This window comes from Aulostomus chinensis, chromosome 1 (assembly GCF_037954235.1).
Source record: "Aulostomus chinensis isolate RoL2024-O1b breed Wild chromosome 1, RoL_Achi_v1.0, whole genome shotgun sequence".
Taxonomy (NCBI): Eukaryota; Metazoa; Chordata; class Actinopteri; order Syngnathiformes; family Aulostomidae; genus Aulostomus; species Aulostomus chinensis.
The window spans coordinates 25,563,197-25,635,285 of record NC_141320.1 but is presented as its reverse complement, the minus strand read 5'-3'; the positions used below and the strand labels follow the sequence as shown (position 1 = coordinate 25,635,285).

General features: G+C 42.3%; 5 non-coding genes across 5 annotated transcripts; 4 read left to right on the top strand and 1 right to left on the bottom strand.

The window, feature by feature from the left end:
• The first annotated feature begins 30,878 nt into the window (after positions 1–30,878).
• On the top strand, positions 30,879–30,950 carry trnaa-ugc (transfer RNA alanine (anticodon UGC)). Its single transcript has one exon. It is a non-coding gene; the product is annotated as a tRNA-Ala (tRNA).
• Positions 30,951–44,499: 13,549 nt separating this feature from the next.
• On the top strand, positions 44,500–44,581 carry trnal-aag (transfer RNA leucine (anticodon AAG)). Its single transcript has one exon. It is a non-coding gene; the product is annotated as a tRNA-Leu (tRNA).
• Positions 44,582–58,444: 13,863 nt separating this feature from the next.
• Positions 58,445–58,516, bottom strand: trnae-cuc (transfer RNA glutamic acid (anticodon CUC)). Its single transcript has one exon. It is a non-coding gene; the product is annotated as a tRNA-Glu (tRNA).
• Positions 58,517–59,314: 798 nt separating this feature from the next.
• trnaa-cgc (transfer RNA alanine (anticodon CGC)) lies at positions 59,315–59,386 on the top strand. The gene has a single exon. It is a non-coding gene; the product is annotated as a tRNA-Ala (tRNA).
• Positions 59,387–62,323: 2,937 nt separating this feature from the next.
• Positions 62,324–62,395, top strand: trnae-uuc (transfer RNA glutamic acid (anticodon UUC)). Its single transcript has one exon. It is a non-coding gene; the product is annotated as a tRNA-Glu (tRNA).
• The last annotated feature ends 9,694 nt before the right edge of the window (positions 62,396–72,089 follow it).

Below are 72,089 nucleotides of genomic sequence, written 5' to 3'. Positions count from 1 at the left end.
AGAAGCGTCTCATCTCAACAAAAGCACCTCTTCAGTGCTGAGGCATGATGGGGCCAGGCATGAGAATGAAGTCCCAGATCCACCAGGATGAACTCAGGTATACAGCCACTCTCCAACTGACTCACAGTTGCTTCATTGATCATTAATTCCTATTCATTTCTTCTCTCCTTCATTTTTAACCATCCAGCTTCCAGGAAGCAGATGCTGGATGAGGCTCTGCTGAATTTCATCCTGAAGGACTGCCAGCCCCTCAGCACTGTTGAGAGGGAAGGGTTCAGGGAACTGGTTCAGGTCCTTGAGCCTCATATGTTTGCCAACCAGAAAGGTTTGTGTGGAAATGATCTAAAGCAGTAGTTGATATCTCCAGTTTATTTCATCTTTAATTTCAATGTATTGATTTACTCTGGGTGTCATTTTCAGACCATCAAACAAACAAAGGCCAAAAAGTACCAGGAGGAACGGGAAGGAGTGAAAAAGGAAGTCCAGCTGCCATGTGGACATCTGTGGACATGGAGGCTCCCTTGGCTCTGACCTGTCACTGCATTCGTGAGAATGAATGTGTTGGGAGTGCAAGACTTTCCACAAAGTCACCCTGCTGACAGTTTGGCCCCAGTCCAAAGAGGCCTGATGGAGGACTGGGCCATCACCAACAAAGTCAAGTGTCTTGTGAGCGACGCAGCACCAAACATGACAGCATCCACTAGACAGCTCCAAATTCACCACTCAGTCTGCACTGCACATCGTCTGAATCTAGGAGTCAGAAAATCCTGTGATCAGATCCCCACTTCCATCATCAGACACAAAGCCAGGAACACTGACACATCCTTCAGATCAGCACTACAGCCAAGGAGAAGCTGGCTCAGGTGCAGCAACAGATGGGAGGGCCAACCCTGAAACTCATCAGTGAGGTGCCAACACGCTGGAACAGCACACACAGCTGTCAGGGCTGCATGATGAGAGGGAACCAGTGTGGGAACCTCTGGCCTCTCTAAGACAGATTTGACTCCACTGACAGCTGAGGAGTTCACCACCATAGGAGAAGCACTTCTAGTAAACAGAGGTCATTCTAGTAGCCTGGTCCCTCTGTGGTTGAGCAATAATTGTAGGAAATATGGTCATTATTCAATGGTGACATCTCTCTGCTGAATAATGTAGAACTGAACGGATCCACTGGACCTTCTTTTTACAAACAGCAGCATGCAGCAGCTGTCCTGAGTGGAAAACTGCACATTTCTGTTGGTGAGAGTTCATCAAGTGATGGACTTTGTCTCTCAACAGAAGCTGTGTGGAAAAACCCTGCAGCTACGAGCGCTTCAGATTCTGAGAGTGATTCTTCCGCCATTGGCTGGTTTAACCTGGCGTCTGACCGTGGAGGTGGCCGAGAGGAGCGTGACATGGCTGCACAGGTAAATCAACTAAAGCAGAGTTAGTCTTTGGCAGCAGGCCGGGCCGACAAATGCTAATGTCTCTGACTGACTGACTGATGAAGGTGGACCATTGGTCAGCCACAATGATGCATGACCACAAATAGTGGCCTGGGTCTTGATGGAGCTCACAAGACTGTTAGCATCATTTTGAGTTGACTACCAACTCTTACTACATCACTGTAGCATTATTTTGAGATCATTAGCAATTCTTCCGACATCACTGTCGCAATATTTTTAGGTTCGTAGCAACTTTTACTACATTACTGTCACAATATTTTGAGATTAGTAGCAACTCTTACTACATGACTGTCAGCATCACTTTGAGGTTGTTCGAAACTCTTACTACATTACTGTAAGCATCACTGACTTGATTAGCAACTATCACTACATTACTGTTAGCATCTTCTTGAGTTCATTAGCAATTCTTCTGACATCACTGTCGCAATATTTTGAGGTTCGTAGCAACTTTTACTACATTACTGTCGCATTATTTTGAGGTTCGTAGCAACACTTACTACATGACTGTAAGCATCACTTTGAGGTTATTCAAAGTTTCACTCCATTACTGTTAGCATCATTTTGAGTTCATTAGCAATTCTCACTACATCACTGTCGCATCATTTTGAGGTTCATAGCAACTCTTACTACATTATTGTTGCATTATTTTAAGGTTTGTAGCAACTCTTACTACATTACTGTTGCATTATTTTAAGGTTCGTAGCAACTCTTACAACATTACTGTCAGCATCACTTTGAGTTTATTAGCAACTTTCACTACATTACTGTTCGCATCATTTTGAGTTTATGAGCAATTCTCATGACATCACTGTAGCATTGAATTGAGTTCATTCGCAACTCTTACTAAATGACTGTCAGCATCACTTTGAGGTTGTTCGAAACTCTTTCTACATTACTGTAAGCATCACTGAGTTTCTTAGCAACTTTCACTACATTACTGTTAGCATCATCTTGAGGTCATTAGCGATTCTTCCGACATCACTGTCGCATTATTTTGAGGTTTGTAGCAACTCTTAGTACATGACTGTCAGCATCACTTTGAGGTTATTCGAAACGTTCACTCCATTACTGTCGCATCATTTTGGATTCATGAGCAATTCTTTCTAAATCACTGTCGCATCATTTTGAGATCTTTAGCAATTCTTCCGACATCACTGTCGCATTATTATGAGGTTCGTAGCAACTCTTACTACATGACTGTCACCATCACTTTGAGGTTATTTGAAACACTTAGTACATTACGGTAATTATCACTGAGTTGATTAGCAACTATCACTACATTACTGTTAGCATCATTTTAAGTTCATTAGCAATTCTTCTGACATCACTGTCGCAATATTTTGGGGTTCGTAGCAACTTTTACTACATGACTGTCAGCATCACTTTGAGGTTATTCGAAACACTTACTACATTACTGTAAGCATCAGTGAGTTGATTAGCAACTATCACTACATTACTGTCAGCATCTTTTTGAGTTCATTAGCAATTCTCACTACATCACTGTCGCATCATTTTGAGGTTCATAGCAACTCTTACTACATTATTGTTGCATTATTTTAAGGTTTGTAGCAACTCTTACAACATTACTGTCAGCATCACTTTGAGTTTATTAGCAACTTTCACTACATTACTGTTAGCATCATTTTGAGTTCATTAGCAATTCTTACTACATCACTGTCGCATCATTTTGAGATCATTAGCAATTCTTCCGACATCACTGTCGCAATATTTTTAGGTTCGTAGCAACTTATACTACATTACTGTCGCATTATTTTGAGGTTCGTAGCAACTCTTACTACATGACTGTCAGCATCACTTTGAGGTTGTTCGAAACTCTTACTACATCACTGTAAGCATCACTGACTTGATTAGCAACTATCACTACATTACTGTTAGCATCATCTTGAGTTCATTAGCAATCCTTCCGACATCACTGTCACAATATTTTGAGGTTCGTAGCAACTTTTACTACATTACTGTCGCATTATTTTGAGGTTCGTAGCAACTCTTACGACATGACTGTCAGCATCACTTTGAGGTTATTTTGAAAGTTTCACTCCATTACTGTTAGCATCATTTTGAGTTCATTAGCAATTCTTCTGACATCACTGTCGCATTATTTTGAGGTTCGTAGCAACACTTAATACATGACTGTCAGCATCAGTTTGAGGTTATTCGAAAGTTTCTCTCCATTACTGTTAGCATCATTTTGAGTTCATTAGCAATTCTTACTACATCACTGTCGCATCATTTTGAGATCATTAGCAATTCTTCCGACATCACTGTCACATTATTTTGAGGTTCGTAGCAACTCTTAGTACAAGACTGTCAGCATCACTTTGAGGTTATTCGAAACGTTCACTCCATTACTGTTAGCATCATTTTGAGTTCATGAGCAATTCTTTCTAAATCACTGTCGCATCATTTTGAGATCTTTAGCAATTCTTCCGACATCACTGTCGCATTATTATGAGGTTCGTAGCAACTCTTACTACATGACTGTCACCATCACTTTGAGGTTATTCAAAACACTTAGTACATTACTGTAATTATCACTGAGTTGATTAGCAACTATAAATAGATTACTCTTAGCATCATTTTAAGTTCATTAGCAATTCTTCCGACATCACTGTCGCAATATTTTGAGGTTCGTAGCAACTTTTACTACATCACTGTCGCATTATTTTGAGGTTCGTAGCAACTCTTACTACATGACTGTCAGCATCACTTTGAGGTTGTTCGAAACATTTACTAAATTACTGTAAGCATCACTGAGTTGATTAGCAACTATCACTACATTACTTTTAGCATCATTTTGAGTTCATTAGCAATTCTTCCGACATCACTGTCGCAATATTTTTAAGTTCGTAGCATCTTTTACTACATTACTGTCGCATTATTTTGAGGTTCGTAGCAACTCTTAGTACATGACTGTCAGCATCACTTTGAGGTTATTCGAAACTTTCACTCCATTACTGTTAGCATCATTTTGATTTCATTAGCAATTCTTACTACATCACTGTCGCATCATTTTGAGATCATTAGCAATTCTTTTGACATCACTGTCACATTATTTTGAGGTTCGTAGCAACTCTTACTACATTATTGTTGCATTATTTTAAGGTTCGTAGCAACTCTTCCTTCATTATTGTTGCGTTATTTTAAGGTTCGTAGCAACTCTTACTACATGACTGTCAGCATCACTTTGAGTTTATGAGCAACTATCACAAATTACTGTTAGCATCATTTTGAGTTTATTAGAAATTCTTCCGAAATCACTGTCGCATTATTTTGAGGTTCGTAGCAACTCTTAGTACATGACTGTCAGCATCACTTTGAGGTTATTCGAAACTTTCACTCCATTCCTGTTAGCATCATTTTGAGTTCATTAGCAATTCTTACTACATTACTGTCGCATCATTTTGAGATCATTAGCAATTCTTCCGACATCACTGTCGCAATATTTTGAGGTTCGTAGCAACTTTTACTACATTACTGTCGCATTATTTTGAGGTTCGTAGCAACTCTTAGTACATGACTGTCAGCATCACTTGGAGGTTATTCGAAACTTTCACTCCATTACTGTTAGCATCATTTTGAGTTCATTAGCAATTCTTACTACATCACTGTCGCATCATTTTGAGATCATTAGCAATTCTTCCGACATCACTGTCGCAATACTTTGAGGTTATTCGAAACGTTCACTCCATTACTGTTAGCATCATTTTGAGTTCATGAGCAATTCTTTCTAAATCACTGTCGCATCATTTTGAGATCTTTAGCAATTCTTCCGACATCACTGTCGCATTATTTTGAGGTTCGTAGCAACTCTTACTACATTATTGTTGCATTATTTTAAGGTTCGTAGCAACTCTTACTACATGACTGTCACCATCACTTTGAGGTTATTCGAAACACTTAGTACATTACTGTAATTATCACTGAGTTGATTAGCAACTATAACCACATTACTTTTAGCATCATTTTGAGTTCATTAGCAATTCTTCCGACATGACTGTCGCAATATTTTTAGGTTCGTAGCATCTTTTACTTCATTACTGTCGCATTATTTTGAGGTTCGTAGCAACTTTTAGTACATGACTGTCAGCATCACTTTGAGGTTATTCGAAACTTTCACTCCATTACTGTTAGCATCATTTTGAGTTTATTAGCAATTCTTACTACATCACTGTCGCATCATTTTGAGATCATTAGCAATTCTTTTGACATCACTGTCACATTATTTTGAGGTTCGTAGCAACTCTTACTACATTATTGTTGCATTATTTTAAGGTTCGTAGCAACTCTTACTACATGACTGTCAGCATCACTTTGAGGTTATTCGAAACATTCACTCCATTCCTGTTAGCATCATTTTGAGTTCATTAGCAATTCTTACTACATTACTGTCGCACCATTTTGAGATCATTAGCAATTCTTCCGACATCACTGTCGCAATATTTTGAGGTTCGTAGCAACTTTTACTACATTACTGTCGCATTATTTTGAGGTTCGTAGCAACTCTTAGTACATGACTGTCAGCATTACTTGGAGGTTATTCGAAACTTTCACTCCATTACTGTTAGCATCATTTTGAGTTCATTAGCAATTCTTACTACATCACTGTCGCATCATTTTGAGATCATTAGCAATTCTTCCGACATCACTGTCGCAATACTTTGAGGTTATTCGAAACGTTCACTCCATTACTGTTAGCATCATTTTGAGTTCATGAGCAATTCTTTCTAAATCACTGTCGCATCATTTTGAGATCTTTAGCAATTCTTCCGACATCACTGTCGCATTATTTTGAGGTTCGTAGCAACTCTTACTACATTATTGTTGCATTATTTTAAGGTTCGTAGCAACTCTTACTACATGACTGTCACCATCACTTTGAGGTTATTCGAAACACTTAGTACATTACTGTAATTATCACTGAGTTGATTAGCAACTATAACCACATTACTTTTAGCATCATTTTGAGTTCATTAGCAATTCTTCCGACATGACTGTCGCAATATTTTTAGGTTCGTAGCATCTTTTACTTCATTACTGTCGCATTATTTTGAGGTTCGTAGCAACTTTTAGTACATGACTGTCAGCATCACTTTGAGGTTATTCGAAACTTTCACTCCATTACTGTTAGCATCATTTTGAGTTTATTAGCAATTCTTACTACATCACTGTCGCATCATTTTGAGATCATTAGCAATTCTTTTGACATCACTGTCACATTATTTTGAGGTTCGTAGCAACTCTTACTACATTATTGTTGCATTATTTTAAGGTTCGTAGCAACTCTTACTACATGACTGTCAGCATCACTTTGAGTTTATTAGCAACTATCACTACATTACTGTTAGCATCATTTTGAGTTTATTAGAAATTCTTCCGAAATCACTGTCGCAATATTTTGAGGTTCGTAGCAACACTTACTACATGACTGTCAGCATCACTTTGAGTTCATTAGCAACTATCACTACATTACTGTTAGCATCATCTTGAGTTCATGAACAATTAGTTCGACATCACTGTCGCAATATTTTGAGGTTCGAAGCAACTCTTAGTAAATGACTGTCAGCATCACTTTGAGGTTATTCGAAATTTTCACTCCATTACTGTTAGCATCATTTTGAGTTCATTAGCAATTCTTACTACATCACTGTCGCATCATTTTGAGATCATTAGCAATTCTTTTGACATCACTGTCACATTATTTTGAGGTTCGTAGCAACTCTAACTACATTACTGTTTCCTTATTTTAAGATTCGTAGCAACTCTTGCTACATGACTGTCAGCGTCACTTTGAGGTTGTTCGAAACACTTACTACATTCCTGGAAGCATCACTGAGTGGATTAGCAACTATCACTACATGACTGTTAGCATCATTTTGAGTTCATTAGCAATTCTTCCGACATCACTGTCGCAATATTTTGAGGTTCGTAGCAACTCTTAGTAAATGACTGTCAGCATCACTTTGAGGTTATTCGAAACATTCACTCCATTACTGTTAGCATCATTTTGAGTTCATTAGCAATTCTTACTACATCACTGTCGCATCATTTTGAGATCATTAGCAATTCTTCCGACATCACTGTCGCAATATTTTGAGGTTCGTAGCAACTTTTACTACATTACTGTCACATTATTTTGAGGTTCGTAGCAACTCTTACTACATTATTGTTGCATTATTTTATGACTGTCAGCATCACTTTGAGGTTATTCGAAACTTTCACTCCATTACTGTTAGCATCATTTTGAGGTTAAGAAGCAACTGTTACTACATGACTGACAGCATCACTTTTCGGTTGTTCGAAACACTTAATACATTACTGTAAGCATCACTGAGTTTCTTTGCAACTTTCACTACATTACTGTTAGCATCATCTTGAGTTCATTAGCATTTCTTCCGACATCACTGTCGCAATATTTTGAGGTTCGTAGCAACTTTTACTACATTACTGTCGCATTATTTTGAGGTTCGTAGCAACACTTACTACATGACTGTCAGCATCACTTTGAGGGTATTCGAAAGTTTCACTCCATTACTGTTAGCATCATTTTGAGTTCATTAGCAATTCTTACTAAATCACTGTCGCATCATTTTTAGATCTTTAGCAATTCTTCTGACATCACTGTCGCATTATTTTGAGGTCCGTAGCAACTCTTGCTACATGACTGTCAGCATCACTTTGAGGTTATTCGAAACACTTACTACATTACTTCAAGCATCACTGAGTTGATTAGCAACTGTCACTACATTACTGTTAACATCATTTTAAGTTCATTAGCAATTCTTCCGACATCACTGTCGCAATATTTTTAGGTTCGTAGCAACTTTTACTACATTACTGTCGCAATATTTTGAGTTTCGTAGCAACTCTTAGTACATGACTTTCAGCATCACTTTGAGGTTATTCGAAACGTTCACTCCATTAGTGTTAGCATCATTTTGAGATCATTACCAATTCTTCTGACATCACTATCGCATCATTTTGAGATCTTTAGCAATTCTTCTGACATCACTGTCGCGTTATTTTGAGGTTCGTAGCAACTCTTACTACATGACTGTCAGCATCACTTTGAGTTTATTAGCAACTATAACTACATTACTGTTAGCATCATTTTGAGTTTTTGAGCAATTCTCACGACATCGCTGTAGCATTAAATTGAGTTCATTAGCAACTCTTACTAAATGACTGTCAGCATCACTTTGAGTTTGTTCGAAACTCTTTCTACATTACTTTAAGTATCACTGAGTTTCTTAGCAACTATCACTACATTACTGTTAGCATCATCTTGAGTTCATTAGCAATTCTTCCAACATCACTGTCGCAATATTTTGAGGTTCGTAGCAACACTTACTACATTACTGTCCCATTATTTTGAGGTTCGTAGCAACACTTACTACATAACTGTCAGCATCACTTTGAGGGTATTCGAAAGTTTCACTCCATTACTGTTAGCATCATTTTGAGTTCATTAGCAATTCTTCCGACATCACTGTCGCAATATTTTGAGGTTCGTAGCAACTTTTACTACATTACTGTTGATTATTTTGAGGTTCGTAGCAACTCTTAGTGCATGACTGTCAGCATGACTTTGAGGTTATTCGAAACGTTCAATCCATTACTGTTAGCATCATTTTGAGTTCATTAGCAATTCTAACTAAATCACTGTAGCATTAAATTGAGTTCATTAGCAACTCTTACTACATGACTGTCAGCATCACTTTGAGGTTGTTCGAAACACTTACTACATTACTGTAAGCATCACTGAGTTTATTAGCAACTATCACTATATTACTGTTAGCATCATTTTGAGTTTATTAACAATTCTTCCGACATCACTGTCGCAATATTTTGAGGTTCGTAGCAACTCTTAGTACATTATTGTTGCATTATTTTAAGGTTCATTGCAACACTTACTACATGACTGTCAGCATCACTTTGAGGTTATTCGAAACGTTCACTCCATTGCTGTTAGCATCATTTTGAGTTCATTAGCAATTCTTACTCAATCACTGTCGCATCATTTTGGGATCATTAGCAATTCTTCTGACATCACTGTCACATTATTTTGAGGTTCGTAGGAACTCTTACTACATTATTGTTGCATTATTTTAAGGTTCGTTGCAACTGTTACGACATTACTGTCAGCATCACTTTGAGTTTATTAACAACTATCACTACATTACTGTCGCATTATTTTGAGGTTCGTAGCAACTCTTACTACATTATTGTTGCATTATTTTAAGGTTCGTAGCAACTCTTACTACATTACTGTCAGCATCACTTTGAGTTTATTAGCAACTGTCACTATATTACTGTCGCATTATTTTGAGGTTCGTAGCAACTCTTACTACATTATTGTTGCATTATTTTAGGGTTCGTAGCAACTCTTACTACATTACTGTCAGCATCACTTTGAGTTTATTAGCAACTATCACTACATTACTGTTAGCATCATTTTGAGTTGTTGAGCAATTCTTCCGACATCACTGTCGCATCATTTTGAGATCTTTTGCAATTCTTCCGACATAACTGTCACAATATTTGGAGGTTTGTAGCAACTCTTACTACATTATTGTTGCATTATTTTAAGGTTCGTAGCAACTCTTACTACATAGTTAGCATCACTTTGAGTTTATTAGCAACTATCACTACATTACTGTTAGCATCATTTTGAGTTTTTGGGCAATTCTCACGACATCACTGTAGCATTAAATTGAGTTCATTAGCAACTCTTACTAAATGACTGTCAGCATCACTTTGAGGTTGTTCGAAACACTTACTACATTACTGTTAACATCATTTTGAGTTCATTAGCAATTCTTACTACATCACTGTCGCATAATTTTGAGATCATTAGCAATTCTTCTGTCATCAATGTCGCATTATTTTGAGGTTCGTAGCAACTCTTACTACATGACTGTCAGCATCACTTTGAGGTTATTCGAAACACTTACTACATTACTTCAAGCATCACTGAGTTGATTAGCAACTATCACTACATTACTGTTAGCATCATTTTAAGTTCATTAGCAATTCTTCTGACATTACTGTCGCAATATTTTGAGGTTCGTAGCAACTTTTACTACGTTACTGTCGCATTATTTTTAGGTTCGTAGCAACACTTACCACATGACTGTCAGCATCACTTTGAGGTTATTTGAAACTTTCACTATATTACTGTTAGCATCATTTTGAGTTCATTCGGAATTCTAACTACATCACTGTCGCATTATTTTGAGGTTCGTAGCAACTCTTACTACATGACTGTCAGCATCACTTTGAGGTTGTTCGAAACACTTACTACATTACTGTAAGCATCACTGACTGGATTAGCAACTATCACTACATTACTGTTAGCATCATTTTGAGTTTTTGAGCAATTGTCACGACATCACTGTAGCATTGAATTGAGTTCATTAGCAACTCTTACTCCATGACTGTCAGCATCACTTTGAGGTTATTCGAAATTCTTTCTACATTACTGTAAGCATCACTGAGTTTCTTAGCAACTATCACTACATTACTGTTAGCATCATCTTGAGTTCATTAGCAATTCTTACAACATCACTGTCGCATCATTTTGAGATCATTAGCAATTCTTCTGACATCACTGTCGCATCATTTTGAGATCATTACCAATTCTTCTGACATCACTGTCGCATCATTTTGACATCTTTAGCAATTCTTCTGACATCACTGTCGCATTATTTTGAGGTTCGTAGCAACTCTTACTACATGACTGTCAGCATCACTTTGAGGTTATTCGAAAGTTTCACTCCATTACTGTTAGCATCATCTTGAGTTGATTAGCAATTCTTCCAACATCACTGTCGCAATATTTTGAGGTTCGTAGCAACTTTTACTACATTATTGTTGCATTATTTTAAGGTTCATAGCAACTCTTACTACATAGTTAGCATCACTTTGAGTTTATTAGCAACTATCACTACATGACTGTTAGCATCATTTTGAGTTGTTGAGCAATTCTCACGACATCACTGTAGCATTAAATTGAGTTCATTATCAACTCTTACTAAATGACTGTCAGCATCACTTTGAGGTTGTTCGAAACACTGACTACATTACTGTAAGCATCACTGAGTTTCTTAGCAACTATCACTACATTACTGTTAGCATCATTTTGAGTTCATTAGCAATTCTTACTACATCACTGTCGCATCATTTTGAGATCAATAGCAATTCTTCTGACATCACTGTCGCATCATTTTGAGGTTCGTAGCAACTCTTACTACATGACTGTCAGCATCACCTTGAGGTTATTCGAAACACTTACTACATTACTTCAAGCATCACTGAGTTGATTAGCAACTATCACTACATTACTGTTAGCATCATTTTAAGTTCATTAGCAATTCTTCTGACATTACTGTTGCATTATTTTGAGGTTCGTAGCAACTCTTAGTACATGACTGTAAGCATCACTTTGAGGTTATTCGAAACGTTCACACCATTACTGTTAGCATCATTCTGAGATTATTACGAATTCCTCTGACATCACTGTCGCATCATTTTGAGATCTTTAGCAATTCTTCCGACATCACTGTCGCAATATTTTGAGGTTCGTAGCAACTTTTACTACATTACTGTCGCATTATTTTGAGGTTCGTAGCAACACTTACTACATGACTGTCAGCATCACTTTGAGGTTATTTGAAACTTTCACTATATTACTGTTAGCATCATTTTGAGTTCATTCGGAATTCTTACTACATCACTGTCGCATCATTTTGAGATCTTTAGCAATTCTTGCTAAATCACTGTCGCATCATTTTGAGATCATTAGCAATTCTTCCGACATCACTGTCGCAATATTTTGAGGTTCGTAGCAACTCTTACTACATTATTGTTGCATTATTTTAAGGTTCGTAGCAACTCTTACTACATTACTGTCAGCATCACTTTGAGATTATTAGCAACTATCACTCCATTACTGTTAGCATCATCTTGAGTTCATTAGCAATTCTTCCAACATCACTGTCGCAATATATTGAGGTTCGTAGCAACTTTTACTACATTACTGTCGCATTATTTTGAGATTCGTAGCAACTCTTAGTACATGACTGTCAGCATCACTTTGAGGTTATTTGAAACGTTCACTCCATTACTGTTAGCATCATTCTGAGATCATTACCAATTCTCCTGACATCACTGTCGCATCATTTTGAGATCTTTAGCAATTCTTCCGACATCACTGTCGCATTATTTTGAGGTTCATAGCAACTCTTACTACATGACTGTCAGCATCACTTTGAGGTTGTTCGAAACACTTACTACATTACTGTAAGCATTACTGACTGGATTAGCAACTATCACTACATTACTGTTAGCATCATTTTAAGTTGATTAGCAATTCTTCCGACATCACTATCGCAATATTTTGATGTTCGTAGCAACTTTTACTACATTACTGTCGCATTATTTTGAGGTTCGTAGCAACACTTACTACATGACTGTAAGCATCACTTAGAGGTTATTCGAAAGTTTCACTCCTTTACTGCTAGCATCATTTTGAGTTCATTAGCAATTCTTACTACATCACTGTCGCATCATTTTGAGATCATTCGCAATTCTTCCGACATCACTGTCACAATATTTTGAGGTTCGTAGCAACTCTTACTACATTATTGTTGCATTATTTTAAGGTTCGTAGCAACTCTTACTACATTACTGTCAGCATCACTTTGAGTTTATTAGCAACTATCACTCCATGACAGTTAGCATCATCTTTAGTTCATTAGCCATTCTTCCAACATCACTGTCGCAATATATTGAGGTTCGTTGCAACTTTTACTACATTACTGTCGCATTATTTTGAGATTCGTAGCAACTCTTAGTACATGACTGTCAGCATCACTTTGAGGTTATTCGAAACGTTCACTCCATTACTGTTAGCATCATTCTGAGATCATTACCAATTCTTCTGACATCACTGTCGCATCATTTTGAGATCTCTTGCAATTCTTCCGACATCACTGTCGCATTATTTTGAGGTTCATAGCAACTCTTACTACATGACTGTCAGCATCACTTTGAGGTTGTTCGAAACACTTACTACATTACTGTAAGCATCACTGACTGGATTAGCAACTATCACTACATTACTGTTAGCATCATTTTGAGTTTTTTAGCAATTTTCACGACATCACTGTAGCAGTGAATTGAGTTCATTAGCAACTCTTACTAAATGACTGTCAGCATCACTTTGAGGTTATTCGAAATTCTTTCTACATTACTGTAAGCATCACTGAGTTTCTTAGCAACTATCACTACATTACTGTTAGCATCATCTTGAGTTCTTTAGCAATTCTTCCGACATCACTGTCGCAATATTTTGAGGTTCGTAGCAACTTTTACTACATTGCTGTCGCATTATTTTGAGGTTGTTCGAAACACTTACCACATTACTGTAAGCACCATTTTGAGTTCATTAGCAATTCTTCCGACATCACTGTCGCATCATTTTGAGATCATTAGCAATTCTTCTGACATCACTGTCGCATCATTTTGAGATCATTACCAATTCTTCTGACATCACTGTCGCATCATTTTGACATCTTCAGCAATTCTTCTGACATCACTGTCGCATTATTTTGAGGTTCGTAGCAACTCTTACTACATGACTGTCAGCATCACTTTGAGGTTATTCGAAACACTTACTACATTACTTCAAGCATTACTGAGTTGATTAGCAACTATCACTACATTACTGTTAGCATCATTTTAAGTTCATTAGCAATTCATCTGACATCACTGTCGCAATATATTGAGGTTCGTCGCAACTTTTACTACATTACTGTCGCATTATTTTGAGGTTCGTAGCAACTCTTAGTACATGACTGTCAGCATCACTTTGAGGTTATTTGAAACGTTCACTCCATTACTGTTAGCATCATTTTCAGTTCATTACCAATTCTTCTGACATCACTGTCGCATCATTTTGAGATCTTTAGCAATTCTTCCGACATCATTGTCGCATTATTTTGAAGTTCGTAGCAACTCTTACTACATGACTGTCAGCATCACTTTGAGGTTGTTCGAAACACTTACTACATTACTGTAAGCATTATTTTGAGTTCATTAGCAATTCTTCCGACATCACTGTCGCAATATTTTGAGGTTCGTAGCAACTTTTACTACATTACTGTCGCATTATTTTGAGGTTCGTAGCAACACTTACTACATGACTGTCAGCATCACTTTGAGGTTATTTGAAACTTTCACTATATTACTGTTAGCATCATTTTGAGTTCATGAGCAATTCTCACGACATCACTGTAGCATTAAATTGAGTTCATTAGCAACTATTACTAAATGACCGTCAGCATCACTTTGAGGTTGTTCGAAACTCTTACTACATTACTTTAAGCATCACTGAGTTTCTTAGCAACTATCACTACATTACTGTTAGCATCATCTTGAGTTCATTAGCAAGTCTTCCGACATCACTGTCGCAATATTTTGAGGTTCGTAGCAACTTTTACTACATTACTGTCGCATTATTTTGAGGTTCGTAGCAACCCTTACTACATGACTGTCAGCATCACTTTGAGGTTATTTGAAACGTTCACTCCATTACTGTTAGCATCATTCTGAGATCATTACCAATTCTTCTGACATCACTGTCGCATCATTTTGAGATCTTTAGCAATTCTTCCGACATCACTGTCGCATTATTTTGAAGTTCGTAGCAACTCTTAATACATGACTGTCAGCATCACTTTGAGGTTATTTGAAACTTTCACTATATTACTGTTAGCATCATTTTGAGTTCTTTCGGAATTCTTACTACATCACTGTCGCATCATTTTGAGATCTTTAGCAATTCTTGCTAAATCACTGTCGCATCATTTTGAGATCATTAGCAATTCTTCCGACATCACTGTCGCAATATTTTGAGGTTCGTAGCAACTCTTACTACATTATTGTTGCATTATTTTAAGGTTCGTAGCAACTCTTACTACATTACTGTCAGCATCAGTTTGAGTTTATTATCAACTATCACTTCATTACTGTTAGCATCATCTTGAGTTCATTAGCAATTCTTCCAACATCACTGTTGCAATATATTGAGGTTCGTAGCAACTTTTACTACATTACTGTCGCATTATTTTGAGATTCGTAGCAACTCTTAGTACATGACTGTCAGCATCACTTTGAGGTTCTTCGAAACGTTCACTCCATTACTGTTAGCATCATTCTGAGATCATTACCAATTCTTCTGACATCACTGTCGCATCATTTTGAGATCTTTAGCAATTCTTCCGACATCACTGTCGCATTATTTTGAGGTTCATAGCAACTCTTACTACATGACCGTCAGCATCACTTTGAGGTTGTTCGAAACACTTACTACATTACTTTCAGCATTACTGACTGGATTAGCATCTATCACTACATTACTGTTAGCATCATTTTGAGTTCATTAGCAATTCTTCCGACATCACTGTCGCAATATTTTGATGTTCGTAGCAACTTTTACTACATTACTGTCGCATTATTTTGAGGTTCGTAGCAACACTTACTACATGACTGTCAGCATCACTTTGAGGTTATTTGAAACGTTCACTCCATTACTGTTAGCATCATTCTGAGATCATTACCAATTCTTCTGACATCACTGTCGCATCATTTTGAGATCTTTAGCAATTCTTCCGACATCACTGTCGCATTATTTTGAAGTTCGTAGCAACTCTTAATACATGACTGTCAGCATCACTTTGAGGTTATTTGAAACTTTCACTATATTACTGTTAGCATCATTTTGAGTTCTTTCGGAATTCTTACTACATCACTGTCGCATCATTTTGAGATCTTTAGCAATTCTTGCTAAATCACTGTCGCATCATTTTGAGATCATTAGCAATTCTTCCGACATCACTGTCGCAATATTTTGAGGTTCGTAGCAACTCTTACTACATTATTGTTGCATTATTTTAAGGTTCGTAGCAACTCTTACTACATTACTGTCAGCATCAGTTTGAGTTTATTATCAACTATCACTTCATGACTGTTAGCATCATCTTGAGTTCATTAGCAATTCTTCCAACATCACTGTTGCAATATATTGAGGTTCGTAGCAACTTTTACTACATTACTGTCGCATTATTTTGAGATTCGTAGCAACTCATAGTACATGACTGTCAGCATCACTTTGAGGTTCTTCGAAACGTTCACTCCATTACTGTTAGCATCATTCTGAGATCATTACCAATTCTTCTGACATCACTGTCGCATCATTTTGAGATCTTTAGCAATTCTTCCGACATCACTGTCGCATTATTTTGAGGTTCATAGCAACTCTTACTACATGACCGTCAGCATCACTTTGAGGTTGTTCGAAACACTTACTACATTACTTTCAGCATTACTGACTGGATTAGCATCTATCACTACATTACTGTTAGCATCATTTTGAGTTCATTATCAATTCTTCCGACATCACTGTCGCAATATTTTGATGTTCGTAGCAACTTTTACTACATTACTGTCGCATTATTTTGAGGTTCGTAGCAACACTTACTACATGACTGTTAGCATCACTTTGAGGTTATTCGAAAGTTTCACTCCATTACTGCTAGCATCATTTTGAGTTCATTAGCAATTCTTACTACATCACTGTCGCATCATTTTGAGATCATTCGCAATTCTTCCGACATCACTGTCACAATATTTTGAGGTTCGTAGCAACTCTTACTACATGACTGTCAGCATCACTTTGAGGTTATTAGCAACTATCACTACATTACTGTTAGCATCATTTTGAGTTGTTGAGCAATTCTCACGACATCACTGTAGCATTAAATTGAGTTCATTAGCAACTCTTACTAAATGACTTTCAGCTTGACTTTGAGGTTGTTCGAAACTCTTACTACATTACTTTAAGCATCACTGAGTTTCTTAGCAACTATCACTACATTACTGTTAGCATCATCTTGAGTTTATTAGCAATTCTTCCGACATCACTGTCGCAATATTTTGAGGTTCGTAGCAACTTTTACTACATTGCTGTCGCATTATTTTGAGGTTTGTAGCAACACTTACTACATGACTGTAAGCATCACTTTGAGGTTTTTCGAAAGTTTCACTCCATTACTGTTAGCATCATCTTGAGTTCATTCGCAATTCCTACGACATCACTGTAGCATTATTTTGAGGGTAGTAGCAACTCTTACTACATGACTTTCAGCATCATTTAAAATTGTTCGAAACACTTACTACATTACTTTAAGCATCACTGAGTTTATTAGCAACTATCACTACATTACTTTTAGCATCATTTTGTGTTCATTATTAATTCTTACGACATCACTGTCGCAATATTTTGAGGTTCGTAGCAACTCTTACTACATGACTTTCAGCATCATTTGAAATTGTTCGAAACACTTACTACATTTCTGTAAGCCTCACTGAGTTTATTAGCAACTATCACTCCATCACTGTTAGCATCATTTTGAGTTCATTAGCAATTCTTACTCCATCACTGTCACATCATTTTGAGATCATTAGCAATTCTTCCGACATCACTGTCGCATTATTTTGAGGTTCGTAGCAACTCTTACTACATGACTGTCAGCATCACTTTGAGGTTGTTCGAAACTTTCACTTCATTCCTGAAAGAATCACTGAGTTTATAGCAACTATCACTACATTACTGTTAGCATCATTTTGAGTTTATTAGCAATTCTTACTCCATCACTGTCGCATCATTTTGAGATCTTTAGCAATTCTTCTGACATCACTGTCGCATTATTTTGAGGTTCGTAGCAACTCTTACTACATGACTGTCAGCATCACTTTGAGGTTATTCGAAAGTTTGTCTGCATTACTGTTAGCATCATTTTGAGTTCATTAGCAATTCTTACTACATCACTGTCGCATCGTTTTGAGATCATTAGCAATTCTTCCGACATCACTGTCGCATTATTTTGAGGTTCGTAGCAACTCTTAGTACAAGACTGTCAGCATCACTTTGAGGTTATTCGAAAGTTTCACTCCATTACTGTTAGCATCATCTTGAGTTCATAAGCAATTCTTCCGACATCACTGTCGCAATATTTTGAGGTTCGTTGCAACTTTTACTACATTACTGTTGTATTATTTTGAGGTTCATAGCAACTCTTAGTACATGACTGTCAGCATCACTTTGAGGTTATTTTGAAACTTTCACTCCATTACTGTTAGCATCATTTTGAGTTCATGAGCAATTCTTACTACATCACTGTCGCATCATTTTGAGATCATTTGCAATTCTTCTTACGTCACTGTCACATTGTTTTGAGGTTCGTAGCAACTCTTACTGCATGACTGTCAGCATCACTTTGACGTTGTTCGAAACACTTACTACATTACTGTAAGCATCACTGAGTTAATTAGCAACTATCACTACATTCCTGTTAGCATCATTTTGAGTTCATTAGCAATTCTTACGACATCACTGTCCCATCAGTTTGAGATCATTATCAATTCTTCTGACATCACTGTCGCATTATTTTGAGGTTCGAAGCAACTCTTACTACATGACTGTCAGCATCAATTTGAGGTTGTTCGAAACACTTACTACATTACTGTAAGCATCACTGAGTTAATTAGCAACTATCACTACATTACTGTTAGCATCATTTTGAGTTCATTAGAAATTCTTCCGACATCAATGTCGCAATGTTTTGAGGTTTGTAGCAACTTTTACTACATTACTGTCGCATTATTTTGAAGTTCATAGCAACACTTACTACATGACTGTCAGCATCACTTTGAGGTTATTCGAAACTTTCACTCCATTACTGTTAGCATCATTTTGAGTTCATTAGCAATTCTTACTAAATCACTGTCGCATCATTTTGAGATCTTTAGCAATTCTTCTGACATCACTGTCGCATTATTTTGAGGTTCGGAGCAACTCTTACTACATGACTGTCAGCATCACTTTGAGTTTATTAGCAACTATCACGATATTACTGCTAGCATCATTTTGAGTTTATTAGCAATTCTTACGACATCACTGTAGCATTAAATTGAGGTTCGTAGCAAGTCTTGCTACATGACTGTCAGCATCACTTTGAGGTTGTTCGAAACTCTTACTACATTACGGTCAGCATCACTTTGAGATCATTAGCAACTATGACTACATTACTCTGAGCATCATTTTGAGTTCATTAGCAATTCTTACGACATCACTGTCGCATCATTTTGAGATCATTAGCAATTCTTACTACATCACTGTCGCATCATTTTGAGGTGAATTTCAACTCTTCCTACATTACTGTTAGCATCATTTTGAGTTTATTAGCAACTCTTACTACATGACTGTCAGCATCACTTTGAGATCATTAGCAACTATCACTACATTACTGTTAGCATCATTTTGAGTTCATTAGCAATTCTTCGGAAAATCACTGTAGTATTATTTTGTGGTAAGTAGCAACTCTTACTACACGACTGTCAGCATCACTTTGAGATCATTAGCAACTATCACTACATTACTGTTAGCATCATTATGAGTCCATTAGCAACTCTTACTACATGACTGTCAGCATCACTTTGAGGTTGTTCGAAACACTTACTACATTACTGTCAGCATCACTTTGAGATCATTAGCAACTATCACTACATTACTGTTAGCATCATCATGAGTTTATTAGCAACTCTTACTACATGACTGTCAGCATCACTTTGAGGTTATTCTAAACTTTCACTTCATTACTGAAAGCATCACTGATTTTATTAGCAACTCTCACTACATGACTGTCAGTATCACTTTGAGGTTATTCGAAACACTTATTAACACTTAACACACGTTTATTAGCAATTCTTCCGACATTACATTCGCATTATTTTGAGTTCATTCGCAATTCCTACGACATCACTGTAGCATTATTTTGAGGGTAGTAGCAACTCTTACTACATGACTTTCAGCATCATTTAAAATTGTTCGAAACACTTACTACATTACTGGAAGCATCACTGAGTTGATTAGCAACTATCACTACATTACTTTTAGCATCATTTTGTGTTCATTAGCAATTCTTACGACATCACTGTCGCAATATTTTGAGGTTCGTAGCAACTCTTACTACATGACTTTCAGCATCATTTGAAATTGTTCGAAACACTTACTACATTTCTGTAAGCCTCACTGAGTTTATTAGCAACTATCACTCCATTACTGTTAGCATCATTTTGAGTTCATTAGCAATTCTTACTCCATCACTGTCACATCATTTTGAGATCATTAGCAATTCTTCCGACATCACTGTCGCATTATTTTGAGGTTCGTAGCAACTCTTACTACATGACTGTCAGCATCACTTTGAGGTTGTTCGAAACTTTCACTTCATTCCTGAAAGAATCACTGAGTTTATAGCAACTATCACTACATTACTGTTAGCATCATTTTGAGTTTATTAGCAATTCTTACTCCATCACTGTCGCATCATTTTGAGATCTTTAGCAATTCTTCTGACATCACTGTCGCATTATTTTGAGGTTCGTAGCAACTCTTACTACATGACTGTCAGCATCACTTTGAGGTAATTCGAAACTTTCACTACATTACTTTTAGCATCATGTTGAGTTCATTAGCAATTCTCACTACACTACACTACACTACACTTTTTAGGTTCGTAGCAACACTTACTACATGACTGTCAGCATCACTTTGAGGTTATTCGAAACCTTCACTACATTACTGTTAGCATCATTTTTAGATCATTAGCAATTCATCCGACATCACTGTCGCATTATTTTGAGGTTCGTAGCTACTCTTACTACATGACTGTCAGCATCACTTTGAGGTTATTGAGCGGTGGGGAACAGTTGCCAACAACGCCACCTGGGTGCTTTCACCCCAGGATATAAACAAAATTTCAAAATGACCAGGCTTCCATTTGAACAAAGGCACACAGTTCGAGAGATACAACAGGAAAGGATCGTGATTTCCAATTATAAAATACTTTTATTAGAAAAATAGTTTAAAATGAGCAACAGACTAAATGAATACCAATGGATATAATAAGGAGTGCAAGAGGAATTACCGAAAGGAAAAGGGGACAGGGCTGGGGCTTACCACGACAGCGGTAACGAAAAGGGGAGGGATAAAAAAAACTACACTGCGCCCGTGACACAGCAACCCAAAAAAACATGAATAAGGAACCACCACCAGGGGGACCGCTGCCGCTCTGGGCCCTCAACACCTGTCAAAGAAAAGAAAAGAACACCATCAAAAACATGAAATCAAGGCAACCCTCACACACGAACCAAATATCGCTACCCCAAATAACCCAACAGAAACTGTTTTAAATCCAAATGATCAAAATGGGGAGCAAAAGGCAATAATAATAATAATAATAATAATAATAATAAGGGTTCTAAACAATAAATCAAATGTAACCCACACCCATAATAATTCAAAGAAAGAAATAACAAATAGAAAAGGAATAAACTCAAGTAATTAAGGAAATGTCTGCCCCTCTTATTAAAACCAGTCTCCAAGGGGGATGGCTCAGCGCCGATGAGGGTCGGGATGCCCTCTCTTGGCCTACGTTGAGGCTCTTATAAAGGCCGTAGTGCACGGCTTTAACCGCCCTTACTGGGATCAGAGCCGTTATGAGCCGAATCAGCCATCGTATAATTTTGAGATCATGAGCAATTCTTCCGACATCACAGTCGCATTATTTCGAGGCTTGTAGCAACTCTTACTACATTACTGTAAGCATCACTGAGTTGATTAGCAACTATCACTACATTACTGTTAGCATCATTTTGAGTACATTAGCACTTCTTACTACATCACTGTCGCATTATTTTGAGGTTCGTAGCAACTCTTTCTACATGACTGTAGCATTATTTTGAGGGAGTTCGAAACTTTCACTACATTACTGTAAGCATAAACATTTCCTACCGGAGAGCAGAATCGTGGCGTCAGACGAGGCAGGAGGAGGAAGCCCGCAGCCCAGACTACACAAACGATGGCCGGAAGAGGATAATCAGAACACCACAGATCATCGGCAGCTTGATATGAAAGGCAGACAACTACGCGTCTTACCCACAGAAAGCGCACCACGCACACACCGGCCCAAGGGAGACAGCCCAGCTCCCGGTAACACCACACCGCTGGACGGAGCAAAACTGGAGTAAACAGGGGGCCCATGACACTGAATAATGGAGCAGAGCAAGCATGCATACCTTTGTTTGTAACCGATCTGCTGACCAGCGAGACGCCACCACGCACGGCTGTCGGCTCCGTAAAGGAGGGAGAGGAAGTGGAAAGGACGGAGAAGGGTCGGACCAGGTCTACTGCTAGGTGACCACTCACTATCGTCTGCCACACTGCCCCTCATGGTGGGGAGTGTAGCGCTATCCTGCCACAGTACATTTGTTTCATTCTTTTGCTCTTGCACTTTAATTAAAATGGACTTGACTTGAGAATGTTTTGTTTCAAAATATAGATGAATTCCCAGAATTATAGGTAGCATGAGTATGAAGTTGCACTTGCACCCGGTGGGAAAATGTCCTCTGCATTTGACTCTAACTATGTAGGAGCAGTGGTAGCAGTGTCAGCCTGGGGGCTTGGTCAAGATCAATGACAGGAGTAGCAGACAGGTAATATCCATAGCATGCATGTTGTTTGAGAGGAGTAAGGGTACACTGTTGGTCTCTCACCTGATGCGCTGTCATCAGCACAAATGATCTGTTCCTAAACATCAAAATCTACCATCCCCCTGATTGTTTTTTACAACTGGAGTACTGGTTAACACTTTAGAAAGCCTTCATTCAGAGCTGTGAAGAACCTTGAACCTGATATCCCAGACATCAAAGTGGGCCACTAACTGGCCAGATGAAGCTATGCTAGGCTGCTGTACTCTGAAGAGCTAAAGTAGCAGCTGGGGGGATCAGGGTGACCTCCTCACCTCCACCTTTGAACCTTCAAATGAACTTTAAAAAGCTTTAGAGTGGAGAAGGTTTTTTAAAACATTTTATTGTTTTTTCCTTTCATTCTCATTTGTGCGATTGTCTGATTTATTAGAAATAAACACTGTCTGCTGGGTTTCCATTGACTGTGATTCTCTTTTTGCATGCAAGTTGAAAGTTCTGCCAATAAAAACACAAGTATTTGAAGACCAAAGGAAGGACCCCCAAAGTCAGGACCCTGAGATCAAAGTGAACGCTCTGATCTCAGAGGTCTGGGATATTTCCCATCCCATGGCCCTTCAGATAAGAGCCCTGTGTCACTGTCTCAAAGTTTTCAACCGTATTTGTTTGTTAAATTAAAACCAGACGACCACTGTGGTCCTTTTTACATGGTAAGTAAAGCACAGATGCCCTGGTGGACCTGTTGGCACCCTGGACTTTGAATCCAGTGACCTGAGTCCAAGTCTCAGTTCCAGCAGGTTTCCTGCAGCCTTCAGCAGAGCTGCCATGTTTCTCTGTAGAGAACTAAGTGATGCTCTCAGCAGGTTGAGGGCACCACCAACAAGTGAGGTATGAACCTCTGACTTCCTTCTTGTCAAACAGGAAACTCCTAATACCTCATTTGAGTAAAGTACCTCATATTCCTGACATCCAAGTAGTAGTGAAGTGGAGGAAGAAGGGAGGAGATGTCCAACAGGATCCTTCTTTCCTCTGTCCTCCTTGATCTCATGGATCACCACAGTCAAGGGGAGACCCAAGCTCCTGGATGGATCTGGCACTCAGGAACTGCTGAGTTTACCAGTGGACTTTGTTCCATCCATGGTTCAGGAACAGGACTCCTCCTGGTTAACCTGGTATCATTCCACCCAACTGTGGGTTCTTGGAGAATTTTTCATGTCATGTCAAGAAATCAGGCTGGTGGGTTTTTCAATGAGAGAAATTCTGGTAACTTAATTAAGTGGCATGTTTGTTGAAGCAGTAATTAACTGATAAATTAAGGAAGGCCTGGCCAGTCTTTGCTCCCAGGTCATACGATGGAGTTAGAAAGTCCTGAATCAATCTGGAGTTCCTTGATTTCCTTGTGGTTCATGATCCTTTTGGCAATGTAGTCTGGAACAAGAACAAGATGAACCTCCAAATATCAACAGGTTGATTGCAGGTGATGTCAAGTGGTATTTAGAGGAACCTCCTCCTTGTGTTTGGTTCCATGGTGGAAGGGTGAGAACTCTGGATCCAGTGATCCCAGTTCAAGTCTTGGTGGGACCTTCCTGTCTGGAATGTGTCCCATGTAACAAACTGATCAAGAGATGCAATGTGGTTCTAATGTTCTGGTTCATTTCTTGTCCTTTAGAAAAATGAAAATCATTTCTTACTGCCATGAACTCAGACTGTGTGTTTAATGTTAACAATAAATGCAACAACTAAGGAGCCAGTAGCTCCTGTGGAAAAAAATTCTACTTTGTCAGTGAATTAATTCAGTCTGCAACTTTCAGTTTCTGTCAGGATGGCCGAGCGGTCTAAGGCGCTGCGTTCAGGTTGCAGCCTCTCCTGGAGGCGTGGGTTCGAATCCCACTTCTGACAAAGGACATTTTCTCCACATTCCTATGCATCCACAATGGTAAATTCCAAACCCAGTTGAAGCTGCTCTCCACTGATGGGAGTGAGTGGTTGAACTGGCAGCAGAGGAGGCAAAAGAGCTTCCCTGTGATGGTCCAACATCGCCTGGTTTCCTCCAACATGGAGCAGCCACCAAACTCTAACTTCAATGTTGGATCAAAGTCTGCTGAAGAAATGTGTTTTCTTTCAAGTCACATTTTGTCCATAACTTCATAATCAGAGTCTCCATCTCATCACATGACTAAAGTCTGGGTTCTGTATTGGTGGTAAATATCCTTCCATGCCCCTCACTAGTTTGCACACAGAAAAGCATATTTTACTGGTTTCAGATCTCTTAGCTTGTTCTCTCTCTCAAAGCAGCTGAGGCAGCTTTCATTGTGTGATTCATTTTAAAATATAAATATGGAACAGAACCATTGGAATCACATGTCAGGACATTTGAAGGAATGTCAATCTCCTGTTGAAATGTTGCAGTGTGCAGCTGAGGCTCTCTCGCAGTGGCACCAGGAGCCACAATGGCAGAACCTGGACCCTCCTGGAGGAGAACCACAGGTGAGGGCCTTCTTGGCTCCAGATTGATGGAAATCAAGTGTGTGAGGCTGTTAGCAGCCATGAAGTTGATCTGGTTGGGCACTGGTATTTGTTCTTGCTGCAGCTCAGGAGTGATTCAGGAGAAGAGTTTCAGAATAGCCCAGGTTGGGGACTGGAATTCTAAAATTTCACCTGGAACCAGACAACCTTGGAGGGTAAAAGCTCCAATCATAGCCACTCAGATGCAGCAGCAGAAGAAGCTGTCATCCCCCCTGACAGTCAGAGCATCAAGTCAAGGAAACATCACCATCTTGTAGTTCCAAACCTCCACCTGTCAGATTCAGCTACTTCTTATTGTGGGACTTTAAACTTGAACACAATGGAATTTGGACAAGGAGTTTTCCTTCCAGTCCAAACATCATCGTCCAGCCTCCAACCAGAGGTCCATCAGTTATCATGGAGCCACAGGTGGAGTCTGGATTCTTTTCTAGAATGAGACGGCAATGACAGTCCTGCCAAATGACATCACTGACATGACTGGATGACTTCAGTCACGTGACTGGATGACTTCAGTCACGTGACTGGATGACAGTGTCGATGCAAATGTAGAGGTTGGGGAAATCGTCTCTGAGAATCCAGCTTGAACCCACAGCCTCCTTGTTTTCCAAAAACCCAAACAGCGACCATCAGTCTCCCTCCAATCCTGTACTTGGGTAAACAACAAAAACAGAGTAAAAGTCTCTGGCAACATATTTGTTTCCTGTAGGGTTTCTTCATGTATGTGTGGTGTACCTGCTTTCCCAGAGGACTGCCATCTTTGTTCTGTGGGCTGACATGTTTTAGTGTCAGCACAGGTCATCGCGCTGAGACTGAACTCTCATTCTCCTCCAAGTATTATTTCCACCTCACACTCCTGCATATATTCAAGTGAACAGGGAACACAAATTTATGCTCAACTTCTCCTGTGTATTCATCCACAGTCACTAAACAACAACCAAACCAAACAAAAGAGGTTTGCTAGCGTGGCGATCAGCTGTAGTTCACCATCTTATCCAGGTCACATGACTCAGGAGTAGCGTGGCCGTCTGGCAACCAAAGGGTGGCTGGTTTGATCCTCACTTTCTCCAGTGACCATGTCAAAGTGTCCTTGAGTAAGATACTGAACCCCTAAATACTTCTGATGAGTAGGTTGGCTCCTTGCATGGCAGCCTTCAGCATCAGTGTGTGAGTGTGTGTGAATGAGAGGACATTGTTCAGCTCCTTGAGTGCTGCTGAGGTAGAAAGGCTCTGTACAAATCAATCAGTTTGATATCATTATGTTACTTCCTCTTCAACATTCCTTTAGCAGACCAACTCAAAGAGCAGCACAGTGAGGTAGTGTGGCCGAGCGGTCTAAGGCGCTGAATTAAGGCTCCAGTCTCTAAGGAGGCGTGGGTTCAAATCCCACCACTGCCATCATGTCCCAGGTCACTGGAGAGGTGTGGCTCTCACAGCCTTTCCTTTCACTTCCACAGGTATCTTCAAACCTGTGACCAAAAGAAGAAGTAGGTCCTGAAAACTCTCCAGCTGGTCCAGAACGCTGCGGCCCGCGTGTTGACTAGAACTAGTAGACAGTACTCCTGTACTGGCTTCTCTGCATGGCTACCTGTCAAATTTAGAATAGAATTCTAAATTCTCCTTCTACCATCAAAGTCCTCAACAATCAGGCTCCTTCCTACCTGACAGAGCTCCTAGTCCCCTATTATCCAGCTAGAACCCTTCGCTCCCAGGATGCAGGGTTACTGGTGGTTCCTAGAGTTCTAAAAGTAGACTGGGAGCCAGAGCCTTCAGCTATCAGGCTCCCCTCCAGTGGAACCGTCTCCCAGTTTCAGTACAGGATGCAGACACCCTCTCGACCTTTAAGAGCAACCTTTTTGATCAGGCTTATAGTTGGGCTGCTTAGGGTGGCCCTTAGATATGCTGCTATAGGCTTAGGCTGCTGGGGGATCTCCCATGGTGCACTGGGCTTCTCTCTACTCCTCTCTGTCCTCCTTTATTTGTCATTTATAAATCATACTCAGATGTGTCACTAACTCCCTCTCCCTTCATCCCAGATGTCGGTGCTGCTGGAGGAGGCTGCAGACCTGAAGAGGCTCAAGCTGCCACCCGCAGCTCCACCTGCTCATCGTCTGTCCATCAGTCTCTTCCCTTCTCTCTCTCTTTATCTCTGTCCCTCTCTTTCCTTCTGTATATCTGTCTTCCTCCATTCTCTGTCTTTGTCTCTGCCCCGCTCTCCTGCTCTCTTTCCCCCCAACCGGTCAAAGCAGAAGGCCATCCCCACTGATCCTGGATCTGCTCGATGTTCCTGCCTGTTAAAAGGAAGGTTTTCATCACCACTGTTGCAGTATGTGCTGCTGGTGGAGAACTGTTGGGTGGAGGTTCATTGAAGGAGTTTGGTGCTGGACCTGCTCTACTAGTAAAGAGTCATGAGAGAACTTTGTTGTGATTTGGTTCAATACAAATAAAACTGACTTGACTTGACTACATCTATATACATGTACATCTCTATAGGTTTATCTTTACATCTCTATAACAACATCTTGTCTTATTATGGCAAAAGGTTTCTGAGGTTTGTACAGTAACTTGGGGGGGGGGTACCACAGCATTAGCTGTTTCCCATGGACTCTGCATCATTCACAACTCCTAAGCAGGTTACTAAAACAATATTATGAAGAATAATAATCATTTACAATATTTTCATAAAGCAGCAAACCGACAGATCCTTGTCCCTGATTCTTCTCTCTCTCTGGCCTCCATGCAGGTCCTACCTCAGACGGTGCTCACAGTGGTCCTCAGTGAGCTCAGGGAGCTTGTGAGGATAACCAGACACATGAAAAACTAGAGGGAACATTGGCTGGAGCTCAGTGTCTCCTGATGTACATGGCAGGGCAGCTGCTGCTGATGTCATCAAAATGAGCCCTGGAATCACAAGGTTTGCTGTGACGAGAGGCAGTGACATCAAGACATGTTTGGAGCTGTTTATGGTTGATGGTTCTGTTCATGCCACTGTCACTAAAAAGAGTCAGCATTGCTGTGACAAACCTCAAAGGAAAAAAAGTCCATGGTGACAAGAGGAAAGACATTGATGAGGGACACCTGGATGCTTCTATTGGTGTTCTTCTTCCTGGAGTGTTCAGATCCTGCAGTGAGGCCACTGATCGTCTCTGGGACGCATCGACAGGCAGAAATATTTTCCGGGCCACAAGGCCACTTCAGAACTTTCAACGAACATCAAGAGTCCTCAGATTTGACGACAGAGACACCGGAGCAAGAACTGACAAGCTTGCCCCCATTGGGGATGTCTGGGAAAGATGGGTGCAGCTCCTTGCACCAACATTCAACCCAGGGCCAGAGGTGAGAGTGGATGAACGTCTTGTCCCTTTCTGAGGAAAATGCCCCTTCCAGCAGTCCATGCCCAGTAACCAGGAAGGACGGCAGAGCAGAGTTTGTGTTCTGGCCTGTTCTGCTTTTCATTTAGTGTTTATATTAAAGTTCTGTTGCTGAAAAAAAGACTTTTATGCCAAACCCAAAGGTTCATTTTATCATTTTTTTAATTGAAATCGAGGGTTTACTGATTAAAAAAAGGTCCAGAGGCTCACAACAAAATATTCAAATCAATATTTCCATGGATAAGGAAGCCTACCAAGGAAACCAAGAGATGGAAACAACTTGGATGATAGAAAATTGTTTTTAGTGAATTTTACAGCTGATTGAAGATGTGGGTCAAAACTGACCGTTACCATAGAGATGGGAACAGAAAACTCAAATGGAAGCTCAAAAGGGGACTTAGCTCCAATGGTAGAGTGCTAGCTTAGCATGTGAGAGGTAGAGGGATCCATGCCCTCCTTCTCAGAATACTTCAGCTTGGTCTGTTGATCAGAGGAGCTGCTGGGTGATGAATGCTGATGTTTGTCCACTGGTGTGATAAAGTGTCCCCTGTTACTGAGATGAGGATGAACACCTGCTCAGGTCAAAGCTGCAATCAAACCAGGGACTCTGAACCTCCCACACAGTGAAGGAGTTGATCATCAAGGTCGATGGCAGCTTATTAAGTTCTATCTTTGATCAAATATAAGAAATGTAAAATAATTCAACATTGACTGCATATCTCTCCTTTCTTTGGTGCCCTCAGACTTTCTGAGAACTGTAGGAGGAACTGCTCTCTGTTCTGTGTTTGTTCTGCTCAGTGTAGGAAGGAACGGAGCTCTAAGTTTTCCAGTTCCTACATCAGTGAACAGACTTTCTGTGCTGCAAGGAACCAAAGCTACAAAGGAGGATTACAGTTTGTCCTTGCAGGAGTCAGTGACTTAATAGAGTCAAACAAAGGGTTGAACCTGAATGAGACAGTCACCCTTCAACATGGGGCCATGGCAGAGTGAACCAAGAACACTACAATGGGGGTGAGAGTGGAGCCATGATGGACTCACAGTTCATCACCTCCACCATCATGTGGACCACCTGATCACCTCTCCCTCAACCTCTAAATAACTCATTCCCTGACCGGGAATCGAACCCGGGCCGCGGCGGTGAGAGCGCCGAATGCTAGCCACTAGACCATCAGGGACCACACTGACCTCTCCAACAACAGAGACTATAGACAATGACTCAAGAACACAGGACTCTGTGGTCTCAGCTTGAGATGCAGAGGGTCCACCAAGACCACCAGACACCTCAGCCTCCTAAAGACAGTCCACCCCCAGGATCCTGCCCCCCTCTGCTCCAACTCAGCCCTCCATTCATAACTGACTTTGTCTCAGTCTCTTCACAATGCCAGTCACTGAAACACTGACAATGTGATGGGGGCTTCCTGTCTTTACTGCATTTTCTTCAAGGCTCACAACTGCTACTTCCTACAGTCGTCTCTACTGTGTACTTGTACTACCAGTTGTTATGAGCTGTCAATCAATGTTAATAATTGATCTTAACATCTGTACATTATTTTAGGAACACAAATACTTTTACTTCATTCTGAGGATGAGCAGATGTTCAATATAATTCTCATTTCCTGGTCAAAGACTCCTGCTAGTCAGAGAGGATCTGGGCTGGATTGGAAAGCTTCTGAGAGGGAAACCTTCACTCTGGACTGGACTGAGAACGGAGCAGCCTCAGCTTCCTGGAGCCTGACTTGCCTCTGTGGTCTAAGGTTGTGAGGGCTGACATCACAGTGAAACTCCTGAGATCACAGAGCCTTTGAGATCACAGGCTGACTTCCTTTTTTCCCTAAAATGAAGAATAATAATTAAAAAAAATGTTGTGTCTGTGTTTGTGTTGCTGCATCAGTTAAACAGTGACTCTGACAGAGGGGATGTAGCTCAGTGGTAGAGCGCATGCTTTGCATGTATGAGGCCCCGGGTTCAATCCCCGGCATCTCCAGCTGGTCCTTTGGAGCCTTCATCTTACCAGCTAAATTGATCCATAAATGTGACAACAGTCGATAACGAACTACCAGAAGAGAAACCAGTCTGTTGCATATCAAAGTATTTGTAGCTGGGTCAGTGTGACTGTGAGCCTTCATAGCCAGCATGAAGGAGCTGGTTTCATCTTTGCTGGGGAAATCCCACACACAGCTGCTCTCAGTTCCAAAAGTGTGTGTCCTCACTCCTCCGTCCTCCTGCTGCCCTCAGAATACAGACACAATTCAACCTGGCAAGTTTGGAGCATAGAAGTGCTCCTGAAGAGATGTGTGTCAGCCCACAGCTGGCTGTTCCTACCTGGAACCTCAAGATGAAACTGCTTCCACAGACTGGAAATGAATCTGATGTTGACTTTTGGACAAATCACCTGTTCATCAGTTCATCATCACTTCCATCCATTTCTACTGCTCATCTTGTTATAGAAAGGAGTCTATCTGCTGTGTGACTGAGGCAGTTACTGTGAGCTGCTGCATGTCTCAGTGTGTGTGTGTGTGGGGGGGGGGCTGTGTGTGACTGGTCGGCTGCCAAGGATTATTGATGAGATCAATCATGATCAGCTCAGAGATCACGGCACAGAAGAAGGAGACTTTTTGATTTTTGGGGGTTCAGTTTCTAAGTCAGACACATCATCACAATTTGAAGTTTTCCTCCAGTAAAAAACAAAACAACACAAAACAAAACAAAAACATGATTTGACTTTTGATGTCTACATTTTTTGAAATTGTGAGTCCAACAAGCAGGAGGCCGTTTGAGCTTGGAAACTGTGAAGCATCACCAGTAACTGCTGGTTAATTTACAGGTGTTTCCTCCAAAAAGTTTAAAAATGAACTCAATGCTGAATCCCTCGTCGTCATCACTGAGCTGCAGAACTGGTCCATGCAGGAGGCTGAGCAGGTCTTCCTCTCTGGTCCAGTGTCTCAGCACAGGTCAGAGTAGAGAATTAAAACATGAACACAAATCTTTATCAGCTATTTACTGATATCAGTGACTACCTTCAAGTAAGAGTGTTAGTGAATGGACCCTTTTTAAAGTTTATGTTATCATGTTTGAAAAATGATGCTCACAAAATCACAATAAAAGTGTTTGTGCTAAAATGATTCCAGTAGATTTTATTGCCATTTTAAGAGTTCAAGCATATTTTGATGACATTGTTTGATATCATGACTCTCAGTTACTTTAGCAGGACCATCGTGACATGAAATCTTCCTCATCATCCCATATCGACCCTCAACCCCTCACACAGAACCAGGAGCCCTCAACTGAAGGAACCTTTAAAACTGAGAAGTTGGACAGAAAGCAGTATTTTGGTGGAATGAACCTTTAAAACTATAAATTAGAAAGTATTTTGGTGGAACAAACCTTTAAAACTATAAATTAGAAAGTATTTTGGTGGAACGAACCTTTAAAACTATAAATTAGAAAGTATTTTGGTGGAACGAACCTTTAAAACTATAAATTAGAAAGTATTTTGGTGTAACGAACCTTTAAAACTATAAATTAGAAAGTATTTTGGAGGAATTGGAATAAACCTTTCATACAGTAGTTAGAAATTAAAGGACAGGAAGTAGTATTTTGGTGGAATAAACCTTTAATACTACAGTTAAAAAGTAGTATTTTGCTATCATGTAATTCGATAGGTGGCGCTGTCACCAAAAAACAAAAGTCCCAGAACTGCATTTTATCATCCAATTCAGTAGGTGGTGCTGTGGGGTCCTGGTACTGCAGCTCTCTGGTGCTGCAGGATCTCCTCTTGAAAAGCCTCACAGTTCAGAGTCGTTCCAGAATCTAGGAGCAGAAACCAAAGTCTCCTACGACGAGGATGGGATTGGAACCCACGCCTGCAGAGCTCAATGGATCAGCAGTCCATCACCTTAACCACTCGGCCACCTCGTCTCCTGACCACCATGATGTGCTGCTTTCTCTTAGCCTTTGAAACAGCTGAACTCTTTGGAGCCCATTTGTCAGAAATGGACCCAGCAGGAGCCACTGAACACAACTCTGACATCATCAGGCTTCTTCCCAGCAGCTTGGTGCTCCAGAAGGAAGAATCCAGACCATCGCTACATCATCAGAGTGAACACCAGCTGATGTTGACCAGTTTAACAAGCCTTTGACTGCTAAATGACATCCAAGCTCAGATTCTCTTGTCCTGGTAGAACAAGTCAGTGTTGAAGAAGATGAGAGGACCACTCTCTTTCATCCAATGCTGGAACAGCGTTAGACTGAAGGTCTGAAGGTCCCTGGTCTGGTCCAGGTTTCAACAGGGGACCAGCATCAGCCAGCATTTAAATGTGGACAGCAGTGGAGGTGAAGCCCACATCAAGGAAACAAGCCTCCTATCACTGTCCTGTGCTGAGTTTCTTTAAAAAATGTGAGACAACCTCAAGAGTTTCTGTTTCCTGTGTTGGACTTTGCCTCAGAGAATCAGAGCCAATCAGAAGCTTGTTGGTCTTGGATGCTGGTCATCAGGAGCAATGAGGGGCTCAGTGTCTTGCTCAAGGACACTTCAACATGGTCACCAGCTGAAGTGAGAACTGAACCAGCAACTCTGCTAGATGGCCACTCTGCCTCCAGGCCGTGCCCCCCTAACCTGAATCATCATGATGTCATTATTTGTTGCTTTAATTCACCAAATGTGTGACGTGGTGAGTTTGTCAGGAGTTTAAAGACCAAAGTTGTGAACACACAGAGAAGTAAACCTGTCAAAGCTGCTTCACTTGATGAGTGAAACTGAGGAACTGATAGAAGAGCAACAAAGGAAATGGAGTCAGAAGGTCGTCTTCTTCACTGCTCAGTCACAACACTGACACACACACACACACACACACACACACACACACACACACACACAAATAGTTTGTCTTTGAGAGAGGACAAAAAATATTTGACTGTGCTGACATGAACTTTCATTGTCTAATTTCAGTCTCCTACAAATGTGTGTGAATGTGGTCGTTGTGGCCGAGTGGTGAAGGCGATGGACTAGAAATCCTTTGGGGTCTCCCTGCTCAGGTTGGAGTCCTGCCAACAACGTTAAACTGTTGACAATTTAAAATTGACCCATTTTGCCACCACTCTGTCCTTCATCACAGCATTTAACATCAGGACTGCTCCCAGATCAGCTCCATGACCTCATCCCTGCGCCAGAGTACCGCCCAAGTTCATCAAAAACGGCCAAGCATAAATATATAATATGTATATCATGTGAACACACCTGTACAGGTGCGTTAGTGTGCTTAATAATAGAGAATGAGTGAAGGGTTTGTTCAGAGTGGAGTGCAGTACCACAGTCAGGCCAGCAGGTGGGGCTTTCGTTGGTGCTGTCTACCTAATTGCGGTGTCTGTGCTCTGCCAGCAGAGGTCGTGCTTCCCCACCAATCTTCTCGGGTGTCTGAGTGGTGCCGCCATGTTTAGGTCGTAGCAGGAGGACGTATGTTGGTACTTGGCAGTTCGGACGTAGCGAAAGTCATGTTATGAATGGAGGGCTGAGTTGGAGCAGAGGGGGCAGGATCCTGGGGGTGGACTGTCTTTAGGGGGCTGAGGTGTCTGGTGGTCTTGGTGGACCCTCTGCATCTCAAGCTGAGACCACAGAGTCCTGTGTTCTTGAGTCATTGTCTATAGTCTCTGTTGTTGGAGAGGTCAGTGTGGTCCCTGATGGTCTAGTGGCTAGGATTCGGCGCTCTCACCGCCGCAGCCTAGGTTCGATTCCCGGTCAGGGAATGAGTTATTTAGAGGTTGAGGGAGAGGTGATCAGGTGGTCCACATGATGGTGGAGGTGATGAACTGTGAATCCATCATGGCTCCACTCTCACCCCCATTGTAGTGTTCTTGGTTCCCTCTGCCATGGCCCCATGTTGAAGGGTGACTGTCTCATTCAGGTTCAACCCTTTGTTAGACTCTATGAAGTCACTGACTCCCAAACTCTGTAATCCTCCTTAGTAGCTTTGGTTATTGATGATCTGCAATGGTTCGTGAGGGTGGAGCCTATCCCAGCAGCCTTCAGGTGAGGGGCGGGGTTTATCCTGGACAGGTCACCAGTCCATGGCAGGGCCAACACATAGAGACAGATTGATTATAAAAATGTTCATCCCCAGTTTGAAGTTAGAGACAGGATTTAAGTGTGGAAGGTTTTTGTGTCTTCAATTTAATTCTGAGTGTTGTAAACTGTTTCTAACAAACTCTGCTGTTCAACAGTCAAAATGTTTTCTAACCAAGCTGAATGCTCTCATATACTTTTTAAAGTTGAGTTTCTTTCATGTCCTCCTGAGATCAAAGACAGAATTCTAGGTACAAATAAATAAACAATAAAAGCCCCCTGATGACATCATCATCAATTCTGACTTTGATCTGGAGGCTCTTTCTTCAAATAAAAACCGTTGTTCCATGGAAAGATTTGCATATAAACACACACACAAACAGACACAGACACACACACACACACACACACACACACACACACACACACACACACACACACACACACTCCCAGTCACTAACCCATATTGTCACCACTTAAACACCACTGGAGTATTGAAAGAGATTCCACAAGATTACGTGCAATGACAAGATTATGTGCCTTTGAGTGCCTCTAAAATTCTCCTACCAGAGAAAAGTTTTCCATACTTTCACACACATTTTTTTAAGACTTTCCAGACCTGTGCCAGCACCCTGTACAGGTGCCTCCACCTCTGGAGCAGCCTGTCCTGAGTGGATCCAACAGTTTCCCATGGGTGACTCTGTCATGGTCTCTCTCCTCCTGCTGTCTCCAACTCTCAGAGTGCTTCTACTGGTTTCTCCCCATCGTCCCTGTTGCTAGGCAGAGCACTGGTGAGGACTGAGGCCAGTGATGTCATCACCTCCAGCTGAGACCTGCCAGGTGATCCTGCTTCATTCAACTTTGCTGCCCCTGCATCTCCACCCCTCCTGTAGGTTTTCCCTGTCTCTGTGTGGGTTCTCTCTGGTTCTCCAGCTTCCTCCCACAGTCCAAAGACATCAAGAGGGTAGTGGTTACCTGAACACTCTGAATGACTGTGAGTGTGAATGGTTGTCTGTCTGTGTGTGTTGGTCCTGGGATGGACTGGCGACCCATCAAGGGTGAACCCCCTCCTCACCTGATGTCAGCTGTGATAGGCTCCACCCCCACGAACCATTGCAGACAATCAGTACAGAAATGGAAACTTAGCTGCTATGTTGAATCACTAAAACCTTCTGAAGTCTACTTTTGCTTCAGTGGTAAAGTGGAATGTTATTAACTCTCTCAATGATTTGAATTCTGATTTCCACCTCTTTTTAACAGATTCACATTTGAAAAAAAAAACTACTTTCTTTTACCAGAGGACAGTTTTGATCCATCAACCTCTGGGTTCTGGTCCCAGCACGCTTCCTCTGCACCACCATTTATTAAATAGGCCTTGATTTAGTATTATTTATTTCTTTTATTATTATTATTAATTATTTTATTGACTTCACCCTGATAACCAGGAGGTAACCTGTTAGTCAGAGTGCTCAGGTCTGTGGACTCAGAGGAGGATTATGTCTGGATCTTCTCTTTTGATGTCCTGCTGTCTGCTCTTTGCTTTTAGAGCTTCCTTCAACAACTACCAGGCCTCCTGGGTACTGTAGGAAACATGGTCAAGTTCTTCTGACTTCTCCAGGAACGTCCTGCTCACATTGGTCTGTCTTCATTTTGACTCCTCCCACTGCCACAATGACCAGCCTTTATACTCTTGGTGACTGGGGCCCTGGTTGCTGCAGGCCTCAACACCAGCCTGTGGTTGTGAGCAGGGCAGAACAGAACTGACAGTATCTCCCATGCAGGACCTGGGTCAGCGCCTGGTGCCAGCTGGCCAACGTCCTGGAGTTCATTCAGCCTGGAGAACCAGGTGCTGGCTCCTTCTTTTACCAGGCAGGAACGGGCAGCAGATCCAAGATCAGTAGGTGTGGATGAAAAAATGAAGAAAAAATAAAAACGAGAAAAAGCAGTTTGGTTTGGAGTGCATTCCTGCCTGATGGTCTTGATTGGTACAACTCTCCTTCAAGTGTGGGGAAAACAGCAAAAAGAATAAAACACTTGACATTGAGAGAACAAAGACTTCTAAGATCAAACACAAAACTCTGAGATCAAAGGTTGAAGTTCCCCAAGGTTCAGTTTTAGCTCAGACCCTCTTCAAGGTGGAACCAGCAGAGGAGCTCAGTAGAGACAACTGGACAGCAGCAGGACAGAACAGAGGCTCTCCACAATGGCAGGAGACAGGAAACAGGTTTGGACCATCTGGGTTTTGTCCACTTTGATGGTTTTCAAACATTGAAGGAAATTGTAAAAATCAACATTGTGGGAAACGTTGGTTTGCCAGTGTGTTTACATCAGGATTTATATTTGAGAGTGTTTGCTCATCTGTTCCAGAAGCTTCTTCTAGAGTTGACCCTGGATGAGTGGAGGGACCTTTTTGACCATCAGGACTGGTTTTTGATGGCCTGATGGTGCATCGGGGTCATCATGGTCCTCCACCATCTGCAGGGGTTCCAGGACTGTTGTGGTGTTTGTGGGAACTGCAGGGGGAAGCCCTCAGACCTGGAGAGGAAGTCCTGACACCAGCAGACCCCTCACCACCTGCAGCCTTTTTCCAGCTCCACCAAACCCACCATTCACTGCCTCCTCATCATCTGGGCATCAAAAGCAGCTCAGACCTGCTGCAGCTCAGAGACCTCAGCCATTTTTAGGATGTCTCCATGATTCTCCTTCACAGGATTGTCATTCAGAAACAAGAGAACTGTCAAAGACCACAACAGTTTTCAGCTTGCTGCTAAACAGTACTTCAACTACCATTCCACTGTGTAATGGCAGTGACTGATGTGTACTATATGCAGTACTAATCAAGTACAGCCCTGACTGATACTTTATCTCCAGTGATAGGAAGGATAAGAATGTTGAAATGGACCCAGCAGGAAGAGAATCTCAAGTCATGGCAACTTTACTGAGCAGCACTCTAAACCTGCTTTGTGAAACGGGCCCCTGGTCTCTTTTAAACGCCCGGGCTACAAATTGGTCATTTACGGTACATGTAACAATGTGTGTGTGCCTCTAATTTACATAAACTGTTAATACCAAGACAAATGCTACCTTCAATTAATCATTCATGTCATGGAACCCTTGGTCTCCATTACATTGGTCAACCAGAGAAGCTTCAACTGGTGATGCTCATTCAACCATGATGAAGGTCAACATGCATCATCTGCTGTGCTCCTTAACAGGGGAATTAGCTCAAATGGTAGAGCGCTCGCTTAGCATGTGAGAGGTAGAGGGATCGATGCCCTCATTCTCCACAATACTTTAGCTTGTTCTGTTGATCAGAGGAGCTGCTGGGTGATGAATGCTGATGTTTGTCCACTGGTGTGATAAAGTGTCCCCTGTTACTGAGATGAGGATGAACACCTGCTCAGGTCAAAGCTGCAATGAAGTCAAGTCATCACCCTGTAAAGCACCAAATAACAAAAGTTACACTTTACAAGTAGAACAGGTCCAGTTCAACACTCCTTAAATGAATTTACACCCAACAATTCTTCATGATCAAGCACATCCTAGCTTAGGCCCAACTTTTCTTGGCGCTCTCCCAGATGCTTGGGAGCTGCTGGGGGAGCGCTAGTTGGACCTAAGCTAGGAGCTAAGCTAAGGTGGTCTGCACCAGCTAGTGAGGGCTGGCTAGCTCTTGCAGCTTTTGGTGCAGAGCCGCTGCAGGTCCAATTCAACATCGCTAAGCCTCACCTCCAACACAACAAGAAAACTACATGTAACACACTTATCAGTATCACTAAAGGAGGCAGAGGAGGAACAAAACATGTGGCACCCTGAGCAGGAGAGAGGAGAACAAGAGGGAGAAGCCATCGTTAGCTTAGCGTGTTTACAAGGCAGAAAGACTGTTGCTACCAGAATGATGGTCTTTTAAACTTCAGCCAAATAAAGCAATTAGGTATTAATTTTTGGTGGGTAATTAGTCAAGGAAATAAGGAATTAGCAGGGAGGATCACACTTTAGCGAGCACAATGAAGCAAGGCTCTACGTTCAGCAACACAGAAAAAGGAGTTGAGGTCACACGCTTCCTGCAACCAGGGTCAAAAATCCAGGACAGACGAAGGGGAGGACAACAAAGACAAAGACACAAGAAACAGAGATAATAACCTTAAACTACATAACAACCATAACACATATTGCCCACACACACACACACACACACACACACACACACACACACACACACATTTTGTGAAACAACTCAGGAGTCATCAGGTGTTTTACTCAGAGGGATTCATTCATGATAAATGAGCATGGAGGAGACCCAGTAATCATCAACACAAGCGTCACATGAGAAGGTCACCACCCACTTTTATTGATTGGTTCTTGTAAGAATCACTCCTAACGCCATCAGGAGGTCATTTTTTGTCCTGCCCTGTCTCAACTGTTGGAGCACAACTACAGCCTGAACTCTGCCACTACCTTATCCCTCCCTAACAACCTCATACAGACCCACTATCTGGACTAGCCTGACCCCCCCTGACCCTCATCAGTCACTCATAGTGCCTCACACTGGAGGGAATAGGAGCATCGGTGAGCTCTGACTGTTGGGATGCACATCCATGTGATGGAAGAGCTGTTTTAAACAGGGAATCATTTGACGTCTTGACCTGTGTGGGCAGGTTCAGAGGGACGATTCCATGAACAATAATATTACTAAACAAATGGGTCTTTAGCGTCTTTCTAAAGGTGTCCACAGCGTCCTCATGTCCAGTGGGAGAGCGTTCCAGAGTCTAGAAGCTGCAACCTGGAAGGTTCACTCTCCTTCAGTGAGGCTGAATCCCTGTGGTCAGGGAGGATAAGGGACCCCACAGGTGTCACTAAAGTGCTTTAGACTGCAAAGCACTCAGCTAATCAAGCTGGGATCAACTGCTGTGGTGATCAAGGTATCATCATATATAACAAACAAAGAAAACAAAGTTGAGGAAAAGCACACAAAGAAAAAACTATGAACATGAACAGAGCATCTTCTACACCAGATGTCACACGGCTCAGTAGACCTCTGGTTTGACCCGCAGCAGGTCCAGTCTCCAGGGTGCCCCCATCATTCTGCTCTTCAGTCACAGGACATGCAGCAGAATCCCGTCGCTCCTCTGCAGAAGAACATGTGAGAGCGTCTGTTTGCTCTGCTCTGGCTGGACGTAGGGGAGAGTCTGCTTGCTCTTCTCTGGCTGGACGTAGGGGAGAGTCTGCTTGCTCTTCTCTGGCTGGACGTAGGGGAGAGTCTGCTTGCTCTTCTCTGGCTGGACGTAGGGGAGAGTCTGCTTGCTCTTCTCTGGCTGGACGTAGGGGAGAGTCTGCTTGCTCTTCTCTGGCTGGACGTAGGGGAGAGTCTGTTTGCTCTTCTCTGGCTGGACGTAGGGGAGAGTCTGTTTGCTCTTCTCTGGCTGGATGTAGTGGAGAGTCTGCTTGCTCTTCTCTGGCTGGACGTAGTGGAGAGTCTGCTTGCTCTTCTCTGGCTGGACGTAGGGGAGAGTCTGTTTGCTCTTCTCTGGCTGGACGTAGGGGAGAGTCTGTTTGCTCTTCAGAAGTTTGCTGGACCTTCACTTGAAGGCCATGATTTTCCTCTTTCAAACAGCTTTTTAAATCATGAAGATTTCCCAGGATTTCCCACTGAGCACTGCTCCTTTTCTTCTTTTGTGTTCTCACTGCACATAGAAGACTCTGAACTTCAACGTTCAGACTGCCAGTCTTTGTGGGGTCCTGGTCCTTCCTTGATTCAAGGTGGGCCAACTCAGCAGTGAAGGTCTCTGTCTCCTGAGATGCAGTAGAAACTCGTCTCCTCAAACATCCATTTTCTGCCTCTCTCTCCTCATTCTGGGATCTCAGCTGTTCAAGAGTCGTCTTCTTCTCAGTGAGTTCTTCTCTCATTTTGTTCTTCTCTGCCTGGATGGAGTTGAGCTCACACTTGAGGTCACACTTCTCCTTGTAAACCATCTTCACCTCAAGCTGAAGATTGTGGACTTGTGTGTTCAGGTCTCTGATCTGAGTCTGGTTCTCCTCCCTCACAGATTCAAGGTTGCCCACCATGGCAGACATGTTCTCTACCAGCTGATATGCAATAATCTTCTCTTGTCCAAGACTAGAAACCTGTCCCCACAAATTCTGGTTTTCTGTCCATCTCTTGTCACACAGAGACTGAAGCTGATCAAGTGCACTTTTCTTCTCTGTCAGGTCTTCCTCAAGACATTTCATCTCCATCTGTTCACTCTCCCTCAGAGACTGAACCTGGGTCAGCTCTTTTCTGAGCTCATTGTTCTCTCCATCAACCTTCCTCCCCTCACACTGAAGACTGTGGACTGTTGCGTTCAGATCTTCTATCTGAGTCTGGTTCTTGTCCTGGACCGTTTTGAGGTTGGCCACCACAGCAGTGAGGTTCTGGAGCTCCTGGATTGCTCTTTTATTCTCACGTTCAAGAGTAGAAACTTGTTCCCTCAAATTCTGTTTTTTTGCTTGTGTGTTGTCACTCAGAGACTGAAGCTGCTCAAGGGCAGCTTTCTTCTCAGTCAGGTCCTCCTGCTCTGTCAGCCTTAGAGATGGAGGAGCAGGATCACATTGACCAGGATCATTCAGTGGATAAATACAGCTCCTACTGAGATCCACCAGATCTCTGAATGCTCCAACGATACAATCCAATGGAGTCATAGCCTTCTGTCCTGGGTTGATCTGAAGATCTTGAGCCAAACTAAATCTCCTGGAACTGTCAAGTCTTTAAAGACCAAAACTGCCCCAGAAATGAGGAGTCTGGATTCTTTTCTAGAATGAGACGGCAATGACAGTCCTGCAGAGTGACATCACTGACATGACTGATGACTTCAGTCACATGACTGGATGACAGTGTAGATTCCAATGTAGAGGTTGGGGATATAGTCTCTGAGAATCCAGCTTGAAGCCACGCCCTCTTTGTTCTTCAAAAACCCAAACAGCGACCATCAGTCTCCCTCCAATCCTGTACTTGGTTCAATGTTGCTGTTCCATTTTGCAGCAGTAGGTGTCGCTGTGATACCAGGTTCAGTTCAAGATTCCCAACTCCAGCTCATGTTGGTGACCTCAGTGGCAGGTAAAATGGTGCTTCAGTGGATCATGTGATCAACTCATGTCTGTCCTCACTGCTCCACAGGTCTGTCAAATGTTCTGTAAAATAGTTGGACCCAGCAGAGCTGCTAGATTAGGAGTTGATGGAGTCGTTGCAGATACCAGGGTCCAAAGTCCAGCTTGAACCTGGTTTGTGCAGTTCTTTGTCAAGCTAACAGCCATTCTTGTCACTGCCAAGCTAAAGTGACGTCTGTCAACAAAGGTCAACATACAAAAGGATATTTCTACTGGCAGTTCAAGATTTTGATCAAACTCCTTTTTCAGAGCTGGAACCTTCCTCTTGCGTCAGCTTCCTGTTCCCATCTCTATGGTAACGGTCAGTTTTGACCCACGTCTTCAATCAGCTGTCAAATAAACTAAAACAGTTTTCTATCCTCCAAGTTGTTTCCATCTCTTGGTGACCTTGTCAGGCTTCCTTATCCATGGAAATACTGATTGATTGATTGTGTTTAGATTCATATGTGACACTTCTGTGTGTTCTCTGCAGAGATGTTTCCTGCAGTTGAAACACAATCCGTTTGTCCTGCTGTCCTGACTGCTTGGGCAGACCTGACACCTCTTTCTTCTGGAACCAGATCCTGAGTGGGGTTGTGGCTGTGGCTGTTCTGGTTGGTGTTGAGGCAGGGCTGCTGAGGAGGACGCTGTTCCACTCTTGGTTGATGTGGGTCACAAATGCATTCTATGCAGACACATCAAGGATGGTCTTTGTTGTGTTGTTGTGCAGGTCGATGGGAGAACGAGGCTGATGAGAGTCCCTGAAGCTCCCATGACTGGGAGAGGAGCTGCTGGCAGTGTTGCTGACAGTGCACTTCTGACTTCAGGTTTGGCTCTGATTGTTGCTTTGTCATCTTATTTTGATAACTGGGTCTAAACCAATCCTTATGATTTTATAATTCAGTGAAAAACATTTTTTTCTTTTATTTTGTTGAACTAGAGGTTCCTGACAAAGTCAAAAATCCTTGATACAATAAACAAATTGATGTGGTTCTTTGCTGCATTTAAAACCTCCAACAGGTCCCACAGGAGGAAGGTTAAATCATGTGACCATCATCATAACAGCTGCTGACCTTGTTTAACTAGTTGGTGGTGCTAAATACCACCAGCTTGCTAACGTTAACTAGCTAACGTAGCCAGCTAGCTAATATTATTTTCTAACTTCAGGCCTAAATTTGGGATTGACTGTTAAAATTGTTCACCTCACCTTTGTAACACCAGGTTTTGTCTTGATGATGTCACTGTCACTGCCTTTCTGATTCTAAAATATAAATGCATCCAAAATAAAAATGTCAAACTGCCCCTCCATGGAAACATCATATTTAATATACTGCAATATTCTTTTCCAGTGTACTACACTATATTTTTGTTTTATCAGAGAGGCTTTAATGTCTGTCTTTGATCTCTAAACTCTGACTCTGATGTCATTGGTGGTGACTGAATTCTACCCCCTGACAGACTGGGAAGGCTCATATTGGCGATGGATCCATGAAGGAATGAAGGTCTTTTTTCAAAGTAACTTGTTATTTTGTTCTTGGTTGTCATGGTGACTCGTGGTATCGGGGCTCCATTGATGATGTCATTTTGTCGTGGTTGTGCACGTGTGACACTCAAGGTGAACACACTCACAGTTGATTGGACCAACTCAGATCAGCTGTTCTGAACATGATACGCAGAGTTTCCATCTCAGTGTCAACTCAGGAGTGACTGAGGAGAAGAGTTTCAGAACAGCCACAGTTGGGGGACTTCCATCCAGCAGCCATTTTCTATCCCTGTAAGGGAGTGAAGGGATCTGGAGCTGCTGGGTTCAGGTGGATCCAGAACACAAGATGGAGGTCAGTCAGGACCCCAGAAGGAGACCAGCATCTGGAAGGTGAAGATGCTTTAATCTGACACCATCGTGTCAACAGTTCTGAAATCAGAACAAAAATAAACAGTAGTATTTCCACCTGCTACTCCTGCATGTATTCAAGTGAACAGGAACACAGATTCATGCTCAACTTCTCCTGTGTGTTCATCCACAGTCACCAAACAACAACCAAACCAGACAAAAGGGGGTTTGCTAGCATGGCGATCAGCTGTAGTTCACCCATCTTATCCAGGTCACATGGCTCAGGGATAGCATGGCCATCTGGTAACAAAAGGGGGTATGCTAGCTTGGTGTGCTGAGGTAGAACGGCTCTGTTTAAATTGAGTCCATTTACCATTTCTTTCCCGTCTTCTTCTAGCGGTGCTGTCATCCCTTCCTGTGACTGCAGGAGGGAAGGGGTCCCCCTTCAGAATCAGTTTGATGTCATTGTTACTTCCTCTTCAACACTCCTTTAGCAGACCAACTCACTAACTAGCTCAGTGAGGTAGTGTGGCCGAGTGGTCTAAGGTGCTGGATTAAGGCTCCAGTCTCTGAGGAGGTGTGGGTTCAAATCCCACCACTGCCATCATGTCCCAGGTCACTGGAGAGGTGTGGCAGGCCTCTCTGTGCTGGAGGTGTTGGCTGCTTTTATCACTCTGGGAAGAAAATGTCCTGAACTTGAGGTGTTCTCCTCATCTTGAACTCTCCAAAACAACAATGTGCAGTAACGCTGAGCTGCCTTCAAGCCAACAACATGGGCACAGTGTACCCAGAGCCACAGGCTCCTCCCAGTATGTGCAGCACTGCCAGTGACCTCTGCTCCAGTGTAACAGTGACTCTCCAAACTGAAGCTGATCCAGGACCAGCTTAGGAGGAGCCATGGAGCAGACAGGCTCTCTGATTTAATGCTGCTGTCTGTTGAGAGGAACATCCCAGTTGACTCCAACAAGGCTGCTGATGTCTTCAAACCCATCACCAGGAGAAGAACCCTCCTCTGAGTCCACAGACCTGAGCACTGCTGCTCTGACTACCAGGTTACCTCCTGGTTATCAGGGTGAAGTCATGGTGAGGTGGTCAGTTGTTCCTGGTGTTTTATTACAGAGGCCTGGGAGTTAAACACTGAAGTAAATCATTTTAATTCTTTACTTGAAGTTTCCTGCTGTTTTGCTGGAAATGTTTGACAACTTCCTCCATGCTGGTGCCCCATCACACACAACAGGTGCACTTGTCCTCTTTTCACCTCTGACCCTCAAACATTCCACCAGTGAACGTCCAGAAATTGAAGCATCAACAGTTCAGCAACAATGAATTCTTCAAATCACCTCTGAAATAAGAGATGAATCTTTACCTTCTGAGGCTTCAGAGCCAAATTGTGAACCTTCAACACTCACATTCCTGTTCTTGTCTCAATCCTGCTCTCCTAAATCAAGACCTGTTCAATAGATGGTAGAGCAGAGAGGAGCAGAGGAAGAGAGCTGAGGTTCTGCAGAATCACAAACCATTGTGAGTTAACAACAGTCAACAGTTAACAACAGTCTCCTTTCTGACTGAAGCAAAAGTTTACTTTACTAAATTGACTTTGAACTAATTACTAATTAACTATATTAAATTATATAATATATGTAATTATGTAATATAATTATTATTAATGTATGTAATATAATTATTATTATTATATATTATTATTATAATTACATATAATATATGTAATTATGTAATATAATTATATTAAATTAACTAATTAACTTTACTAATTGATTTTGCCTCAGAGAATCAGAGCCAATCAAAAGCTTGTTGGACTTTGGTGGAGGACTGAACAAGTCATGACATCATCAGTTTTACCTTCACAGGTGCTCCATTTACTTTACTTTCAATTTTACAGAGGTAGAAGCTGAAATCAAAGCTGTCTGTCCAAAGAAGTGAGAGCTTCCCAGGTTGTGATGTTCTTGTCTACAGACTCTGTCTTGTATGGAGCTTCAGTCTTTAATGAAAAGACTCCTCCATTAATAACATCACTGTGCCTCTGCAGTGAATCAGTCACTCCATCCATTTTCTGTACCACTGATTTGTTAAAGGTTATGGGGGGGGGGGGGTGACATTTGGTGAGAGCAGGGTTCACCCTGAACAGGTCACCAGTTTAAGTGTCTTAATGGTCTTGGCCCATCTTATTTATCTGAACTGCTTTTATCATATCAACCTTCGCGGACCCTGAGGTCCTCTGGCACCGGCCTTTTAGTCGTTCCAAGACTCAGAACTAAAACCCACGGGGAGGCTGCATCCAGCCATTATGGCCCAAAGTTCTGGAACAGCCTGCCAGAGAACATCAGGACCGCAGAGACTGTTGATGTTTTCAAAAGGAGGCTCAAGACTTCCCTTTTTAGCTTAGCTTTTAACTGACTTAGTCTCTCTTATCCTTTCATTTTATCACGATATCTTATTGTTACTTTAGTCTTTTAATTATTTTTTTATTCTACTTTTTTATTAGCTCTTAAAACTTTTTGATTTTATATATATTTTATGTCATTCTGATACTTTAATATGATTGTAATTTCTGTTCTTTCCTATTCTACCTTCTTTGAGTCTTTTAGTTTTTAGCTCCAGTGTTTCCTGGTGGGAGCCCTCCACACTGGGAGGTGTGTCTGGTCCGCCCACAGGGGCGTCGTCCTTGGGATCGTCCAGGCCTGGAGAGCTGGGGGGCTCTGCATTATATGTGGAGTGTACCCGGTCTGTTCGGGTCGGGGGGTCTGGGTGGCGGCGCTCCCTGTGGTTGTGGGCTGTGGCACCTCCTGGTGAGGATGGCCCCCATAGGTGGTCTTTCCTCACTAGGATTTTCAGTGCCCTGCCATGTTCCTACGTACAGTCAGTGTGTGGTTGTGTGTATGCGTGTGTGTGTGTATGTGTGTGTGTGGGGGGGGGTTGGTGTGTGCATGTATGAGGTCATGTGGGTTGGGAAGGCCGGGTTCTTAACATGTATTTATTGTATTGTTTTATATTTTATTTAACGTTGCCTGTTTTCTCTCAGTTCTGTGAAGCACTTTGTGTTGCAGTCTCTGGATGAAAAGTGCTGTACAAATATAAATAAAGTAAACTAAAGCAGACGGACGACTCGAGAATGAGAGAGGAAAGAGTAAACAAAGCAGACTCTTTTGAGGTCTTCTCCTTGGTCCCTTCATTTTTTGAGAAGACACTGGACTCAACTGCTGTCCATGATTCTGGATTGTGTTGATATCGTTGTGAACGAGGATTTGGCCAGGTTTTGTAGGCGGGATCACTGGTGTGCGAACACACCTGACGCTGTGGAGAAAAGATGGCGAGCCACCCACAGGAGAGAGACAGTCGGAGTGGAAAATGGCGCTGCAAACCTCACCCACCCAGGTGACACTGACCCTGACGGTGGGATTGTGGTAGGACAGAACTGACAGGTTTCACAGAGACACCTTGAATTTCTTTTGGACTGATAACGGACTGAACGAAAAGACTGCTGATGAACGGGAGAGACTCTGATTATTGATTTGTGAGATTGAGTTGTAAATTGAAATACTTTGGCCCTGAGTTTTATTTTTATAACTTTGTTTTGTTCACGTTTCCTGATTGTGTGCCAAATCGGTGTTACATGAGTGGGTTGTTGAAAGGGAGTTCAAGCTTGGATAGAGCCGGTGAAACAACCCAACAGGAAGAGGGAACGTAGAACTAAAACTCATAAAAAGGCTGAACCAAGATCAAATGAGAACCTAGACTGAGGAAACTCAAATAGACACCGTGAAGTAAACAAACAATCATAGAAATCCAGCCACCAAATTAAACCTCAACTCAAATAAGTCGGGTTAACTTCAAATAAGACTCAAAAGAGGTCAATAACCTGATTCTCCTGAGGTTTGGTTTCTGTCTGTTGGTTGGAGGGAGACTCCTTTATTGAATGTGTGTGGATGTAAAGGGTTTGGTACCAATTGTTTTTGTTTTTCTGACGTTTTCTGTCTATAAAGAAGTCGGCAGTTTTATTCACTGACTAGTCTGTGGTCTGTTATTCTTACATTAGAATCAACCACTCACATGAGCCTAAAATCTCTGGTCCTCCACCTGAAGTGAGCCACATGGGAACTTTGACCCTCATCAACCATGCAGGGAGGAGTTCTCAGAGTCTGATTGTGCTGATGAATCATCAGAACTCTCCATCACGCCGTGACGAGGACATCTCAGTGTCAAATCTGTCATTTCCTGCTGCCAGTAGGTGGCGCTGTGGTCACTACTGACCTGTAGATGTGTTCAGACTGGGATGTTGATCAAACCTGGAAGTTTCAAACAGATCTGACAGGTGGAGAGGATTCAGAAGAGTTGAAGCTTCATTTTAGTTGGAGCCTGAAAATGAGGTGAGACTGAGGGCTCACAGGAGTTGCAGGTAGGTGCTGCCCCCTAGTGACCCAGTGGAGAACAACATGTAATGACATGAATGTTCTCCATTTTTCCAGTTCTTGACTTCATTCATCCTCCAACTTCTTCAAGCTGGAAGAGAGTGAGATCATTTAAAGTAGAGAGTCAATAATCAGCATCTCATCACTCATTTGTTCTCTGGTGGTGACCTCACGACTCAGCAGTGTGACATCACACATTTCGCTGATGTCATCCTCAAGTGTGTCACTCAGTTCATGCAGCCTTCACTGTTTTATTTTATTATTTCCTTTCACTTTGATCTTCACAAAGACAAAGTGCGTCTGATGGAGGCACCACTGAGAGAGTGGAATGTTTCCATGTCGCCATGACAACGTGAGGCCCCTCACCTCCTCTGTTCCTTCTGCCGGTCGGCGTCAGAAGAGCAAGATGGCTGCTTCTCCATCAGGGTGGATGAGCAGCTCCTCCCATCTCAGGCAGACGCTCCCTGGCTGCATGTCAGCAGCTCCTCAAAGCTCCTTCTGGTTTCTTTGCTCTCCTGATGCTGCGCTGGTGGATTTGTCCACCTCTCATTCTCCAGGGTTCTCAGCCTCATGTTCTCTCCCTCCTGTTCCAGCTCCTCCAAGTTTCCAGTGGAAGTTTGGCTTTTGTTTGCTACTTTGTCTTTTCTCCTCTGTTGGTGCTTTGAGTTCCTTTGTTGTTCTTTGTCTTTTCATCATTCAAGCCTCCTTTTGTTGAACGCTCCTCTCCCCCGTCTGTATTTGGGTCCTGTTCTCCTCCACTTTGGCCAAGAAGGCGGCCCAACAAGAGTCACCAGTGATGTCACAGCTCCTGGATGCCCCGCCCCTTCATCTGGTGCAGGTTGTGTGATGTCACTGAATCCCACTCAGACCAGACCAGTCAGAGATCAGTGTGTTTGTGTCAGTGATGTCATCGCTGCTGACATCACAGCCCTCCATCCAGACACGCCAGACTGAGGTGGAGGAGGTGATGTTGGGGTTTTCAAGGTCTTCGTCATGAGTGGGAGGGGCTGAGCTGGTGAATGATCAGCTGACCAGGTCTGGGCTCAGTTCAGATGTTGAGCCACTGCTGACTGCCATTTGCCTGAGGAAGACCCAACGTTCCCCTCAAGAAATGGAGGGCAGTTTTTAGTGCAGCGTTCATTCTGGTTGGAGTTTTCCTTTCCTTTGCCCTGCACCTCTCTGGTGGGGAGGTGCTCCCTGTTGACGAGGACTCAGTGGAGAAGACTGGACCAGGACCTTCACTGGTTCAAGGAGCACCGAGGCAAAGGGAGGCCCAGACCAGCAGCCAGGGTGACCAGTTTGAAAAGCTGCTCCTCTTCCATGCTGACTTGTTGGTGTCTCCTCTTTTATTCCTGAGTGATTTTAATCTCAGCTCTCTGAACCTGAATGGAGCAGAACCAGGAAATCATTGCAGGAAATCATGGAGGAGAAATGAATGAATGAGACTTCCAGTCAAACTGAGACAAACGTCCAGGTTTGGTCATCAAAGATATCTGACATTCATCAGTAGACTGACAAAGATGCTCATTATTATTGCAGCAGATTAAACTAGAGAATAAAGAGGGTCTCACTTTGGAAAAAAATATTGCAGTATATTTTTGTTTTATCAGAGAGGCTTTAATGTCTGTCTTTGATGTCTAAACTCTGACTCTGATGTCATTGGTGGTGACTGAATTCTACCCCCTGACACACTGAAGGCTCATATTGGTGATGCAGGTAGGTGCTGCCCCCTAGTGACCCAATGGAGAACGACATGTAATGACATGAAGATTCTACATTTTTCCACTTGTGAGATAAAAATACCTCACAGCAAGAAGGTTCAGGGTTCCAGTCCCGGCTGGAGCACAGGATCTTTCTGTGTGAGTCTGCATGTTCTCTCTGTTCCTGTGTGGGTTCTCTCTGGTTCTCCAGCTTCCTCCACAGTCCAAAGACATCAAGAGGGGACGAGGCTGATTGATACTCTAACTTGACCGTAGGTGTGACTGTGAGTGTGAATGGTTGTCTGTCTCTATGTGTTGGTCCTGTGATGGACTGGTGACCTGTCCAGGGTGAACCCCGCCTCTCACCTGTAGACTCTGGGATAGGCTCCACCCCCATGACCCTTAACAGGAATAAGAGGAAGACAATGGATGGATGGATGTTGGAAACGACTGCAATACAGTGTATAAATATTCTAGTTCCATACATGGGAACCTGGTTCTCCTGCTCTTTAACATCCTCCAATAGGAATGGACCGTCTATGACAAAGTATCAATAAATCTATCAAGGAGGAAGAAGAATTCTGATCAAAGAACTGAAGTCAATCTGGAGATCAGTTGATCTCTGGAAGGAGGAGGAGGAGGCATCCCGTGCTTTTATCTCTCTGTTCATGGTTCCTGCTGAGTGTGTGTGTGTGTGTGTGTGTGTGTGTGTGTGTGTGTGTGTGCTTGTGTGTGTGTGTGTGTGTGTGTGTGTGTGTGTGTGTGTCCCAGCTGCAGCAGTCAGTTCAGGTTCCTTCAGTGTGACTGAGGGAGGTTTCTGTCCGATGGTTTCTCCCAGTGTGAACACAGCCTGACTGCTGATGCTGTGCCGACTCTGACAGTGGTTCAGTTTTTCTCAGTGGCTTTGTTGCTGCTCTCAGATCAGAATGAAAGTTCTCTCAACTCTGAGTTCAGCCTCCACAACATGGAGTCACTTGTTTCTCCTTCCTTTGATCAAATAGCGAACGCTTTTGGACGAGGAGGGAGGAAACCACTGCGTTTCACTGCTTTACATTTAGAATCTCACGCCAAGCCGGAGAAGCAGGTCCTGAATCAGTCACGTGGTCACTGCCGGCTGAAGAGGCTTCGGACGTCACCACATACGTCATCAAAACGCGCTTCACAGAACGAGACGAAGACGCGGGAGGTTTTCAAACAACAAGGAAAGAAGGAGAAGTCCGTGAACCCCCGGCCTCGGTCTTTGTCTCCTGAAGGCTGAGTGGCGCCGGTAGAACCTCAACATGTGCGCCGCGCAGCTGCTGCGGGTGTCGGTCCAGGAGCGGATCCTGCCGCCGCTGAAGACTTCCTGCTGCAGCTGGGAGAAGGAGACTCAGCGGCTGGAGTACCGGTGCTGAGAGCGCTGCTCACCGAGCGGCTGGCGGCGGCCGCGGAGCAGATCGTGGCTCTGCTGGAGGAAACCGTGGCGGAGTACGAGCGGGAGAACCGCCGGCAGAGGTTGCTGCTCGATGCCGTGCTGAAGCCCCGAGTCAGGCTGGACAGAGCAGGTGAGTCCCCCAGGGACCTGCTGCATTGTTCCCAACATAAAGGGAGGTTTTAGTAGCTCAGGAAACAAAGTCTAGGAATTCTAGCTGGAGCTTCATCAGACCAAGTGGTCCAGACCAGCTGGAAAAACCCCTGAGACAAAGTCAAAGAGCAGGCAGCACAATGTTGGTGGGACTCAGTCAGCACACACACACACACACGTGTCAGCAGTCTCTCTGTCTCCAGCAAGTCACATGATATCCAAATGAGTCCCGTCAGAATGAACCAATGTTACAGCAGCTTTAGGGGACAAAATCCAAAGGCAAACCTCCTGCAGACACCAGTGAAGCTCTGTTGTTTCATTTCAATGCAGTTTCAGTCCAGATCAGTGAGTCCAGAGCTGCTAGCTTGACAGCTAAACATGAGCATCACAACACTCAGCAGGACCATAGCTTTTCTTTAATCTCTTCTTTTTAATCCTCCCTTTTCTTTCTCACCTGTCTTCATTCTTTTTGACAGTTTTTCCACACTATCATCACGTTCAAGTCAAGTCAATTTTATTTGTTTGAACCAAATCACAACAAAGTTCTCTCATGACTCTTTACTAGTAGAGCAGGTCCAGCACCAAACTCCTTCAATGAACCTCCACCCAACAATTCTCCACCAGCAGCACATCCTGCAACAGTGGTGATGAAAACCTTCCTTTTAACAGGCAGGAACGTCGAGCAGATCCAGGATCAGTGGGGACGGCCTTCTGCTTTGACTGGTTGGGGGAAAGAGAGCAGGAGAACAGGGCAGAGACAAAGACAGAGAATGGAGGAAGACAGATATGCAGAAGGAAAGAGAGGGACAGAGATAAAGAGAGAGAGAAAGGAAGAGACTGATGGACAGACGGGGACGTGAGCAGGTGGAGCTACGGGTGGCAGCTTGAGCCTCTTCTGGTCTGCAGCCTCCTCAGCAGCACCAGGATCTGGGATGAGGGGAGAAGAGGAGTTAGTAATGTGTGTGATTTATGTATGACACATATAGGAGGACAGAGAGGAGGAGAGAGAAGCCCAGTGCCCAGTTCTGTGTTGAGGGAATGCGTTGCTCTGCAGCTCACCTCCAAGCTGCTAGGGGGTGTGGCTGTGTCTTTCTATGGTTTCGGGGGCTCTTGTCAGATTCCAAAACAAAACTATTTCCAACAGAAAGTCCAGTGCTTCTCTTTGAACGACTTTGTTTTCATGAATCAAACTTAAAACCTTGAACATGAAAAACACGACTTGTGGCCATTTTCTTCCGGAGACGCACATTTTGTCGTGGAGGTTCTTCCACCTCTAAATGCATTCGGCGACTCCTCTGAACGGACCAATCACAGTCCTTGATGTTCACGTCACGACGTGTCGACACAATGAATAGTCAGGACATTTTGGAGGTGCACGTCTGCTGCGGCGTAGGGTCCATGTAGGTCTGCGTCGACAGTGTAGGTACGGCGTTGATGCCATGCAGAAGCATAAACCAGGTTGAAGCCTACAGCAAAATATCGAAGGGCCGGTTTAAGCTGTCCTAACTATAAGTTTGATCAAAAAGGAAGGTCTTGGGGGGGGGGGGGCATCCCGGACTCAAACCGTTCCACAGGAGGGGAGCCTGATAGCTGAAGGCTCTGGCTCCCATTCTACTTTTAGAACTCTAGGAACCACCAGTAACCCTCCATCCTGGGAGCGAAGGGTTCTAGCTGGATAATAGGGGACTAGGACTGCTTCACTCAGCCTTGCCGTGTCGTGTGTGTGTGTCAGGCTGGCCCAGGATGCTGTGCATGTTGCTTCTTTTTTGACATTAAGATGTAGGCTGACACGGATATTATAAAGGCCTACTTAAAAAAAGAAAGATTTTTCTTGGCGACCTTGGGTTGGACTGGCCGTTCAAGAATTGTCCATTTGTCCCATTATAGACACTAACATTCCAACGAGTGAATGTGATTATGAATGGACAAAGGCATTCAGCAGAGGGGACCTATGACCTTTGACCTGGGTGACACAACGTTGATCCAAGCATCTGAAGCCAGCGTTTCTGTTCCCAGTTTGCTGACTGGTCGTCAGTAGCAGGACGTCTCTTTTCATTGAGTTGATTTCTGTTTCTGTCTGTTGCTCCGCTGTTTCAGAGTCAAATGAAGAGATTTCTGATGTTGCTGTTTGTGTCCTGCAGATGTGGAGCAGCTGCTGGTGATTAAAGAAGAGGTTCCCCCTGAGCTGCAGGACCCAGAGCCCCCCCACATTAAAGAGGAGTGGGAGGAGCTCTGGACCAGTGAGGAGGGAGCGCAGCTTCAAGGGCAGGAGGAGGCTGATATCACCACGTTCCCCTTCACTCTGGTCCCTGTGAAGAGTGAAGGGGACGAAGAGAAACCTCAGTTCCCACAGCTTCATCAGAGTCTAACTGAGGAGAACTTGAAAGAAGAGTCTCTGAGCAGGAGCCCAATTCATCCTCTGAAAACAGAAGCTGATGGAGAAGAGTGTGGAGGACCAGAACCAGAACCAGCCAGCAAGGTAGATCCAGATCCACTTGTACAACCCCAGACTGAAGACCAGATGTCAGACTCTTCTGAAGCTGAGACTGAAGTCAGTGAGGATGATTGGGTCAGACCTGATAACACGGCCACCTCTGAGCACAAGGAACCCTTTGGCTCAAGGAGGAATTTGCTTCAGAAACTGAGCCCAGGACAGGAAGTGAGTCATTGCAGCTCAAAAGAGCAAAAACTAAAAACTGGAAGAGAATCAGAAATCATCAGGAACGTGACCTTTGGTCCTTCTGAATCTGAGACAGAAGTCAGTGAGGATGAGCGTCCATTTAGGTGCTCAACATGCAGTAAAGGTTTTCGTTACAGAAGTAGTTTGGATACTCACATGAGAACACACTCTGGTGTGAAACCATTCCCATGCTCAGTGTGTGGCAAAAGATTCTCAGAAAAGCGACATCTTAAAACGCACATGAGAACACATACTGGAGAAAAACCATTCCCCTGCTCAGTTTGCGGCAAAAGATTTTCTGTAAAGGGATGTCTGAATAGACACATGAGAACACATAATGGAGTGAAACCATTCCCATGCCCAGTTTGTGGTAAAAGATTCTCAACGGGGAATCTGAAATCACACATGAGAACACACACTTTGGAGAAACCATTCCCCTGCTCAGTTTGTGGCAGAACGTTTTCAGAAAAGGGATGTCTGAAAAGACACATGAGAACACACACTGGAGAGAAACCTTTTCCATGCTTACTTTGTATCAAAAAATTTTCAGAAAAGGGATGTCTGAAAAGACACATGAGAACGCACACTGGGGAGAAACCATTCCCCTGCTCTGTTTGTGGCATAAAATTTTCAGATAAGGGATGTGTGAAAAGACACATGAGAACACATACTGGGGAGAAACCATTCCCTTGCTCAGTTTGTGGCACAAGATTCTCAGTGAAGGCACATCTAGAATCACACATGAGAGCACACACTGGGGAGAAACCATTCCCCTGCTCAGTGTGTAGTAAAAGATTCTCAGAAAAGGGACATGTGAAAAGACACATGAGAATGCACACTGGGGAGAAACCATTCCCCTGCTCAGTTTGTTGCAAAAGATTTTCAGAAAGGGGATGTCTGAAAAGACACACGAAAGTGCACACTGGGGAGAAACCATTCCCTTGCTCAGTATGTCATAAAAGATTCCCAGAAAAGGGACATCTGAAAAGACATATGAAAATGCACACTGGGGAGAAACCATTCCCCTGCACTGTGTGTGGCAAAAGATTCTCAGAAAAGGGATGTCTGAAAAGACACACGAGAATGCACACTGAGGAGAACCCTTCCCCTGCTCAGTTTGTGGTAAAAAATTCTCAGAATAGGGACATCTGAAAAGTCACATGAGAACCCACACTGGGGAGAAACCATTTCTCACGACTTGGCTCTGAAGCAATGGCAAAACAGTGGGAGATGTGGGTAGGAAGCCAAATAATGTTTTTTTTAACCAAGAAAACAACAACAAAACAAAATAGAACAAAAAGAGCCATGGGATTTGACAGGCAATGGAGTCAATGTTATGGTTGCATGAGTGTAAGGGAGCTGTAAGGAAGAGATGTTGGCTGCTGAAAATGAAAGTGACAATGGATGAGGAGGAAGAGCGGCTCCTGGCCGGCAAGGCGGGTTCTTTATGAAGAGAGCAACTAACCAACTAGGAGGAATGAACAGCTCCCCACTCTCCAGCTCCCTGCTGCAACACAAGAAACATCATGAAAGACATCAGCCAAGGGACCATCACACCCCCCTACAAGAACAGGGTCCTGAAGGGAATCCCGCTACCAAAATACCATGAATGTAATTTTTCTTGAATCCCAAAATGATAATTCACTAAACCTCTAAAAACCATATACGTCCCCCATTGGTCTGCTCAGATAAGGTCAAACTATCAGGAGGGGAACCAGTGGCCTGCTCCGGTGGTCCAGCATCTCTTGTTGCAATTTAAGAGGCTAGGAAAAGACAAGAGGAGAACCAGAGAGAGGAAAACCGGTCACAATCAAATACCACACTGAGGAACTCTAGACAACACGTCCACCACCACTTTGTTGGTCCCCTTCACATAGCGAATATCCAGTATGACTGCAGGAACAGAGACCACCTGACTGGTCTCTGGTTGGGACACTGCAACGAATGAAGGAAGGTGAGTGGATTATGGTCAGTGGAGACAACGTGTCTACATGGAGAACAATGATGAGAACACACAGCTGAGAGACATCAGTCTTGCTGAGTTAGTTAACAAAGCTCCTCAGGTCAGGAAAACTTGAGACGACGCAACAGAGAAACTTCCTTTGTCCATCCTGTGTTGTGTGACTGAAGCTGAGGAGAAACTGAAACTAATCATGGTGGTGGAGGCCAGACTTGAGGGTTGTGGGTGTAAAGAGTTTTTGAAAGCAGAAGGGAAAACACAGCAGGAAAGAGACAGGATGAAGCTGAAATCATGGAGCCACCATTGGACAGGAGGGTGTGAGGGATGATCTGATTTCTCTGAGGTCACCATCAAAGATCCACTTGGCACCAAGTACTGATCTTTATATTGATGTATTGATCCCTGATCAAACACTGAATTGTCTTTGAGATGTGTGAAAATAAATGAGTGGGCGGAGTCTCTGATATCAGTGATGTCATCCAGCTGATGGAGAAATATGTGACATCAGCTGGAGCCTCCGGTGAAGTACCTTTAGTAGTAGTACACATGCAGTATACGCTCAGTACCGGCTCCTACACAGACACAGCGAGCGCTGCTTTAACAAATACATGGTTCCTATGGGAGGGATTGGTTGGATTTCCGGTGTATCAGGACCAGGACTGAAGTTGGTCCCTGACCGTCCTGGAGGGGCGGCTGTAACACAGGATGAGTTTTCACAGTGAAGGTCTTCTTCTTCTACAGCTGAATTAAAGTGTAAACAGCCGTCTACACACCTTTAACTGTCCTTATAAACTTGTCTTTTAATAAACTTTCTGTTCTCTTTTAAAGTTGTCAGTGCTTTTGTTGACATGCAGAGGCTCTACTTGATCACCACCCTGGTGTTTGACTATTTGGAGTGGATGATGTTGTTATGATTTGTCTGTTTATCTGCTGCCCCCACGACCTGCGGTGGGAGCTAATTAGCAGTATGCACCAAAACCTAGTTCGACATGGATGCTCTCAAACCAAATCCCTGCCATCGTTCGAAATAATAAAAACACAAGAACACATCTGAGGTTCCTTTTTAGCTGGAATGTTCCTTTCAGAGCTTTAAGACTGAGGAGAAGGATTTTAAACTCTGTTCTGGATTGGTGATGTGGTCTCTCCTCCTAGTTCCTGTCCATGCACTTCTTCCTCCACTTCAAGACTGCAGCTGCTTTCTGGAGCAGCTGCAGTCTTGAAGTGGAGGTTCACTTTTCTGGACCTTTGGCCTTCCCAGCTCACCAGGGTGCTCCCAGCAACTGGAGACAGTTCTGGACCCATTGGGTCTGGTCCTGCTGACGCTATCTGCAATGCTCGTGCTAGCGCGAGTGGATAGGCCTGCCATTTAAATACCATCTTACTCACTCCACAGCAAATTCCAGGCGACTGAAATAAAACTCCAGAATATCAATTTAAAGTGTTTGTTGATAGAATCATTCTGGGGAGGAAACTTTTAGTACATCGCGGTTCTTTTTGAGGGACAAACCTCAGATTTCAGGTGTAATTTTACCTCTCCTCTAGTCGGTAGAAGTGGGCTCACGTTACAGCTTCAGAGGACTGTTATGCTACTGACTGAATGTATTCCTCAGCCATTGATGAGTCGGCCGATATTTATCTATAATATATATTTATATATCCAGTGACTTCTACCAGTGCTGTCTCTGTGCTGGGCTCTAAAACCAGACTGAAACCCTCAAATCAACTCTTGTTATGGAGGAAGTCACTCAGCTGATTAGCAGCTGCTTTCTCCAGGATTTTAGAGAGGAGGGGAGGTCAGCTATCAGTCCATAGTTGGCTAGAACCTCAGGGTATCCACAGCTTCCCTGACCAGGACTTGAACCCTAGGCTGTGGCAGTGAGAGCACCAATTCTAGCCACTAGACCATCAGGGACCACACTGACCAGAGTTTGTCCTTGCAGGAGTCAGTGACTTTATAGAGTCAAACAAAGGGTTGAACCTGAATGAGACAGTCACCCTTCAACATGGGGCCATGGCAGAGTGAACCAAGAACACTACAATGGGGGTGAGAGTGGAGCCATGATGGACTCACAGTTCATCACCTCCACCATCATGTGGACCACCTGATCACCTCTCCCTCAACCTCTAAATAACTCATTCCCTGACCGGGAATCGAACCCGGGCCGCGGCGGTGAGAGCGCCGAATCCTAACCACTAGACCATCAGGGACCACACTGAGCTCTCCAACAACAGAGACTATAGACAATGACTCAAGAACACAGGACTCTGTGGTCTCAGCTTGAGATGCAGAGGGTCCACCAAGACCACCAGACACCTCAGCCCCCTAAAGACAGTCCACCCCCAGGATCCTGTCCCCCTCTGCTCCAACTCAGCCCTCCATTCATAACGTGACTTTGTCTCAGTCTCTTCACAATGCCAGTCACTGAAACACTGACAATGTGATGGGGGCTTCCTGTCTTTACTGCATTTTTTTCAAGGCTCACAACTGCTACTTCCTACAGTCGTCTCTACTGTGTACTTGTACTACCAGTTGTTATGAGCAACTGTGGATTTCTAAATATTCCAGTCCTCAGTTTGCAACTGTATAGTGATGATGGGTCAGTTTAGAGCTGTCAATCAATGTTAATAATTGATCTTAACATCTGAAGATTATTTTAGGAACACAAATACTTTTACTTCATTCTGAGGATGAGCAGACGTTCAATATAATTCTCATTTCCTGGTCAAAGACTCCTGCTAGTCAGAGAGGATCTGGGCTGGATTGGAAAGCTTCAGAGAGGAAAACCTTCACTCTGGACTGGACTGAGAACGGAGCAGCCTCAGCTTCCTGGAGCCTTACTTGCCTCTGTGGTCTAAGGCTGTGTGGGCTGACATCACAGTGAAACTACTGAGATCACAGAGCCTTTGAGATCACAGGCTGACTTCCTTTTTATCCCTAAAATGAAGGAGAAAAATGTTGTGTCTGTGTTTGTGTTGCTGCATCAGTTAAACAGTGACTCTGACAGAGGGGATGTAGCTCAGTGGTAGAGGGCATGCTTCGCATGTATGAGGCCCCGGGTTCAATCCCCGGCATCTCCAGCTGGTCCTTTGGAGCCTTCATCTTACCAGCTAAATTGATCCATAAATGTGACAACAGTTGATAACAAACTACCAGAAGAGAAACCAGTCTGTTGCATATCAAAGTATTTGTAGCAGGGTCAGTGTGACTGTGAGCCTTCATAGCCAGCATGAAGGAGCTGGTTTTATCTTTGCTGGGGAAATCCCACACACAGCTGCTCTCAGTTCCAAATGTGTGTGTCCTCACTCCTCCGTCCTCCTGCTGCCCTCAGAATACAGACACAATTCAACCTGGCAAGTTTGGAGCATAGAAGTGCTCCTGAAGAGATGTGTGTCAGCCCACAGCTGGCTGTTCTTACCTGGAACCTCAAGATGAAACTGCTTCCACAGATTGGAAATGAATCTGATGTTGACTTTTGGACAAATCACCTGTTCATCAGTTCATCATCACTTCCATCCATTTCTACTGCTCATCTTGTTATAGAAAGGAGTCTATCTGCTGTGTGACTGAGGCAGTTACTGTGAGCTGCTGCATGTCTCAGTGTGTGTGTGTGGGGGGGGGGCTGTGTGTGACTGGTCGGCTGCCAAGGATTATTGATGAGATCAATCATGATCAGCTCAGAGATCACGGCACAGAAGAAGGAGACTTTTTGATTTTTGGGGGTTCAGTTTCTAAGTCAGACACATCATCACAATTTGAAGTTTTCCTCCAGTAAAAAACAAAACAACACAAAACCAAACAAAAACATGATTTGACTTTTGATGTCTACATTTTTTGGAAATTGTGAGTCCAACAAGCAGGAGGCCGTTTGAGCTTGGAAACTGTGAAGCATCACCAGTAACTGCTGGTTAATTTACAGTTGTTTCCTCCAAAAAGTTTAAAATGAATGAATAAACCTTTAATACTACAGTTAGAAAGTAGTATTTTGCTATCATCTAATTTGATAGGTGGCGCTGTCACCAAAAAACAAAAGTCCAACAAATGCATTTTATCATCCAATTCAGTAGGTGGTGCTGTGGGGTCCTGGAACTGCAGCTCTCAGGTGCTGCAGAATCTCCTCTTGCAAAGCCTCACAGTTCAGAGTCATTCCAGAATCTAGGAGCAGAAACCAAAGTCTCCTACGACGAGGATGGGATTGGAACCCACGCCTGCAGAGCTCAATGGATCAGCAGTCCATCACCTTAACCACTCGGCCACCTCGTCTCCTGACCGCCATGATGTGCTGCTTTCTCTTAGCCTTTGAAACAGCTGAACTCTTTGGAGCCCATTTGTCAGAAATGGACCCAGCAGGAGCCACTGAACACAACTCTGACATCATCAGGCTTCTTCCCAGCAGCTTGGTGCTCCAGAAGGAAGAATCCAGACCATCGCTACATCATCAGAGTGAACACCAGCTGATGTTGACCAGTTTAACAAGCCTTTGACTGCTAAATGACATCCAAGCTCAGATTCTCTTGTCCTGGTAGAACAAGTCAATGTTGAAGAAGATGAGAGGACCAGACTTTTTCATCCAATGCTGGAACAGCGTTAGACTGAAGGTCTGAAGGTCCCTGGTCTGGTCCAGGTTTCAACAGGGGACCAGCATCAGCCAGCATTTAAATGTGGACAGCAGTGGAGGTGAAGCCCACATCAAGGAAACCAGCCTCCTATCACTGTCCTGTGCTGAGTTTCTTTAAAAAATGTGAGACAACCTCAAGAGTTTCTGTTTCCTGTGTTGGACTTTGGCTCAGAGAATCAGAGCCAATCAGAAGCTTGTTGGTCTTGGATGCTGGTCATCAGGGGCAATGAGGGGCTCAGTGTCTTGCTCAAGGACACTTCAACATGGTCACCAGCTGAAGTGAGAACTGAACCAGCAACTCTGCTAGACGGCCACTCTTCCTCCAGGCCGTGCCCCCCGAACCTGAATCATCATGATGTCATTATTTGTTGCTTTAATTCACCAAATGTGTGACGTGGTGAGTTTGTCAGGAGTTTAAAGACCAAAGTTGTGAACACACAGAGAAGTAAACCTGTCAAAGCTGCTTCACTTGATGAGTGAAACTGAGGAACTGATAGAAGAGCAACAAAGAAAATGGAGTCAGAAGGTCGTCTTCTTCACTGCTCAGTCACAACACTGACACACACACACACACACACACACACACACACACACACACACACACAAATAGTTTGTCTTTGAGAGAGGACAAAAAATGTTTGACTGTGCTGACATGAACTTTCATTGTCTAATTTCAGTCTCCTACAAAAGTGTGTGAATGTGGTCGTTGTGGCCGAGTGGTGAAGGCGATGGACTAGAAATCCATTGGGGTCTCCCTGCTCAGGTTGGAGTCCTGCCAACAACGTTGAACTGTTGACAATTTAAATTTGACCCATTTTTCCTCCACACTGTCCTTTATCACAGCATTTAACATCAGGACTGCTCCCAGATCAGCTCCATGACCTCATCCCTGCACCAGAGTCCCGCCCAAGTTCATCAAAAACGGCCAAGCATAAATATATAATATGTATATCATGTGAACACACCTTTACAGGTGCGTTAACGTGCTTAATAATAGAGAATGAGTGAAGGGTGCGTTCAGAGTGGAGTGCAGTACCACAGTCAGGCCAGCAGGTGGGGCTTTCGTTGGTGCTGTCTACCTAATTGCGGTGTCTGTGCTCTGCCAGCAGAGGTCGTGCTTCCCCACCAATCTTCTCGGGTGTCTGAGTGGTGCCGCCATGTTCAGGTCGTAGCAGGAGGACGTAGGTTGGTACTTGGCAGTTCGGACGTAGCGAAAGTCACGTTATGAATGGAGGGCTGAGTTGGAGCAGAGGGGGCAGGATCCTGGGGGTGGACTGTCTTTAGGGGGCTGAGGTGTCTGGTGGTCTTGGTGGACCTTCTGCATCTCAAGCTGAGACCACAGAGTCCTGTGTTCTTGAGTCATTGTCTATAGTCTCTGTTGTTGGAGAGCTCAGTGTGGTCCCTGATGGTCTAGTGGCTAGGATTCGGCGCTTTCACCGCCGCGGCCCGGGTTCGATTCCTGGTCAGGGAATGAATTATTTAGAGGTTGAGGGAGAGGTGATCAGGTGGTCCACATGATGGTGGAGGTGATGAACTGTGAGTCCATCATGGCTCCACTCTCACCCCCATTGTAGTGTTCTTGGTTCACTCTGCCATGGCCCCATGTTGAAGGGTGACTGTCTCATTCAGGTCCAACCCTTTGTTAGACTCTATTAAGTCACTGACTCCCAAACTCTGTAATCCTCCTTAGTAGCTTTGGTTATTGATGATCTGCAATGGTTTGTGGGGGTGGAGCCTATCCCTCAGGTGAGGGGCGGGGTTTATCCTGGACAGGTCACCAGTCCATGGCAGGGCCATCACATAGAGACAGATTGATTATAAAAATGTTCATCCCCAGTTTGAAGTTAGAGACAGGATTTAAGTGTGGAAGGTTTTTGTATCTTCAATTTAATTCTGAGTGTTGTAAACTGTTTCTAACAAACTCTGCTGTTCAACAGTCAAAATGTTTTCTAACCAAGCTGAATGCTCTCATATACTTTTTAAAGTTGAGTTTCTCTCACATCCTCCTGAGATCAAAGACAGAATTCTAGGTACAAATAAATACACTATCAAAGCCCCGATGACATCATCATCAATTCTGACTTTGATCTGGAGGCTCTTGCTTTCTTGCTTCAAATAAAAAACGTTGTTCCAGGGAAAAGTCTGCACATAAACACACACACACACACACACACACACACACACACACACACACACACGCACACGCACACACACACACACACACAGCCTGTCTTCAGTATAAAATGGTCTGTCACGTTCTCTCACGTTGGAAGATTTCTCTGACTCCATTGTGAATACAGAGATTCTTCATCTGCCACCTGAGTCTTGATCCACTGATTCCTCTGATCCACCTCTTTCTGCTCCAACAAGGCTGACATGGATCAGGTGGGTCCATGTCATCCAATCAGGAGGTTTCTCCTCTCAGTTAATTTTCTTCATCCCAGTTTAGATTGATTCTTCTCAGCCTGATGAAGGAGCATCTGATCAGGTGTTTGGCTGCTTGTTGGTTGTAATTCCATAGATTTTAATCTCAGATGTTATAGAATTAATAAGAACACCTTAAAGACCTTTGTCCAACACTTGAAACTCTCCTGTCTGTCCAGGCCCAACTGGCCTTTGGTAGTGAGGTGGTGGATGCATGTGAATGAAATGAGGCTGGTGTTGCTGTGAGGAGCCACTAGAGGGAGACACCTGTCGTTCCTCACAGCTGACAATGAGGCTTCACAGCTGCATTTGAAGCTGTCCTTTATTGTTCCCAACTGTCTTGAGCTCAGGGGCCAAACTCACCAACAACACTTCCTCCTGGTCATGTGGTCTGTTTGTCAGGAGATTCCCAATCCAAAGTTGTTGACACACAAGAGAAGAAAACACGTCAAAGTTTGTTCATTTTTATGAATCAAACTGAAAATGAACAGAAGAGTGACAGTGAAAATGGATTCAAAAATAATAAATAATCATGAATAATGAATAAATACTCAGAATTTACTGGCATTTGACTGCATTTTGTGGTTAATCAGTAGATGAAAGAGGAACATATATATTCTATACATGTGATGTACGTACGTGGCTGTGGACAAAAGCGTCTGCTCAATGAAATTGTAGGATTGTAGACTTCTATAAATGTAGAATATAATTGTAGAAATGCTCTCTCTCACCACCCCCAACGTCTGTGCCAGGGTCTCTGGCCAGTGGTCAATGGCTCCTATCACCTGCCCAGGATGGATCCAGCTTGCTTGTCTTTGTAATTCTGCACTTATTAGAGACCTGGAAACAAAGGAATGCTGAAAAAGAGAAAATAGGACCTCACACAAATGGGCTTGTGACAGAAATTAAGATCATTTTGTGAATATCCATCCTCTTCAAATGTGTGTGTGAATGTGGTCGTTGTGGCTGAGTGGTGAAGGCGATGGACTAGAAATCCATTGGGGTGTCCCTGCTCAGGTTGGAGTCCTGCCAGCAACGTTAAACTGTTGATGTTCTATGTCAGGGTGAACGTCCTACCTGTGCCTGATTCAGTGTGGTGGCTCACACCTGAATTTATCCAAACTAGCTAACTTCTTAACGCCAATCTACACAGTTTGAATCATCAAAACCTCAAACTGCAGTAAGAATTTTCAATTCTCTCATCCACAACAATCCTCATCAATAAAATCTGGAAGAAGGAACCGCAGAAAGTCTGCAGGAGAACGTAGACGAGTGCTGCCACCGACCCGTCATGGGGAGGACCGGTAACGTGGTGACCCCACTTCCCAAAAGAAGCCGACCGTCCAGCGCACCCTCATCACCCAATAAGGACCTCGGGGACATCCTGGACTCAGTTGACAGGAAACTAACAAGTTTCGATGCTGGACTCTCTCGTGGAAATCCTCCACAAAGAGCCTCCATGAGTCTCTGGAACTCAGCCAGCAAAAGGTGGCTTCACTGGCCGCTAAAAATCAAGCCCTTCAAGCCTCCAGCCTCCCATCACTGTTTCCTCCCTCTCAAATATGTATCCTGAAATATGGATTTGAGTCTTTAGATGCTGTAACGTCCAAAGATCATATTCTTATTGACCCTCCCCCTTCTTTGTTCCACCATGGAAAGAGGAGAACTCTATTCTAGTTTAGTGGATGAACATAGAGGGACTACACCTGGATCTCTGTGTTTAACAAACAATTGAGTTAAACATCAGGAGTCATGAGTTTGCTCAAAACTAATGACTTGGAGTGAGTTCAATGAGTTTATAGCCAACAATTCTCCATCAGCAGCACATCCTGCAACAGTGGTGATAAAAACCTTCCTTTTAACAGGCAGGAACGTCGAGCAGATCCAGGATCAGTGGGGACGAGGTTACAAACAAAGGTACCTCAAAACCTCAAAATAATGCTACAGTGATGTCGGAAGAATTGCTCATGATCTCAAAATGATGCGACAGTAATGGAGAAAGAGTTGCTAATGAACTCAAAATAATGCTACAATGATGTTGTAAAAATTGCTAATGAACTCAAAATGATGCTAACAGTAATGTAGTGAAAGTTTCGAATAACCTCAAAGTAATGCTGACAGTGATGTAGTAAGAGTTGCTACGAACCTCAAAATAATGCGACAGTGATGTTGGACACATTGCCAATGATCTCAAAATGATGCGACAGTGATGTAGTAAGAATTACTAATGAACTCAAAATGATGCTAAAAGTAATGTAGTGATAGTTGCTAATAAACTCAGTGATTCTTTCAGTAATGAAGTGAAAGTTTCGAACAACCTCAAAGTGATGCTGACAGTCATGTGGTAAGAGTTGCTACTAACCACAAAATAATGATACAGTGATGTCGGAAGAATTGCTAAAGATCTCAAAATGATGCGACAGTGATGGAGTGAAAGTTTCGAATAACCTCAAAGTCATGCTGACAGTCATGTACTAAGAGTTGCTACGAATCTAAAAATAATGCGACAGTAATGTAGTAAAAGTTGCTACGAACCTCAAAATATTGCGACAGTGATGTCGGAAGAATTGCTAATGAACTCAAGATGATGCTAACAGTAATGGAGTGAAACTTTCGAATAACCTCAAAGTGATGCTGACAGCCTTTTAGTAAGAGTTGCAAATGAACTCAATTTAATGCTACAGTGATGTCGTGAGAATTTCTCAACAACTCAAAATGATGCTAACAGTAATGTAGTGATAGTTGCTAATAAACTCAAAGTGATGCTGACAGTAATGTAGTAAGAGTTGCTACTAACCTTAAAATAATGCAACAATAATGTAGTAAGAGTTGCTACGAACCTCAAAATAATGCAACAGTAATGTAGTAAGAGTTGCTACGAACCTCAAAATATTGCGACAGTGATGTCGGAAGAATTGCTAATGGTCTCAAAATGATGCGACAGTGATGTAGAAAGAATTGCTAATGAACTCAAAATGATGCTAACAGTAATGGAGTGAAACTTTCGAATAACCTCAAAGTGATGCTGACAGTCATGTAGTAAGTGTTGCGACGAACCTCAAAATATTGCGACAGTGATGTCGGAAGAATTGCTAATGAACTCAAAATGATGCTAACAGTAATGTAGTGATACTTGCTAATCAACTCAGTGATGCTTACAGTAATGTAGTGAGTGTTTCGAAAAACCTCAAAGTGATGCTGACAGTCATGTAGTAAGAGTTGCTACGAACCTCAAAATATTGCGACAGTGATGTCGGAAGAATTGCTAATGAACTCAAGATGATGCTAACAGTAAGGTAGTGATAGTTGCGAAGAAACTCAGTGATGCTTACAGTAATGTAGTAAGAGTTTCGAACAACCTCAAAGTGATGCTGAAAGTCATGTACTAAGAGTTGCTACGAACCTCAAAATAATAAGACAGTAATGTAGTTAAAGTTGCTACGAACCTAAAAATAAATACGACAGTGATGTCGGAAGAATTGCTAATGAACTCAAGATGATGCTAACAGTCATGTAGTGATAGTTGCTAAGAAACTCAGTGATGCTTACAGTAATGTAGTAAGAGTTTCAAACAACCTCAAAGTGATGCTGACAGTCATGTAGTAAGAGTTGCTACGAACCTTAAAATAATGCAACAGTAATGTAGTAAGAGTTGCTACGAACCTCAAAAAAATGTGACAGTGATGTCAGAAGAATTGCTAATGATCTCAAAATGATGCGACAGTGATTTAGTAAGAATTGCTAATGAACTCAAAATGATGCTAACAGTAATGGAGTGAACGTTTCGAATAACCTCAAAGTGATGCTGACAGTCATGTACTAAGAGTTGCTACGAACCGAAAAATAATGCGACAGTAATGTAGTTAAAGTTGCTACGAACCTAAAAATAAATACGACAGTGATGTCGGAAGAATTGCTAATGAACTCAAGATGATGCTAACAGTAATGGAGTGAAACTTTCGAATAACCTCAAAGTGATGCTGACAGCCTTTTAGTAAGAGTTGCTAATGAACTCAATTTAATGCTACAGTGATGTCGTTAGAATTTCTCAACAACTCAAAATGATGCTAACAGTAATGTAGTGATAGTTGCTAATAAACTCAAAGTGATGCTGACAGTAATGTAGTAAGAGTTGCTACGAACCTCAAAATAATGCAACAGTAATGTAGTAAGAGTTGCTACGAACCTCAAAATATTGCGACAGTGATGTCGGAAGAATTGCTAATGAACTCAAGATGATGCTAACAGTAATGGAGTGAAACTTTCGAATAACCTCAAAGTGATGCTGACAGTCATGTAGTAAGTGTTGCTACGAACCTCAAAATATTGCGACAGTGATGTCGGAAGAATTGCTAATGAACTCAAAATGATGCTAACAGTAATGTAGTGAGAGTTGCTAATAAACTCAGTGATGCTGACAGTAATGTAGTAAGAGTTACTAATAACCTCAAAATAATGCTACAGTGATGTCGTAGGAATTGCTAATGAACTCAAAATAATGCGAAAGTAATGTCGGAAGAATTGCTAATGATCTCAAAATGATGCTACAGTGATGTCATAAGAATTGCTAATGAACTCAAAATGATGCTAAGAGTAATGTAGTGATAGTTGCTAATAAAATCAGTGATGCTGACAGTCATGTAGTGAGAGTTGCTTCGAACGTAAATAATGCGACAGTGATGTTGGAAGAATTGCTAATGATCTCAAAATGTTGCGACAGTGATGGAGTAAGAATTGCTAATAAACTCAAAATGATGCTAAGAGTAATGTAGTGATAGTTGCTAATAAAATCAGTGATGCTGACAGTCATGTAGTGAGAGTTGCTTCGAACGTAAATAATGCGACAGTGATGTTGGAAGAATTGCTAATGATCTCAAAATGTTGCGACAGTGATGGAGTAAGAATTGCGAATAAACTCAAAATGATGCTCACAGTAATGTAGTGATAGTTGCTCATGATCTCAAAGTGATGCTGACAGAAATGTAGTAAGTGTTTCGAACAACCTATAAGTGATGCTGACAGTCATGTAGTAAGAGTTGCTACTTACCACAAAATAATACTACAGTGATGTCGGAAGAATTGCTAAAGATCTCAAAATGATGCGACAGTGATGGAGTGAAAGTTTCGAATAACCTCAAAGTCATGCTGACAGTCATGTACTAAGAGTTGCTACGAATCTAAAAATAATGCGACAGTAATGTAGTAAAAGTTGCTATGAACCTCAAAATATTGCGACAGTGATGTCGGAAGAATTGCTAATGAACTCAAGATGATGCTAACAGTAATGGAGTGACACTTTCGAATAACCTCAAAGTGATGCTGACAGCCTTTTAGTAAGAGTTGCTAATGAACTCAATTTAATGCTACAGTGATGTCGTGAGAATTTCTCAACAACTCAAAATGATGCTAACAGTAATGTAGTGATAGTTGCTAATAAACTCAAAGTGATGCTGACAGTAATGTAGTAAGAGTTGCTACGAACCTCAAAATAATGCAACAGTAATGTAGTAAGAGTTGCTACGAACCTCAAAATATTGCGACAGTGATGTCGGAAGAATTGCTAATGAACTCAAGATGATGCTAACAGTAATGGAGTGAAACTTTCGAATAACCTCAAAGTGATGCTGACAGTCATGTAGTAAGTGTTGCTACGAACCTCAAAATATTGCGACAGTGATGTCAGAAGAATTGCTAATGATCTCAAAATGATGCTAACAGTAATGTAGTGAGAGTTGCTAATAAACTCAGTGATGCTGACAGTAATGTAGTAAGAGTTACTAATAACCTCAAAATAATGCTACAGTGATGTCGTAGGAATTGCTAATGAACTCAAAATAATGCGAAAGTAATGTCGGAAGAATTGCTAATGATCTCAAAATGATGCTACAGTGATGTCATAAGAATTGCTAATGAACTCAAAATGATGCTAAGAGTAATGTAGTGATAGTTGCTAATAAAATCAGTGATGCTGACAGTCATGTAGTGAGAGTTGCTTCGAACGTAAATAATGCGACAGTGATGTTGGAAGAATTGCTAATGATCTCAAAATGTTGCGACAGTGATGGAGTAAGAATTGCTAATAAACTCAAAATGATGCTAACAGTAATGTAGTGATAGTTGCTCATGATCTCAAAGTGATGCTGACAGAAATGTAGTAAGTGTTTCGAACAACCTCAAAGTGATGCTGACAGTCATGTAGTAAGAGTTGCTACGAACCTTAAAATAATGCGACAGTAATGTAGTAAAAGTTGCTACGAACCTAAAAATAAATACGACAGTGATGTCGGAAGAATTGCTAATGAACTCAAGATGATGCTAACAGTCATGTAGTGATAGTTGCTAAGAAACTCAGTGATGCTTACAGTAATGTAGTAAGAGTTTCAAACAACCTCAAAGTGATGCTGACAGTCATGTAGTAAGAGTTGCTACGAACCTTAAAATAATGCAACAGTAATGTAGTAAGAGTTGCTACGAACCTCAAAATAATGTGACAGTGATGTCAGAAGAATTGCTAATGATCTCAAAATGATGCGACAGTGATTTAGTAAGAATTGCTAATGAACTCAAAATGATGCTAACAGTAATGGAGTGAACGTTTCGAATAACCTCAAAGTGATGCTGACAGTCATGTACTAAGAGTTGCTACGAACCGAAAAATAATGCGACAGTAATGTAGTTAAAGTTGCTACGAACCTAAAAATAAATACGACAGTGATGTCGAAAGAATTGCTAATGAACTCAAGATGATGCTAACAGTAATGGAGTGAAACTTTCGAATAACCTCAAAGTGATGCTGACAGCCTTTTAGTAAGAGTTGCTAATGAACTCAATTTAATGCTACAGTGATGTCGTGAGAATTTCTCAACAACTCAAAATGATGCTAACAGTAATGTAGTGATAGTTGCTAATAAACTCAAAGTGATGCTGACAGTAATGTAGTAAGAGTTGCTACGAACCTCAAAATAATGCAACAGTAATGTAGTAAGAGTTGCTACGAACCTCAAAATAATGCAACAGTAATGTAGTAAGAGTTGCTACGAACCTCAAAATATTGCGACAGTGATGTCGGAAGAATTGCTAATGAACTCAAAATGATGCTAACAGTGATGTAGAAAGAATTGCTAATGAACTCAAAATGATGCTAACAGTAATGGAGTGAAACTTTCGAATAACCTCAAAGTGATGCTGACAGTCATGTAGTAAGGGTTGCGACGAACCTCAAAATATTGCGACAGTGATGTCGGAAGAATTGCTAATGAACTCAAAATGATGCTAACAGTAATGTAGTGATACTTGCTAATCAACTCAGTGATGCTTACAGTAATGTAGTGAGTGTTTCGAATAACCTCAAAGTGATGCTGACAGTCATGTAGTAAGAGTTGCTACGAACCTCAAAATATTGCGACAGTGATGTCGGAAGAATTGCTAATGAACTCAAGATGATGCTAACAGTAAGGTAGTGATAGTTGCTAAGAAACTCAGTGATGCTTACAGTAATGTAGTAAGAGTTTCGAACAACCTCAAAGTGATGCTGACAGTCATGTACTAAGAGTTGCTACGAACCTCAAAATAATAAGACAGTAATGTAGTTAAAGTTGCTACGAACCTAAAAATAAATACGACAGTGATTTCGGAAGAATTGCAAATGAACTCAAGATGATGCTAACAGTCATGTAGTGATAGTTGCTAAGAAACTCAGTGATGCTTACAGTAATGTAGTAAGAGTTGCTACGAACCTTAAAATAATGCAACAATAATGTAGTAAGACTTGCTACGAACCTCAAAATAATTTGACAGTGATGTCAGAAGAATTGCTAATGATCTCAAAATGATGCGACAGTGATTTAGTAAGAATTGCTAATGAACTCAAAATGATGCTAACAGTAATGGAGTGAACGTTTCGAATAACCTCAAAGTGATGCTGACAGTCATGTACTAAGAGTTGCTACGAACCTCAAAATAATGCGACAGTAATGTAGTTAAAGTTGCTACGAACCTAAAAATAAATACGACAGTGATGTCGAAAGAATTGCTAATGAACTCAAGATGATGCTAACAGTAATGGAGTGAAACTTTCGAATAACCTCAAAGTGATGCTGACAGTCATGTAGTAAGAGTTGCTACGAACGTCAAAATATTGCCACAGTGATGTCGGAAGAATTGCTAATGAACTCAAGATGATGCTAACAGTAAGGTAGTGATAGTTGCTAAGAAACTCAGTGATGCTTACAGTAATGTAGTAAGAGTTTCGAACAACCTCAAAGTGATGCTGACAGTCATGTACTAAGAGTTGCTACGAACCTCAAAATAATAAGACAGTAATGTAGTTAAAGTTGCTACGAACCTAAAAATAAATACGACAGTGATGTCGAAAGAATTGCTAATGAACTCAAGATGATGCTAACAGACATGTAGTGATAGTTGCTAAGAAACTCAGTGATGCTTACAGTAATGTAGTCAGAGTTTCGAACAACCTCAAAGTGATGCTGACAGTCATTTAGTAAGAGTTGCCAATGAACTCAATTCAATGCTACAGTGATGTCGTGAGAATTGCTCATGAACTCAAAATGATGCTCACAGTAATGTAGTGATAGTTGCTAATAAACTCAAAGTGATGCTGACAGTAATGTAGTAAGAGTTGCTACGAACCTTAAAATAATGCAACAATAATGTAGTAAGACTTGCTACGAACCTCAAACTAATGTGACAGTGATGTCAGAAGAATTGCTCATGAACTCAAA